General features: G+C 30.8%; 5 protein-coding genes across 7 annotated transcripts; 4 read left to right on the top strand and 1 right to left on the bottom strand.

The window, feature by feature from the left end:
• The first annotated feature begins 223 nt into the window (after positions 1–223).
• On the top strand, positions 224–3,604 carry LOC138937693 (cylicin-1). 2 transcript variants are annotated; one of them, XM_070304207.1, is made up of 7 exons: positions 224–409; positions 614–861; positions 1,141–1,665; positions 2,136–2,273; positions 2,406–2,534; positions 2,637–2,807; positions 3,316–3,604. In XM_070304207.1, exons 2-7 carry the CDS (start codon positions 645–647, stop codon positions 3,534–3,536), a joined length of 1,401 nt encoding a protein of 466 aa, XP_070160308.1. In that variant the 5' UTR covers positions 224–409; positions 614–644; the 3' UTR covers positions 3,537–3,604. The 2 variants fall into 2 exon arrangements, with proteins under 2 accessions (XP_070160308.1, XP_070160307.1); XM_070304206.1 differs by having other exon boundaries at positions 2,634–2,807.
• Positions 3,605–9,802: 6,198 nt separating this feature from the next.
• Meng (serine/threonine-protein kinase meng-po) lies at positions 9,803–16,785 on the top strand. Its single transcript, XM_070303848.1, has 2 exons — positions 9,803–10,141; positions 13,438–16,785. The coding sequence occupies exon 2, from the start codon at positions 13,438–13,440 to the stop codon at positions 14,602–14,604; it is 1,167 nt and encodes a 388-aa protein (XP_070159949.1). The 5' UTR covers positions 9,803–10,141; the 3' UTR covers positions 14,605–16,785.
• An 8,699-nt stretch (positions 16,786–25,484) lies between these two features.
• Positions 25,485–27,463, bottom strand: Zuc (Mitochondrial cardiolipin hydrolase zuc). Its single transcript, XM_070304515.1, has 5 exons — positions 27,258–27,463; positions 26,826–26,944; positions 26,614–26,737; positions 26,330–26,514; positions 25,485–26,199 (listed from the first exon to the last, which is right to left on the bottom strand). Exons 1-5 carry the CDS (start codon positions 27,461–27,463, stop codon positions 25,958–25,960), a joined length of 876 nt encoding a protein of 291 aa, XP_070160616.1. The 3' UTR covers positions 25,485–25,957.
• A 275-nt stretch (positions 27,464–27,738) lies between these two features.
• Positions 27,739–32,467, top strand: Stam (signal transducing adaptor molecule). 2 transcript variants are annotated; one of them, XM_070304297.1, is made up of 10 exons: positions 27,739–27,963; positions 28,514–28,674; positions 28,750–28,995; positions 29,315–29,390; positions 29,509–29,718; positions 29,807–29,926; positions 30,034–30,222; positions 30,307–30,533; positions 30,613–30,851; positions 31,066–32,467. In XM_070304297.1, the coding sequence occupies exons 1-10, from the start codon at positions 27,921–27,923 to the stop codon at positions 31,178–31,180; spliced, it is 1,626 nt and encodes a 541-aa protein (XP_070160398.1). In that variant the 5' UTR covers positions 27,739–27,920; the 3' UTR covers positions 31,181–32,467. The 2 variants fall into 2 exon arrangements, with proteins under 2 accessions (XP_070160398.1, XP_070160397.1); XM_070304296.1 differs by having other exon boundaries at positions 31,063–32,467.
• Positions 32,468–45,514: 13,047 nt separating this feature from the next.
• Positions 45,515–59,518, top strand: Slf (C-type lectin domain-containing protein slf). Its single transcript, XM_070303910.1, has 4 exons — positions 45,515–45,587; positions 46,873–47,008; positions 56,282–56,461; positions 58,137–59,518. The coding sequence occupies exons 2-4, from the start codon at positions 46,873–46,875 to the stop codon at positions 58,517–58,519; spliced, it is 699 nt and encodes a 232-aa protein (XP_070160011.1). The 5' UTR covers positions 45,515–45,587; the 3' UTR covers positions 58,520–59,518.
• The last annotated feature ends 1,430 nt before the right edge of the window (positions 59,519–60,948 follow it).

Genomic DNA, 60,948 nt, shown 5'->3' with positions numbered 1-60,948 from the left:
GCCGTAGTTATAATTATTTTCGTATGTGTCGATACTATAAAAATGTTTTCTTATTTATATGTTAGACATCGGTAAGGACATAAAAGAAAACGTTAATTCTTTCTCATAAGGATCTGAGAAGATTTAAATTCATATAAACACAATATTCAAACAGTCTTCCTCGAACGTGCTGATGTAACGGTTATAATTAGTATATATGCGCGGTTCGCAATTCTCATGACAGTTAATATTTTTCTACACTATTATTTCGCGAGAATATGTGTGTTTCTTTACACTTGGTTTCAGTACTTTAATGAAGAAAATTAAAATACTTTAAATAATACGTTAATCGTGCGTTTACAAGACAAGTCATAAAGAAATCGATCTGCGAGAAAAACGAGAAGAAGCTTTAAGAATTTTTATGATACAGGCAAGTAAATCAATTATACTTTCCCTGATTTCTTGAAATTGCAAAAATATAAATCGCAATATATATAATTTTGCTTGAAATTTCTCGCCGAATAACCGTTGACATATCGGAATTATAATCACAAAGACATATCATAAAGGACGTTCTACGTCAATTCTCGATTATATTGTAAGAAAAATAAATGCGTGTTATTGATCTTCACAGGATACTTTTTGAAAAGTGCTAATGTTCAAATATGAGTCGTAACACGAAACGTCATAAAAATGTACAAAGAAGATCCGCATTGTCGTTTGCTGGTGCGGATGATTCCATCGACCATTACATCGATAACATTATACAATCCGATCCTTGGGAAAACGTGGCGGAAATTAGAAAAAGTGACGCCGCTTACATCCAGAATGTGTTGAATGAATTCGATGATATGATTACGCAAGAAAAGGCTTCCAAAGCAAGTAAGAGCTACAACGAGATTTCATACAAATGTCTTACTCTCTTGTTTCATTATAATTTTATTATAGATATTTTGAACGATTTTTTAAACTATTCTCCGAATAATAATGTTATTTACCAAATATTATCAAAGAGCTTGTATGACTGGATTTATAATATAAGAATAAAATTATAATAATAAATAAGAATACGTACATGAGAGAATATTATCGAATTAAATTAATATGAGTAAAAATTATTTAAAATTTTGTAATGTATTTATTAATAAAATATCTTTATAGGTCATAGCGCTGCGAAAAAAAAATTGAAACAACCAAAGGAAAAATCCGCGGTTAAGGATTCAACTACTTCTGAAGGGACTTCATCAAATATGCATAATATGCTCGAATCCAAAACCAAGGTTCAGACAAAAAAGAAAGTTTCAACAAAACGAACTCCCAAGACGATAGAAAAAACGCCTTCGCAAGAACTCCAATGCAGTGTAGATAATGCGAAAAGAGCAGTTCGAAAAACTTCAGAACCTAATATCGAAAAGATTGCCGTTAACGAATCAGTCAAAGAAATAAACAAGAAAGACGTAACAAATACGACTGATACAAATCTGCTAACAAGCACGCCCAAAAAAGAATTGTCTAAAACAATAGGAGAAACGGCAAAAGGCGAAAAGTTGTCCGTAAATAAAAAAAAACAAAAGATGATAGATTTTGAAAATACATCGAAGAAATATGTCAAGCACCAAAAAAAACAGCGACAAAAAAGTATCTTGAAAAAGGAAATGAAAGACATGGAGGATTGTCAAGGTGAAGGTAAATGAAACCGATTATATTTTTTTTTTTATTAATTTCTACAAATAATAAAAACAATTTGAAGTGTAATAAAAGAAAATTTCAATGCGTTGAAAAGTGAAGTAAAGCATAAAAAAATGCAATGCAAGTATAAAAAAAAACATATTTAAAATATTTGTCCTCTTTTCTGCTATAAATTATTTTAACAATAATGTTTTCTTCAAATTACATTCAAAGCTTCTTAGCAAAACAGATTTAAAAAAATATAAAATTAAAAAAAATTGACAAATAATGTAGAAGAAAGCGTCAAATTTAAAAATACAGTAAAGTGTTGAAAGACAATGTAAAAAATAAAAAATATCAAATTGAAAAGAAATAAAGTATATGCACAGACAATATTTTTTGTTTTGCATAAATTATTTGGTAATATGACATATATTTAACATAAATATCGTATAATTCATTTTTATAATAACTATGATTTTTTTTAGATAATACAAAAGTTTCTGATAAAGATGATAATTTGAAAGTGAACGAATCCAAAAATGTATTAAAAGAAAACGTCGAAACAAAATTATCCAAAAGTACGATGAAATGTAATGTAGTAGATGAGAAATGCGAGTTCAAAAGTAAAAAAAAGTGTTTCTATTGTCTAATTCTAATTCTTCAACAAATTATTTTATTTTGTACAATAAGCAAAAATTTTGTAAGAAAATATATTTTTTTCTCTATTTTTGATGATAATAACATATATTTTTCAGACAAGAAAATTTCTAGTAAATTAAAAAATCTGAAAAGCTGTAAAGACAAATTGTCTAAAAGCGCTACATCAAAAACATCTTCTAAGCCATTAAAAAATAATGTGGAGAATACCGAAAGTCAATGCAAAAGTAAAAGAATATCCAGAATATTTTCATATTTCAAGTATTGATTGTCAAATGCTTCAACAATCTAATATTAATTAATAATTACAATTACACATTTTTCAGAAGAATGCGCGGAAAATTGTCGCACATATGAGCAACGCTTATCGACAGCTGGAAAACAATCAAAGGAAAAAAGAGAACTTAGAAAGACTAAAAAGGCAATAAAAGCTATGACTAAACTTAGTCATGATATATCAGCTGTCAAAAGAAAAGTGGAATGCATAAAAAATAATTTAGGTAAAACGGCTTCTACAATTTTAATATCGATCAAATTCTCTAATGTATCCGTATGCGCGCGCAAATGATAATATCATTATTATTTTTTAAACTATTTATTTAATATTATTATATATAATTAATAATTATATTAATTAGTTCTTATTTAAGTTTTTATTTATTTATACTTATTTAATTATCTTTTAACACCATGACAGAATTTAAAGATATGTATTTCACACGGAAAACATCAATCAAATAAAATCAAGCTTTTATCGATCTGCTTAGATATGTGCGCCATGAAATAATTAAAAAAATCTTTTATCTTTTTTTATATATATCAAATATTACTATAGTTAATCTTCATCTGAATCTTCATCTTAATCTTCTTCTTGTAATTTATACAAAACTCTTGTCCAACGATTTGATTTTACCGGGAATTTTTGCATACGAGAATCACATTGTTGTTTCTTCAATCCGTGATATTTCCAGAACTAATCTCCCGTTTCTTTTTTTCTCTCTGTTACAGAAAGCAGAGAGTCATCGGATTCTGGCAGCGATTATTCTGAGGAGTCATTGTATTCGTCATTATATTCATTTTCCTCCTCATTCGAATCATCACACTCGAGCGATTGTAGCTGTTCATATTGCGATTACACGAGTGATGATTATACCGAGTATACGTGTGATTCGTCTAATTCTTCTCGTCTCGATTTAGTGAGAATAGCGAAAACAAATAAAAGCAAGTGAGAGCAAAAGCTCGCATTAGAACAAAAGTTATAAAGAAAATAATATTCAAAATTAAAATCACACACATATACGACAAATGCAAAAAATCTTATTTTAATATAATAATAATTTTTATAAGAAATTTTATTGCTCGTACATACATGTATATATATATATATTAATCTGTATGTTTACTTAATTTATGTTTGTAATAAATAATTATAATTTAGTTAAAAAAAAATAGAAAAAAAGCGCGAATTTAAATGGATACTCCATTGAATTTGGCAAGATACAGAAAATTCTTCAAAATCAATGTATATATTTTCGTACTAGATTTAGAATGTCCACACACTTAATTTTACACTCGAATTACCATATTTTTTATCTATGTTAATTATTATTTGTTATAATATACTATATAAAACTATAATTTGTTATAGCAACAGGTAATTATAATCTCATTTTATAGTCATATTCATTAAATCTAAATAGATAAATTCTTAACTATATAATTATAAAAATAAGTTTTAAATTTCGCGTGTAATTAATAACATATATTATTTTGTCGAAATAAGGCTTTCAATTTTTTGTAAAAATAATTTTAATTTTTTAAATAACGAATATTATATTTAAGATAATGTTTAAATATATCGGAATTAATTGTGTGCGCGCACGAGTTATAGTTTTATATATTAAAAATAAATTATGTATGCTATAATTATTTTGTATTGTAATATCTAAAGAATTCTATATAATCTTTTGAATGAATAAAGGAACCGTAAGCATTCTTAAAACATATTAGAATATTTGACAATCTTCAACAAATATATTATACAACTCTTGAGAATATAAATATTTCGTCAAATATTTCACACATACATATATTTTTAATAAGGTGTTTTAATTTATTTTAAAACTGTTTTCATTTTCAAAACAGCGTATCAATATACGAGTGCTTTCAATTCTACTTGCGCCGATTTATGATATAATATTTTTCCGATTTATTAACAACTCTCAAGATATGCAAGAAGTTTTTCATTTCTAATTGTTCATAATTTAGAAACTTTTAGGATTTAGACAGTTTTGTTCAGGACAAGTTGCCGAATTTATCAGATCATCTTACTACGTGGCAGCATGAATGTAGATTCGTGACTATTCTTGTATAAACATAGTTTGAACGATCCTCGAGTGAAAAAAACGAACGCACGTACGGTACATTCAATCGGGCGCATTAAAATAATGCGTACATATCGCGACTCTTAAATTCATCTCATCGTTCCTTTACCCTCTCCCCCTCCTGCTACTATTTGTAGCTTTTCGGCACCTGCTCCATGCGCTGCCGTATTTTTTCTTAACGTTCTAACTGAAAACAGAAAAGACTAAAAATAGACAGTTTGACGCACATTGCCGATGTTAAGGTAAGTAAGTAAATAAACCGTATGTTTGCTTTTTTCTTCGGGACAATAATCTGACGCCGATACGCCACTTGTCATTCTCACAAATGCGGAGTAGCTATTGTATAATATAAAAAGTATCGAATGTTATGGGTCAAGTCTCGCGTTTATCTAAACATCACCGAATACGACAAGACCACCTGTTATTTCTTGTCCTATCTAAGAATATTACTTAAAAATTAATCATTAATTTTAGATTCACTACGTGGATCATGCAAACACGAAATAAACCACAATTATATAATAAATTAAAGTAATAAATTATAAAAATAAAATAAATTTTTTTTTATTTCTCGGTTTTTTTTGCACTAAAGAATTTACAGATTAAAAATTTCATATTTATTTATTTTTTACTATTTTTTCCTATCGCAGTGTTTAATGATAACGTTCTGTATATCTTGTCCAAAAATTTTGTATAAGACATATAGAATAACTCATAAAAATACATAATTATAGCTTATCATCGATTTTTCGAATTTTGACCATTTCTTAGTTTCATGAATGTTTTACGAGGAAAAAACCGATTGGCCTTTTCTCTTGAACATAAGATTTTACGTTTAAGATTTATTACCAGGAATCTCACGACAAAACGTATAAAAGTTTGTTTCGAAAAACTAAGCATGTCTTAACTGCATGAAACTTGTGTTTTTCCTATATCGTATTCTTAGAAAATTATATCATTAATTTAAATTAAATCTTTAGAAACATAATTCTCATTAAAGAACATAGAAACAAAAAAAAAAAAAAAAAAATTCCGAAATTTTTAGTTATAAAATTACTAGAAAAATATAACATTGAAAATTGAGCAGCACAGAGAGCGCCCAAACAGAAAAAGAATCTCAGAGATAAAAATAAGAATAACAAACTTTCACAGTGAAATAAAAATATTTATTCGTCTTATGGGTTCTTACATATTTCCAATGTTATCCGCGGCAAAACAATATTTGAAATTTTTTTTTTTTTTTTTGTTTGTCTTCATCCTCAAGTCAAACTTTAATATATATTAGATAATTCAAAATAATACACATATTGTAAAAACAATTTTTTACTAAATTACTTTAATTAGGAAATTAGAAATTATAGGAATAACACAAACATAATAAATTAATTGATACTTTAATATATTGTCTAATTAATAGACAAAATTAAAGTCCACAATTAGTATTAGAAGTAACAGTATTTTCTAAAATTTTATGATAAGAGATACAATATAAATAAGCGGAATAAACGGAAATCGTCCCTCAGAATTAAACGATAGCAATCAGATACTCTCTAAAATAAAGAAAAACAGTGCACACCTAAAAATTGCATTGTATTTGTCGATAAATCAATGGAAAAAGATAAACAGTTTGAAGAAAGCAGCAAAAAATCAATGTTATCAGAAAGAGAAAATAATTCGAAATCGAAGAATGATAAAATTTCACAGAATCGCATTTCTTATTGTTAGTTGACGCGCCATGTATCATGTATGAACTTTTGTTTGTTGTAATGGCTGTGTAGGATGTGCACGAGGCAATCACGATGAAAACAAAAGCGTCTTTAAACTAGCAGATTTAAACGAAGCCAAAGTTAAACCAACTTTTCGAGATGGCAAAAACCACGAACGTGTTGTGAAATCTCCCAAAATCAAGAATGCAAAGTAACGGTATGAAGGAATTAATCTAAAACAACCATTAAAATCCGCACAAAAACATAATACATTTGGCAAAGCATTTGTAAACAGAGAATTAATTACCAATTAAATTGTTTTTATGTTTAAAATCAAAACGCAAATTTTTTGCGATGGTATTTTGCGGTAATAAAAAATAATAAAATAATAAATTTACAGTATGTATATATCAATATGTATTAAAAGTATGTATATATTTACAGTAATAGTAATAATAAAATAGTATTTAAAATAATTTAATATGTATATATTAAATGTTATAAACTCTATGTTTTCTCTTCTCTTTTATATATTTATCATATTATATATATTTATACATGAACTTTTATATTTCATAATTCATAAATTTTATATGCTCATTCTCATTCCATTCGATATCGCGAAATTTTTTTATCGTTTGTACAATGTGTTTCGATGTATATCTATAAAGAGAATTCGTTATTCAGATATTTTCGGTTAATCTCAATGTTTCCAGAAGTCATCGTTGACTTCTTCTTTTTTATCTTCTAAAAACTAACAAGTCATTGAATTTTGGTGGCAATGATTCCGAGTATTGCCCTTGTTTTTCAATTTTTTATCATTTGCATCATATCAGATTACCCAGACTCGCATATATATTCATATATATATAATTTATTCTTTTATTAACATATTTACATTTAAAATCTGTTTTTGTACATTTATATTATATATACAATAATAGAAAAACCAATATATGCAAATAATATAATATCAACTACAATTACAATAGCATCGATTAAAGTTTACAATTACATTATATGAAACGTATTGTATTTAAACGTATTTAAACTTATTGTATATTTTTGTATTTGACTTTTATTAATCTATCTATTAAAAAAAGAAATTTTATTTGTATCAAATCATTTTACATGTGTGCAATCAAATTACACTCACCGTACGTAGGCGATCTTGATGTGTGTAGGTATTGTATTTGTACTTGTACTGCCTTTGCGTAGATGGCACAAAGATGCATGCGTCGATAAAAGTAAATCTTCTCTTGGACAAGACTACTTTATATTTTTCTTTCCTCCTCCATTGTTCTGCTCACACGCACGTTATTTTTTTTTTTTCTTTTCTATCCTCTTCTTCATCACGATTTCCTTCTCAGTCAGATATTCTATACTCTGTTCAAGAATTCTTCAAGAAACAGCTACCTTAATAGTGATATCTTGTATACTTTTGTTTATTTAACGGTGATGCAAAGTGTACCAAGAATAGCTTAACTTGGATATAATGAGATACATGAAGTTGGATGAATTATTTTAATACTTATCTAATTCTGTAAGCTTCTCCGAACATTGTTAGATGACAAAGGTTGGATTCACGGAAGAATGATTGTGGAAGAAGCCTTCCGCGAATGATAAATCCTCTCAAAGTTCAGTAGCTGTTTGGCAAGCGCACTAGATGTGTTCTACGTGAATACGTAAGCGAGCTCAAGCAAAATAGACAATAGCTGCGTCTGCGAAACTCTAATCTAATTGTACTTGAAGATAGATACGCACAGAGATTCGTACAATAAAATCCAGTATAAAATTTGACACATTTACACGTTTATTTTCTGTTTCTGTCAAAAATTGATACACGCGATTGTCATGGGATCCATAAATCGATCATGCACCTACCGTCCCAGAAGACATATATAGAAATATGTATACACGCAAATGTATAGATACGGTAACGCCAACATGTTTCCCATCTATCCTAGATTCTTTCCGTTTCTCGAAACTCGCCAACGTCAAAACTTTTCGCATAATTCGCGAACTAACGAGTGCGAGCCGATTCACGATGATTGCACAATAATTCGCACTTGTACTTTACTTCCATTGCGCGACCGTTTCTCTTATTTATATCTTTAATATCCGGTGGTATACAGCCGAACATCTCTATGGACTCCGTATACTTGACATACATTTTAAAAATACTTTCAGGTATAAATTCGGATTTGTGACGAACGCGTAATCTGCATTATTTAACAGCGTCCGTCATAAATTTAAGAAAATAATATTAGATAGTACAAAACCATAGAAGATGAATAAATGATAAATTTAAAATATTTGAATTCCTTATTTTAGATCATATTCTTGATGGTAGATAATAATAGATTAGGTAGGATATGATTATAATAAATTATAAAAGAGCAATAAGAGAGCCCCGGATTGCAAAATCATATGGCGTTTTCTTCTTTTTTATTTAGCTCTATATTCGTGGAAGTTGGAATATTAAACTGGCGGCAGAAAGTCAATAAATCCACTTTAAGTCGATCCGTGTCAATAATCCATTCGTACAGATACAAAAATATACTTTGCAGATTCGAACGGTACCGAAATGGCTTTATGTTGCAAAATTCACATGCAGACAGGCAATAAAGAGAGTAATATGAAAGAATAAAAGATAGATATATGACGCTATTTCTATGAAAAAAAAAAAAAAAAAAAAAAAAAAAAAAACAGGAAATAGATCAAATACAATTTCTGTAAGACTTTTCTTATCATCATTCGCATCGTTTTATATATCGCATACGGGAATTCTTATTACTTACAAATAGTTATCGAGTCCTTGCTCCTAAATCTCGAGAGTGCGCTATCATCGAACGTGTCAACACTCGATCGAAAATAATTAACGAGTTTGCGCGAAGTAGCATAGATATAATTAAAAAGAAAGAAATTAAAGATCTAATTTTTTTATTCGATTTGCTTCTATCATTATTATTTTACTATATCCAATTACGATGAGTAAAAATCGGTAATTTGATTCAAAATGAAATTTTATTTAGAAATTTTATCGCGTGATCGTGACAATTTGTGATTGAAGGATATATCGTAAGGCGTAAACCGATCAATGATCGGTATCACTCTCGATGTAGGCATATGGAAGAATTCTGCGGTGAATCTCGTTCCGGGTAACTCTTTCCCTGTTCATCGGGGTGTTCGTCTACGCGGACTCATCGACTCGCATGTAATGCGCCCGTTAAAAAAAGCTACGGTGTGACGCGGCGTTACGCTTTTTCTACCCTACGTTAGTCGACGTTCCTCGTGTATCCCGCACCCTTTTACCCTCCACGTCTGCGCATTTCCCAGCCGGATCTATAAAAGCGACGCGGGGCGTCACGACGCTTCAGACGTCTGAGATACGCGCACCACGGAAAATGTGACCGAGCACCATCGTGTCGATATCTCTTGTCACCGAATCTCTATTTCTGTGCTCATCTCTCAAGTGACACCTGTTCCGAAAGCGAGATTGTCAGTGGATACGATTGACATAAATTCTCGCGACACACGCTAATTTCATTCGGCGTTTGTGGTATCTGTGACCATCTGATACATACGTGCTGCGAAAACATGTCGTGATATAAAAATGTAGAAGAGAACACACTAAATAAAATTTAATCGAGCAAGATAGTGATTACACGTATATTTATTGACATTGATCGCAGTGTGCAGCGACATTTTTCTCGTTATCATCAAACGGATTTTACTATCGTGGTACGTATCGGTCATGTTATCCTCTACATATATGGTAATTGTTGCTGTATAAATTTCATTTGTACAATTGACGAACTTTTTATTAGTGTTAATTTTTAATATTTAATAAAATTTCAATTTTCCCTACTCTCTGATGATTAGAATAAATCTTATTAAGCTTTTATACTGTAGAATCCTATATAATCTAATTAAGAAAATTCATCAACAAGATTTTTAATAGAAAACAATTTTATTTTCGATTAGAATACTTTATGTATATATAAGCTTTTATATTTTCCTATTAATTATATTAGATAATTTTTTTATATTATGACATTCTAGAAGATATTTCTATGTAATACTTGTTGAGAGAATTAAAGATATGTATATTATAAAAAAATAAAACCATTTCACAATTGTTTTCAATATTATACTATGCTTGATGGTTTACAAATTTTTATAATATAAGATTAAAGCGTATCGATAATGCGTAAAAATAATGATAAGTAAATAAGATTGATACCTTTCTAATAAATTATAATGCGTTAATATTATAATTGACACATGCTTTTATGATTTGAATCTAATGTGTTAAAGAGTTAACACGTTGAATTTCCACAGCAGTTGCAGTACGTTTCGTTCATTGTCTATCTCTATATACGCGTGTCTGCTAAACTGTCTCATTAAACGCACGACGTGCACGCACGCTCGCACGCCAAAGTATAACACCACTAACTTCTCGTATGTATTAAAATAGAGTGCCCAGTAAACATAAATGCTAAATATATCTGCATCTCTGAGGCTTGTCAGAATGAATCGGTCTGAATCGGTGGTAATGCGAAAAAAATAACCGTGACATAAAATAATGCACAAAATAACAATAAACGTCTGTTATCTCTCGACATTAAAATCATTATAACGCACAAAATATAAATTTAAATAAGCGCGGCGTATACACAAGAACATAATGGTTCTAAGTACAAATAAAAAACACGTAATTTGTCCATTTTATAAATAATTAAAGTGAAAAAGAAAAGCTTTTTTTGCCCTTGTCTTGTTTCTGTTAATGCATTATATTAGTAAAATATATATTTACCCCACCCACGAAGTCCGTTCGCTTCATGTTGCATTCGTTTCGTCACATGATGACATTTATGCTGTCTCGAATTTCCAGAAATTTATGGAACGATCCGAAGTGGATAGATAGATTTTTATCGTCGAACGAACGTATATTTGTTTTCGCGTAATTTAAACATCTATTAACGACTTCTGCTGTAACAAACGATTTCTTTGAATCGTTAAAAGTACAACTTAAATATACAAAGCCTTTAAAAACGCGTTTCAAATCCTTTTTTAAGATGCTCAAAAATCAGGAATATTGATAAATATTGATAAATAACACATAGTACGTAAGAGTACAAAGGTAAAATTTATATTGTTCTACGTAAATAAAAAATTAGAAATTTATAATATAGTTTTGATATACACTGTGTGTATGTGTGTGTGTGTGTGTGTGTGTTTGTGTCTATCTGTATCAACCTATAGCTTTCAATTCGTGTAAATCGTATTTTAATGTCGTTAGGTCAAATAAAGAAAATTTTTAAGCTATTTGTCCAAGATGAAAAAAAAAAACCATCTATTTGTCGTATCTTCTTTCATTCGCACTCGATCTAGCAATGCATTTAAACCGTGCAAAAAGTTAAACGAATGCGCAAATCGCGAACGAAATCCGCGTGTGGAATCTGATGGAAAGTTTCGCGGTTTAGTGCTGACCAGGCTCAGGCGTCGTCGGCCAAACTTGCGAGCGGTCCTTGTTATTGATCTAGCGAGAGGGTCTAAATGTCCTGGGTTCACCCGGTTACCCACCGATCTGACTCTTCATTGCACCGCGAGAGTGCAAAACGGTGAAGAAACTGCAACGTGATGCACGCAATACATACAAAGCGAAGAGGACGAGGAGGGCAAAAATCGTCGTCCCTGGTGGCATCGTTCCAAAAATCCCACCTGCGTATTGCAGTCCAAATTATCGATTCGCGAGATGCGCGATCGTAAATTCGAACGCAAACATAACACTCGATCGCGAGTTTACACGAGAGAGAGCATATGCAGCGCGGCGTGCGATGACGCACGTGCAAGATCGCGCGATGTGAGCGAGGAAGAAAAACGGCACCTCAAAAAGCGCAAGAACTATCATTAAACAGATCAATGTCTGCTTAATATTGCCGTTATGCAATAGCAATCGATGAATTCCATGTGCAGATTTACATACTTTTCACGACGAAAATACGCGATATTCATTATATATAGGATATAGGATCTCATGCACTTGCTTTCCATCTATAGATTCTTTGAATCAATCTAAAATTGAAATTAAATTTATACTCGTAAAAATAAATATTTGTTAGAAAATAATTCAGAATATTACAGAATATTACGTTACAGAATATTATCCACTTTATTGTATTATTAAAAAAATGAAATTTATTTATTTATTTTATCGAAGCTTAATCCATAAAAATGTTCAAAGATATCCAATAGCTTATAAATTTTTTTCTTTTCAAAAAGAGATCAAAAGAAGTTGAACTTTTATTTGAGAAATATTATCTCCCATTGAGACAATCTTTTTTGCAAACGATCTCTATATCTCGCGCGATATCAAATCGCACGTGCACGCAATATCATATTCCAGAACTGCGATTGATCTATGCTATTTATGAACTAGGACGCGCGTTGTATGATCAGAGAGGCGTGAATATTATCTTTTTGCGGAAGAAAGCGTGGGAACATTCCAGAATATAATCGTACATCCGTCATGTTGACAACTGTAGGCGTTGCATATACCTGAGATCTATTGTATACCTACGGAACGACGATATTTCTTCGACAAAGCGTTATCCAAATATAAAATCAACGTAGACATATTTCCGATAAATGAAATTCTAATTTCCGCACTTGACAGAAAGAGGAAGCGGTCTATATAAAACGAAAATAATAAAGTTAGCCTCTATAACGCGTGCATGCGAAAATATATTAAGAAAAAAAAAAAAATGCTAGATACATTAAAATACAGTGAAATAGCAATACAATTAAAATAAAAGATCTAAATATAAACTTAAATAATTTTATATTTAGAATTTAAAATAAAATATGATTTAAGATATCATTAGTCATAAAATATACTCTCGCATTAAATTATGTACAAAATATTTAAACATCGTTTACTACATTCAATCGTATTATATACATTTTAATTGAATTAAAAATAAGAAAAATCAATTTATCAAAAATAAGCATGTACTCTTTTTCTTTTATTCCAGATGAAGCTGCACGAAAAAAAAGAGTCAGGTATCCACAGAGTGCAGGAAGTACCTCTCGAAGAGCTGGATCTTTCGAAAGAATACAATGTGGAAAAAACTCTGGGCGAGGGTAGTTTTGCGAAGGTTCTATTGGCGACGCACAGAGCCACCCAGACAAGAGTAGTTCTGAAGGCAGTTCATCAAGAACTAACGACGGAGAAGGACTTTTTCCGAGAATTTCATTATTCGTATCACCTGAGCCCACATCCAAATATACTTTGTTCGTACGCTGTCGCTTTCAAAGCGGAAAAGTGTTTTGTTTTCGCGCAGGAATACGCGCTTTACGGCGACCTCGCCGGCAATGTGAAGGCCGGCGGACTTAATGAAGACGCGTGTAAAAGGATTGCCGGGCAGCTTGCTTCGGCTCTCGACTTTATTCATTCAAAACAGCTGACCCATCGTGACATAAAACTGGAAAATGTGTTGGTATTCGCGCAGGATATGAGCAAAGTGAAATTGTGCGATTTTGGTTGTACGAGGCGCGAGGGCACTCTGGTAAATAAAATCCGTTGCACCTGGGTGCCATTCCAACCACCAGAGATCCACGAGATCATCAAGAACGAGAGATACGCCTGTAAAAGAAGCTCGGACTGCTGGCAGTTTGGCATCGTCCTTTTCGTTTGTCTGACCGGCAATCCGCCGTGGCAAAGCGCCGACCTAATCCGAGATCCGGACTACTCCGCTTTTCAGCGATGGCTGAAGCGACGCACCACCAAGATTCCGCCTACTTTCCGGCGATTCACTCCTAGGTTGCTCCGATACTTCAGACGAACTTTCGAGCACAAACCGGAGAAGAGGCCGCATGTGACTGAGATCAACAAGTACCTAAAAGATTCGTGGTGCATCAACAAGATTAGTCACAGCGCGACGTCGACGTCGGTCGACGTGAGCGAAAGCCTCGCCAGGCGAGGCGACAGTCTGCTGTACTTGGATACTATTTTAGATGATCGACACAACGTAGACGAGAACAAGAACAAGCTAAGAAAGCTGTTGAATAGCTACGGCCTGGAGACCACGGTGGACCAGAAAGTCGTCACCAAAAGGATATGGGAGTGGGTGATGCAGTGTGATTCCAACATGGACATAGAGCAGGGTCTGATCAGCGGCATCAGCACGGAGGATATGTGAGAAATAGTGAGAACCTGTAGCGAGCCGTGCCTTCGAATCACCCAGGAGGATCCGAATAAATTCCGAATGGGCAGCTTCCATGTGTCGTACAGACGTGCCAAATAACTAGTCGGAGCTGTGTAAACGAGAGACATTTTTCGAAGAGCTCGTTTGAAATGTATTTCGCGAAAGAGCGGAACACGGCCTTATTCCAGCGACGGCCTGTTCCAGGATGTCAAAATGCTATACATAGGCGGACCAATTATTATCGATAAACTCTTCCTTCATTAATAAAAACGGAGATCACAGAGAAAATTTGAAAAAAAATGATACTTTTAGATAGTGAAATATCGGCATAATGAAAACAACTACTCTTTAAAAGTAAAAAATAATGTAAATGTTTAAAAAACATCATATAAAGATGTCTAAAAGACATTCTAATCTCTCAAGCATTCTCCTGACGTTGTTTATATATTCTTTGTATTTTTATGTTATTTTGGGACTTTGAGAACAAAATAAGATACGCGTCTCTCGAGACATAAGATAGCAGTTAAGTGTAAATGTGATATGTACGTATCTAAGTATGGGAAGAATTCTTTTCTTGACCGAAAGAAGAACAGTGTCAAGCTGAAGATTGGCTTGGTGTACTAATTATAGAGACAATAATGTCGATAGATATGATTTTTGCATTAGTCAGTTGTTTTGGTAAACGATGATCTTACAATTAGTGATGCCTTACGCGCGACTTAGACACGAGATTAGAGACAGCCACTTAGAAATATTTTGTCCATAATTCAAAATCTCCTTTTTAGTTCAAATTACATAACGATATATTCTCGATCGTTAGACAAGAGATAAAAAAGCAAGAAGACTGTATAATCCAGGGATTCCCAGATTGGAGATCGTAACTCCAAATGTAGCGTAGATTACGAAATCATTTTCGGAAACAATCCATTCAATAAGATTCGTGACAAACTATGAAAAATATTAACTTTTCACTACGTGAACCGAATAAATGTGAATCTCTACCTTTTCAAAATAATATTATAGATCAAAATTTTTGTTCATCAATATTTAATTTATAATTTTTTTAATCAAACAAAAGTTTAACCGAAAAATATAACAATATCATATAGCCGAAAAATGTGAGTAGAAATTATTGTGCGAAATGGATGGTTACCGGAAGTACCATTAGCGACAAGTATATAAATCATACAGATGTAAATACATTTATATACTTAAATAGATATATACATTCGTATTTGCTAAACATGTACATATATATACGTATATACATTAGGAAAATATAATACATACTTATATTCTTGTAGAAGTTTATCGTGTGTAGTGCGTTGAAGTTCTGTTTGTACAATTAGTTACGCTATTTCGTAGCGGTGATATAAACATAGCGTTGCAAATCCGACAGTTGTAATAATCTTTCGCAAACGATCCTGCATTAAAACGCGCTCACGGATAACGACACGTAAAACGGGCATTTCGTAATGAAGTGTGAATCGGTAGGAAAACTCACCTGCATTCAACGATCGGTACATTTTCAGATGCATGCGAATTAATTCATATGCAATCCGAGATTTACATAATAATATTCTGATTATAATATTAGATAATTTGTAGAAGAACTTTTATATAATTTTAGCATGATTAATATTCTCAGTACTATATAGGTACAAGAAAATGTACACTGTTACAAATAAACATAGATATTATTTTCGCATGTCTATAAAATCTGTGAAAATTGAACGCTAGAAAAATTCTAGCGTGAGGGAAAGAAGTACATATTCGCTTATTTTTATCTATTCACGAGGTATCTAATTTCCTGTTGACATGAGGTTATACGAATAAAAATATCGTTACCTATCGAATTTATTGTCAGATATAGAAAAAAATCGCGATTTCTCCTAAAGTTCTCTGCAAGTGGATCGTTATAGCCGTAAGAATCGGTGTAAAAAACGCGTTAAGAATTAGAATGATGCGGACGCGTATCTCTATACATTTGTACGTGAGAACATGCACGCAACGAGCATTATCGCTCGTCTACAATATTCGGACAATCATTATTATCTTAGTACTGTTCCTCTTGTTCGAATTGATTAAGTGATAAGACAAACGAGTGAAGTAACTTTTGCGAGAAAGCCGACGTGCGTGCCATCCATTAAAATACGAAGCAATGTTTTGTATATATTGAAATAAATCTTGAAATTGTATAAAATTAATACAGCGATATATAATTTCCCCATAACTCATATTTCGAATAATTCTTACTTTGATTCTATTTATTCCAGAATTAAGATAATAATTTATTTATATTAATAATTTTTTATACAACATTATTTAATATTTATTATTAATATCATTAACATTAATTATCTTAATATAAATTCAAATTTTTTTATTAAAACATTCTTTTATTGAAATTATTTCGTTATTAAAAGTATATAATTATCTCTATATACATATACTTATATATTCTACTCGTACATAAGAAAAAGTTCATTGCCTAAATCATAATTTAACTTTTATATATAATGTCAGTTCTAAATTATATATAATTATAATGTAACCTTTAACAAATTAAGTTTGCGGATCAGCGAATTAATTAGAATTAGAGCGTGTTGCTCTGAAATCTTTCAACCTGTAACACCTACGCGGTTTACAGCCAACTATATCGTGGAATGGAATGGTGTTAGCTATCGCTCGGGTGTCGCTATGGCGACGAACCCTGGATACCCGGGCCAGCTGAGAGCGATGTACAACCCTCGCCATGTTTCTAGCCCTCATTCTTCCAAAATCACCCCATCGAAGCAAATAGATGCGCGATGTAACAGGCGCGACTGTTACATAGATCACGCTTCTGTCGCGGCTTGTGACCTCGTCATAGTAATTGGCAGAAAGATCGACGGGCATGTAAATTTCTGGATCACAAGCGATTCGCGACGCATTACGCAAGTCCAACATTCGCGTCATTCGATATTTGCAATCGCTCTGCGTTCACACTACATCGAAAAACGCAAGCATGCGCGCCATTAAGCGAGGTCATTTTAGTCATGTAGTTTAATTATATGAAAATCTCTCTATTGGCTCGACTGATATCGGAGTAAGATCACATGACCGTGAACATTTCAGAATTTTTCAATCTTTTGACGAGCTCGCGTGAAACAGCTTAATTAGTACATCTCGAAAACACTTAAAACTTTTTTGGCATATACAAGAAAACCAACTATCTTTAAGCTTTTATCTTCTGAACAATTTCATTATATTTTGCCAATATTTAATAAGATTTTTATGTATACATTTTTTAAATTTTATCAGATTAATATTTAATCGTAAATCTCTCTCTCTCTTCTTGACTCTCTACACACTGCTTGAATTTTTGTTTTGTTTAAAAAAAATTATTGTTATATATAAAAATAGATTAAATAAGATAAACAATACTTCTGTGAGCATACACACGAATAAAAATGTATCGTCGTATTCTAATTTCAAAATTTGTTGATAAATAGAAAGTAAACAAAAAAGTAATAAAACCAACCAATTTGTAAATACAATGTGAAAAAAGCAAATTGAAGCATAACTAAACTTTGGCCGTTTAAAAAAAATTAAAAAATGTTTGTTTATGTTTTTAAATAGAGAATCATATCTTCATATTTTTTATATTATTGAATTATAATATATTCTTACATTTTTTAATTTTCTGTTCTATTCTGCTATATATATAGTATCAATTTTAATATATTTTCGACAACTTTATATATTCGATGACGGTATATTTTCCCGATATATTTCCAATATTAAGAACATCACGTTAATTGCACTCCAATTGCAATGTTACATCCAATCCATCATCAACTATATCTGCGCGTTATCATTCTTATGACGATCGATGAGTGCGCCTAGACGTCATTCGCTCAGTCCCCAGAGTGCCAAGATAAATTCATCGTCCGTGGCACGAAGTGTTCTGATATTCGTTGACACACGGATACATAAACACTCCAAACAATATTTTAAGATCTTTACATATTTAATCTTTATTAAATAACCCACACAAGCTGTGACATATCCTCGACCCACTTTTCAATTGTTTCATAATATATATTATATATTTTTTGTTCTAATATACATGTTTCAACCCAAATATATTAATATATGCAAGATTTAATTGCCGTAAACATATAACTAGATATAATAATAGATGCAAAAGTAGATCACCAAAAATAAATTGATGAAATCACCGATCGAAAAATCTGTGTTAAAACGAAGATGAACAAACCGATTAATATATGATAATATGATCATTTAACATTTATATTGTACCTACTTTGATAAAAGCTCAGTAAAATTAAATTTTGTAATTAGAAAAGATTTTTATTTTTCAGCAGAATAAATTTAGAAAAAGTACTAGTCTATTATTATCCGATATAACCCAGAAAGTTATAATAATAGTGTGAAATAAAAAAATTAATTGCAAAAGTAGAATAACATTTTCTCGTACGACGTTTCGTTTTTAAAAAAGAACATTGTCGATGACAAGTTTGATACTCCTGTTTATTTCTTTCTCTATTTTTCTCTTTCTTTTCCTGTTTTATTCTGCATCTGTCGTTTCACCTTTTCCTCTTTTCCTTTCTCCCCTTTTTCTTTTTTTCTCTCTCTTTTCCAGTTTTGATTTCGCAGGCAATTCCGGGTATTTCAGACCATTAGTTACGCCACTGGCGTGCGTGCATCAAACGAATGCATCTCAACATGCACCCGCGTTCCATCATCTTTCTTCCGATGCGCGTGTATTTTGGACCAATGTACCGCTATTTCCATCCACATGGCGAGTATTCTCGGCGGCTTGTTTTGACAAGCGTCAAACCGACTGGATACTTGACAGAACGTTATCTCCGCAAAGCGGACATCAAGTACATATACACAGTTGTGGTGTTTAAACGCATCGTAACATAATATACGACGAGAGATTCAATTGATCGACTGTAACGCAAGAGTCAACAGCAAGCGCACGTGTAACATTTTCCAGAATTGGAGGAACGATATTTAAGCAAAAATTAAACTTCGACATTTGTTTATATAATTTTTATCAAGCCTTGATAAAAGCTTCATATCCAATAAAGTGAATAGACGAATAAAAATAAATTGATGAAATCGCCGATCAAAAGATTTATCTTAAAATTCAAATGAAGGAAGAAAATCATATGGTTATTTAACAGCTATTTCGATTTATACTTTATCTATTTTGATAAAAACTAGATAAAAAATTAATTTTTTTACTTAGAAAAAGTTTTTTAAGAAAAATATAAAAAGGTGCTATCTTTTTCATTATACAACTTCAACTGAATATTTTATTTTAAAAAATCACGTTACAAAAGAGAAAGAGAGAGAGAGAGAGATAGAGAAAGAGAGAAAGATCTAATATATATATATTTTAATATTGTTAAACATCTTTAATTTTTTAATTCTTTTTTAAAGTTTCTCTCTGAAATCTATAAAAATTAATTTTATTTTATGGTCAAAACAACTAATTAATTTGTATGTTTATCTATATGTGCACAATACATAAATCAATTAACTTATATCATGGATAAATAGATAACCAAGAGTGCAATAATCAAACAAAATTATTAAAACATTATCTGTTAATAACTTTATAGTAAATTGATGGATTTCAAAAACAAAATAAATTTAATGTATGAGCTGAAGCATACCGAGAACAATTGTAAGGTTTCGCAATTGCATTTCACAAGAATGAGAAAAGAGATGTTCATGGCATTAAATGTTCGAAATTAAAGAAGCTAAATTTGTGTCGTATGAAAAAAAAAAAACTAAGCTATATTGTACATTAGAAAATATATAAAATGTAAGTTATAATATCAGATGTTTCGTGCAGACGCGCTGTCTCGACCAAGTCGCGTAATGCGGTTACTTGTCGAAAAATAAAGTCGGGCAAGCCGCCACCAGAGGATGAGTACCGTCATCGATCCTCCGGTCCAACGCCCCGGTGTCTATTTTCATACCGTCTAACCTATTTATACATCATCATACGGATAACGTTCCACTTGTATCAGTGCACGCCGACGCATCGGCTGAAGTGACATTTTAATGCCTTAATTCTACTAGATCCGAATTTGCTTGTCGAGAGAAATATCTGAATTTTCAAGAATTGTTATTAGAAAAAAGATTTAGGAATCTTTTTCTTGAAAATTTTCAAATCTCACTCGATCTTTGCTTTATGTTCGTTCAATTCTTTTCTATATTTTTCCATTTTTCTGTTTATTCTTATTCTTATATTTGAATATAAAGAATATACTTTTAATTTTTTCAATTAGCTACATTACTAAATAGTGGTAATGCATTAGAAGTACGCTTATGAAAGAATAAATTTTAATTTACTTTAATCTCTATTCGTTTTTATAGGACTTCATCAACCTCTTTCGATGAGTTTATCTTTCAGGGGATCGGGATAACTACCGATCGTGTAGGCGTACGGATTTACGTCGAAGTCACCCAGAACATTTCGACGGTGGGGTTCTGTGTACGCTTTATGATGTTGCATGATTGCCCTCTGACGTCAAAGAAAACGCTCCCTGGCGCTTTAACGCATATGCGAGAGAGGGGAAAGGAGTTTGCGAAAGAGAGAGAGACAGGATTAAAGATCGTTCGCCCCGTCCATTGGGTTCAACCGCCTTTCCTGAAGCGGATGCAATCTATAAAAACGCCGCGATGATAAGGACGAGGATGAGGATGCGTGCGATTGCGCGCGGAACACATCTCTCGTTTATTAGATGTCGCAAATAAACCTCCCGTCTCTCAAATGCAGATGAGAAGGGAAAGAACTGGTTTTCTTAATTCGCGTAGTAATTAACCGGGGCTAATAAAGACGCGCAGCATGTTGACGACTTTATCACGAGTCTTAATCTCGAAACGATCTTAAATCCGAAATAATCCGAACGAATACCCGTTTCCCGAGATATTCTCGGAATCGACGACACAGACACACGTATGCAATTTTTAATAATTAAGAATATAATCGGCGCTATTTTCATGCTTGTCGATAACTTTAGCGTCAAAGCGACATTTGTGCGTGAAGAAAGTAGATCGATAACATTTTAAATTAGATGTGCTTCCATCATTTGCGGCTCTCATTTATGTAATTTCAAACTCTTTATTCCTAATAACAGTAATTATTTATGTTATAGTATAGGATTAATTATAAAAATATATGTAGATTATGCACACAATGATTTTACGTTTAGAGATTAGAATACTTTAGGATTAAATAAAAAGTTACGTTTAATTAATCTTTTGTTTGCGTAATCAAATTGACCATTTAAATAAATCGAGGCATCTATAATTTTCAAGCGGATAACAATTGAAAATAAAATAATTTACACGAAATAGCTTCAAAAGAAAAATATGTAACGTTATATTCTTTTAATTCCAAACAAAAATCCTAATTTCAAAATTTATTTCGATCATATATAATATTTGAAAAATTAGAAACACACACAAAGAGAGAGAGAGAGAGAAAGAGAAAGATGCAAGATAAATAATATGATCTTTTATAAAATGTTAATAAAGAAAAATTTTTAAATTAATCAAGAAATTTATAATTTTTAGAAAGAAATATTCAGTGACAATTGAATACGTGTATAAAACAACAAAAAAATGAATATTTAATAATAATTTGCAACCATTTGAAATAAAATTTTATTATTTTATTATAAAACAATTATAAAGAAGTTGTGCGATATAATCTAATAGAGCGACCATATAACTCTAAGTAATAATATTAAAATAATATTTTCTTTCCGTCTTGATTCGATATAAATTACAGATGGATGTCAAGAAAAAGGAATATTATCATAAATTTCATCATAATAACAAGCGATAGAATGAGACTAATCGCATCTGGTCCTTCGATTGATTGCTTTTATTTTTATTTTTTCCATGTATCTCCCCCTCCCCCCCAAAAAAAGTAAGTAGTAATTCTCTCTTCTTCTATTCGTTCTGAAATAATAAATATAGTCGACGGGGGCGCGGATCTATTTCTGACTGGGGATTAATATTTGATGACGGCACGGTTGCTGCCAGTGTATCTAAAAATACGCAATCAATACCGACTACATGTTAGAATTAAACTCGCACACGCGCACGTGTTTAGTGCATGTGTGTTTGTATATACGCGTACTTTAAGATTATCAATTCTTTTATCAAAGGATTAATTTCATATGGACACGCATATAATATAAAGTTTCAAACTTGGCTCAGAAATACACATAATATTAAACACTCGCGTGTCATGTAACATGCTAATAACATTATCTAACAGTGAAAAATTACAAGACAACACGGTAATCGAAGAGAAAAAATAAATTATCTATATTTAATTAATTTCAAAAGTTATTTTTTTATGTTAATCGCTTATTTGTTATAATATAACACGTCAGATTAGAGATTTTTATATAATAAGTAAAAATAATTTGCAATAATAATTTATAATTTATAAAGCCCATATACAAAATACAAATAATAATTATATATTAATTATAATTAAATAATAATATTTTATAATATTTTAATAGTAATATTAATATATTAATATTATATTTCATATATTATATTATATCTATTGATATTGATATTGATATTAATAATAATATTATAATGTTATATAATTATGATTATATATAAAAATTATTTTCTTATTATTATTATATATCTTATTATAATTATATATTTTAATAATTTATAATTTATAAAGCTAATTTTTCATGTTCTTTTGGCAAACAACAAAAATTTTTCTATCTACTCTATGATAAAAATATTTATAAAATGAAACAAATTATACGATACATATTTTATATACACATATATGTATAAAAAATATTCTACATAACATATGGTATACTTCATAAATATATGATATATCAGATGCATGAAATCATTGTGTATAACGTACTCTATAAACATCGTATTACAAATGTTGCTCACACGAAATGAATCACAGCTTTTCAGAAGCAACGAGTCGCGGCTTTTACGACATCTGGCAGGCGCTCTGACGCAATCGCGTTTACACCTTTGCCGAAACCTTTCTGGTCCGACTTAACTGCTAAAATTGCTCATGAGGGGATGAATAAAAACGATACTTCGAATAAATCGCGATGGCAATTTGCAGTTTCGAAACATTTTATACGCGAAAATTCCGCTCAAAGCGTAAAGACTAATATTAGATTCTATGAGACTTCTGAAATGAGGCATCAACAACGAGTATGCGAGCATAATGATCACGCCGCGGTTACGCTAATTTGATTTTCCTACTTGAGAAAATTTGCGCGAAAGTACATCGCCATCCAGTATATAACGGTCTGTTTCCACGATTCGTGCGATTACGTTTTATGATCGCGTTATGAAATCACTCTAAAAAGCCATTCTTCATCTGTACTACGAAATGTACACTAGTATAAATGCTTCGCGCGCGATAGAGTTTATAGATAAATTTATAATTCTAAAATAGATATATATTGTACATACAGAGAATAAGCTACTCTGTCTTCGAATATTTTGCATTAAATGTCTTAATGCGCGGTACTAAAGCACAGATATATATTGCCTAAAAAAAAAATTAATTTCTTACCTTGACGTCATACTGGAAGTCTGTTGATTCCGAAGTCCTGCAATCATCCTTGAAGAAGACTTTTAAGATGCAAATACAGCGCGTACAAGCGTGATCGGACATTTCCAACCTCCGTGAGCGGCAATTTCCGTACTGCACTTTATTTCGCGCACGAGATTAGAATGACACGGATCGATCTTGTTACGATTTTACATCACAACGACACACAATTTACACATGCGATCGCGCTTATATTTTTAATGTCTCTTAATTATACATTGATTTATATTTTTTATCGTACTGGAAATTGCGAGAAGTCGCAGTTTTACTTTGAACGGTTGAACTTTTGTCATTGATCTACGATCGATCGATAGGAGGGCGCCACCGGATTGACGTTGCAACTCTAAAGGCATGTTCAGAAGAATTTGCATAACCGTATCATGCATATGTGCATTATAAAAAAACTGACCAATCAAATGTCTAACTTTTAAGGACGCCATATTGATGCTGCATTTTTCATATGGTACATGATTGGTTAATTTTTTATACATATGTATTGTGCGACTTTACAAATTTGTTTAAATATAGCCACTCCAACGAGGCATTATTATCGTATATCGTATAATAAACTAGTACTTTGTCGGTAATATAGCCTAAAAAGAAATATATGCACATATTGTACTATTAAATGATTCATGATTCTTTAAGCAATATATGTATAAATATATATATATATATATATATATATATATATATATATATATATATATATATATGTATAATAACTATATATATGTATAAATTATCTTAATATATGCATCCTTTTTATTATTAATTCATTATAGGAAACGAATGTGTTTTCTTTTAAATAAATACACTTATATTCTCAAGCTTTAAGATATAATATTCTTAGAATACGCCTTGAATATTAAATATCACGTGCTTATAGGGACTGTTTAGACGTAGCCATGAACTCTGAGGAGACCATGATTGTTCCGAGCAACAAAATCAATATACATTACAGAACACAGCTTCATTTGCATCCAAAAAAACAAAGGCTATCTCTAATCTCTAAGATATGTCAGAATCGTTATGGCAATTCCTTTAGCGCATCCACGCCGTATGATCGCATCGAATTTAATTTACCAAAACGTAAAAATTAATCGAATTAGAGAATGTTCTCTTACTAGCGTTTGATGTTTGTATTAATCATTTCGTGGGAATTTCCATATATGTGAAAAAAAACCAGGACACAAAAGTGAAAATATTTTCTAAAAAATATATATTAAATATATTTATATATCTAATACATTTATATATAACCAACCAAATGAAATATCTTTGTCTTTTAAAATAAAAATTTCATATTATGTTGAACAATCAGAATAATCTTGCAAAAACTCTCTGTTTCTGCATTTCTTTACGCTTATAAAAATTAAAATAATAGACTTAAGTAAAAATCATATCACTTTTCGAATTATAAATTGTATATCACAGGCAAGTGCGTGTGTGTGTGTGTGTGTGTGTGTGTGTGTGTAATATGTATACATTATCATATATATGCATATATAGACATACATATATATATATTTATGTATATGGATATATAATATATCCATATATATATATACATATATATGATATATAATACATATATATAAGAAACTATTATATGGCACAATAAAAAAATATCTATATCTTCTATTTAAAAAATTAAAATAAACATTTTAAAATAAATAAAAACTGTTATGTTAACATATATTTTTTAGAATAAGCTTCCGTAGCATTAAACATCATCCATATATTTTCGAATTCGTTTATAAATGGTTTAACTAGTCCTGATTCATTTGTCACCATCAAATTCTCAAAATTTCCAAAAAATGCTGCCATGGTCCAATTTGTACTGCCAGTTATTAAAATATTATTATCAATAATAACAAATTTATGATGCATTAAGACATCTAGTTGTTTAAATTTTGGCTTAATGCCTGCAAATAAAACAATAATATTAACTAAAAAATTATTATCTATTTGAGAGTAAATTTAAATAATAAAATACTATTCTATATATAATTAAATATTCTTACTAAATGTATAAATTTTATATTTATTACAAACCTTCTTTATAAAAGCACATGATTTGACTTCCATCGTTTTGTGTCATAGATTCATCCAATACTATTCTTACAACAACACCTCTTTTGTGAGCGTTTATAATCGCCTTTACTAAGGGTAAACAGGTAAAAAAATACATACATATGTCCAGAGTATCAGTTGCAGAATCCAAATAATTTATAATCTTCCTATAAATGTATTAAATATATTTCATCACAGATTGCATTAAGCTATAAATAAATAAATAATTTTGTTTGCCTTATTTTATACTGTACAAGAAAAGTTACCTGAAGTATCCTACTGCACAATTTGCTTTTCTACATAATTGTCGACATTCTAGGTGCGGTCGACATAGAGCAGATTCTTTCGAGAAAAACATGACTTCAAAGATTTTTGTTCCGTCCCTTGTATCTGTGCATGGATATTTTACACATCCATTAGAAATCTTAACAGCTTTCCTTTGAGAATGTTTATATAATTTATATAATTTCCAAATTACTTCTGACATAATAATACCAGAGGTTACTATAATAATTTTTGTTTTCATTGCTAGGATTTGTACTATGTAGAACAACTTCAAAAACCAGAACTTTTTGTTTTAATATAATGAGAAATTTGCTGTAACAGATACAATACATTTGCACATTTAAAATTCAGCTTCTTTTATAATTATAATAACATCACAAACATTAATCCTAGCTCGACAAGTATTAGAAATTCCTAATAATTCTAACATAAAAGAAAATAATTCCTTTTTATTCTTATTAATTATTATTATATTCTATTATTATTTTGTATTATATATATATGTTTTTTTCTTAATTTTTGTGTAAAATTAAACATTTTACGCATAAACATTTTACCAATATTCGTTTCTGAAATCGTCAAAGTATTTGTTATTAATATTTGAATCATAAGTTATATAAGATACCTTGTATATTGGATTTCAGATAGCTGTTTTTTTATATCAGTATCGGAGATAATAATTACAGATAAGGCATGTAATTGAAATACAATATTGAACAAGAAAAACAAGACTATGTAAAATCTCACAGAAGTCAGCTGGAAGATCTCACTGTGCGCCCTCTCGACAAGTATGTAAAAGAGCGAGATAGCGAATCTGATTGGTTGCTCCATTTTGACATATCGAATCGCGTTGCTACATCATTCGATATGTCGATTCATAAGTTTTTGTTTTCTACATCAGGCATCAAATAATTCTCGCTAAATTTGCGTGTATATATATACGTAAACACTTTCAAATAGAAGGCCATGCTTTCCTAAATATAATAAAAATATTGCAGTGTTTCATCACGCGCATCAACGGCAAATATTCTCAAGTAAGACAAAGCCATATTCACCGAATCCAATGGTCATCGCGCTCGACGTTCGAGTTTCGATAGATATCGAGGTTTTTGGCAGATCCGAGAGCAAAGATGTCCGCCGATGTAATACAGCAGAATATTATTAGTTGGTCGGTCGGCCGTGTTTGTGAGTAAATAGCAGCTGAATGCGCAGCGCGATTCTGTGACGGTGTGCTGACGTGCGAAGAGCGTAAAATAATTTCGTCATTGGATCGAAGAAAATCGCAAAGATGGGTCTCTTCCCGAATTCCTCGCCTTTTGACGCTGACGTCGGTGAGTAATGCTGTGACGGCTCGTTTCGTTTAGTATGAATCATGACGAATGTCATGCGAAAGTGGATCATTCTCGGCGCTCTCGTTTATCGTGAATCTGAAATTATCGGGCCCGTTCTCCCTAGTCTATTAAGAACAAGCCGTCCTGCATCTGCATTAAGCGCATTAAGCGGTTGTTGACATTTGACCTCCAGTTATATGATTGGATTTTTAATGCTAGATCGCTTCATGCGATTTCATGCGAAATCGAACGATGTCACGCACGAAATGAAATAATAATGATTTTTTCAATGCTTAATGATAATTCGTTACTTGATGTTTTGATTACATGTCATAGTATAACTGTAGAAAATATTTATTCTTTTGTCGCATTATCTACGATGTTCATTTTAGTTATTCTGTTGTGATGTCTGTTGCAATTATTTTAATCTTTGTATGTGTATTGTCGATATAAATTTGTTAAGAAAGACTTGCTATCATTCTTAATTATGTATGTCATTGAATATCTGTGACATATTATTTTTTATCCACTATTATTTATATGGCATCAGAAAAAGCAACTAATGAGAACAATGTAACGGAGGAATGGGGGAAGATAATGGATATCTGTGACAAAGTAGGCACATCGAGTCAGAATGCTAAAGACTGTTTACGTTCCATTGTTAAGAGACTATACTGTCAAGACCCACATGTTATCATGCAAGCTATAACAGTTAGTACATTATCTCTTCTCCAAAAAAAATTTTTTATATTCTGTCATATCTTTGATTATTCACTTTTGATTTAGTTGTTAGATGCTTGTGCCAGTAATTGTGGAAAGATCTTCCACTTGGAAATCGCGTCCAGAGATTTTGAAAATGATTTGAGGAAACTCATTAATCATTCACAACCAAAAATAGTGGAGAAAATCAAAATGCTTTTGAAGAAATGGGTAGAAGGTGACTTTAAAACAGATCCACAATTGAATCTGATACCAAGTTTGTACAACAAACTCAAAAGTGAAGGCCATGACTTTTCTTCTGTCTCAGATACAGTGAGTTTCTGTTGTGCCGTAATAATGTTATTGTTATTGCATTTATTCCATTAGCTATAGAAATATAAATCAATTGCATTTAGTGCAAAGTCAAGTATTAAATTATAAGTCCAGACAGAATTGTATTATGTAAATGTTAGATAAAACTATTACTTATCGATACTCCCTCTTTCTTTTCTGAACTCTTGCGTTATATCTTGTAGCTATTTTACAACTTATTTTATATATATTGTTAATAAGTTTTGATTATAAAAACGTGATGTATTGTTATTTTAATATTTTTAAACTTTATTCTATTTATGCAAAATACCTTTTTTAGCCAAAACATTCTAGTGCTTTGAGCAGAGATCCTAATGTAGTAACAAATTCACAAGAAGAAGCAGATATTGCGAAAGGTAATATATAATTTAATATCACTTTTTTTATAACTAATAAGGTTTCAAACTTATTTCTGTCATGATTGCATGTATACACACACATTTATTATATAGTTGATTTTTTTTTTTTAAATAGCCATACAGCTTTCGTTACAAGAAAGTAAAGTACATACTCAAAGCACTTCATCGCATAGCTCACCAGCCTCTAAAAAAAGTACTAGTTTATATCCAAGTGTGAATTCTGTGATGGCATCCACAAGTACTTCGGAAGGTAGAAAAGTACGTGCTTTATATGATTTTGAAGCTGCAGAGGATAACGAACTCACATTTTTAGCAGGAGAAATAAGTACGTAATAAAAATTATAATTACAACACATATCAATATACAAAATTTCTTCCTGTTAACTGTGAATTTATCTTTTTATATTCATCAGTTAATATTTTGGACGATTCTGATCCAAATTGGTGGAAGGGTAACAATCAAAGAGGCGAAGGACTTTTTCCTTCCAATTTTGTTACTGCTGATTTATCTGTTGAACCAGAAGAATTTACTAGTAAGATATATGCAACTTAATTAATTTTCTCTAATATATTTTGAAGATTAAATGTTTTCCAGTTATTTATTGTCTACAATTGAAATAATGAATGTATTTATGTGCAGAATTAGAACATAGTAATAAGAAATTAGTGCAATTTGCGGAAGAAGTAGAAGTAAAAATGGTAAAACGCGAGCCAGAGGTGGTAGAAGTTGAAATAGATGAAAAGAAAATGGATAGATTATTACATCTGTTTCATGAAGCTGATCCACAATGTGATACGTCTGATCCTCAGGAAATGCTTGATTTAGAAGGTAACTATAAGTTTTAACGAAAATATTAAATTAAAGAATGTTATAAATATTTTCTATTATATTCATATCGATTGCATTTTGCAGAGCAAGTTACTGCAATGGGGCCTCTAATCGACGCAGCTTTGGAGAAGGTAGACAGGCGACACGCGCAGCTTACTCAATTAAGTTCCGATTTGGTCGACGCTCTTAATTTGTACCATACTTTGATGAGAGAACCCGCGCCTTCAACGCCGTCTGGTTACACTTTGCCCAAAATGCAACCACATATAAATCCTTATCCATTTCACAATCCGGGACCACCACCATCACATGTAAGTCCATAGATAAACTACGAACAACGATACCAACCATACGATGTATATCTTGACAGTAACATATATCTTTCAATAGATGTTTAACGGCATGCCGCCTTCTCCATTCTCCACTGGAGCCGGTTCTGGCCCGATAGGGCCGTATAACGCGAGCTTGCCGAATAATGAGTATATGGGTCCTATCAGTATACCGAGCATGCCTCAACATTTGCCACATTTTCACGTTCAATCAGGACCTCATCAACATCCGCCTGGACATCCACAGGGGCCATCTCTGCCACCACCAGATCAAACTAGCCTTCCTTATCAACCACAAGGGTAATTTATTTATTTTTTATCATAATGTTGCACAAAATTCACTGTAATAAAATGTAACTATAAAATACAAAGTATTGTCAAGTCAGTTTCACAACATTTTTTACACATAGATTACAATACATAAATTAGGTTTTATTAGTAACATTAAATGTTATAAAAATATTTTCTTTTAATTTTTTTATATAAAAAATGAAAATTTGATGTTACGTAGCAGATATCCATCTCAGAGCGGCCCAGCACCAGGACCATATGGTCTATCTGGGCCTATGGGACCGTCTTTAAACCAGCAATCGCAATATGCTCCTCCAAATGGACAACACATGATGTAAAAAAAACTACGCATTCATCTTGTACTCTAACTCAAACTCTGTACAATATATATTACTATATTATAATTATTAAAATAAACATACCCAAAGTAGCCAAAGATAATGGGTTTTTAATAAAAATTTTATGTTTGAATCTACATAGACACTATTGTTTAGATGCGTATATATAACTAGAAGAAACAAAAGCAGAAAGTGACTTATGTTGTCTACATCACATTAGATTAATTTCGTGATCATTAGATATTTATTGTTTAGACTGTTCAATTTTAGTTTATACATTCCTTTGGCCCATTTGGTTTCCGTTATTATTATTTTACATATTTGATTCATTATTAAATGTTTCATTGTGCATTATATATGTTTTAAATATACTTCTATTATTATATTATATATATATATAATGAAAATTAATTCTGCATACTCTTTGTGTTTTATATTCAAATTGTAAACTTTGTCATATGTATGTTATAAATTGTAAATTTCTTTTTTTAAATAATAAGTTCTTGCAAAGTCATAAAATATATGACGGTTTCAGAATTTATATATGAATGAAAAGTTCGAATATTTTATAGTTTTTTATTCTGCTATTAAACCTCGAAGTAATCGCCAAACGGGGACTACAGTGTGATTACTAAAAACGAAGTGATATTAAAGAGATGTTATAATCACAAAAAAATGTTAAAACGCTTCTAATTGTCGAACAATGGTGAAAATGATTTTCGAAACAACTATTGCAAGAAAACACCTCAATGTGGTCTAGTCTATCCGTTGTATACAATAAGACTAATTCCTATTAATCATTAATAAAAACGAGCGAGACTGCGAGGAACTTTTTATGGATTGTTAATACATAATAGATACGCATAATGTTTGTATATTCATGACGAAACGTCCTGCTTTTGTCGAATGTAACGAAAACGGCCAATATTTTTCGGGCTGATATTTTGAACACATTAAAGTTATGACATCATGTGTGTCTGTTATTTTTCAAGAATACAAGGCATATTGATATGATTAGTCAACTACTTTTGGCTTTTAATAAGAACGATATAGTAAAGTAAGAGAAAAAAAGAACATGTAAAAGGAGTACACAATGGTACACAAAATACATGCAAGAGTTATGCATCAAATTTAGATAAAAGTATAATTTAAGGCATAATTTATGAAGCAGAATATATCGAAATTTATAACAATCGTATACTGTATACTATATCTCTCTGAGCGAATAAAGATGGAACGAAATATAAATTAAGCGATAAAAATAATAAACAAATTTTATGGAGAATAAGCGCAATTTATGCTATGTATATTATGTTACCATTAAACTGGTTTTATTTATATAATCTATTATCGCTTCATTATATTCCTTCTTTTTCATATACGAATTTGTTTGGTAAAAGAAATCTCGCGCGATACAAAATGAAACATATATACACACACACACACACACACACACACACACACACACACACACACACACATATACATGTATATTATAAAATAGTTTAAAAATACATTTTTCGAAATGTTGATTTAATTGCTTTTTTACTAATATTATACTTTTCCTATTTTGCAACTATATTGACAAAACCTTAACGAAGGAAATATTTTTTAAAAAATATGTGATGAGAAAGAGTTTATTATTCTTACAGCAAAATACAAAAATAATGAATATTAACTATCATTTGAAAAGCGCGAAAATTTTGAAATCCAGCTGTTATTGTAATAATACAAATGTTAGGATTATCACGTTACTCTATGATTATCTATAATCTGTATTTTTGAACTTCTCTGTTTAATATTTTTTTGAATTTTTACAATTATAAAATTAGTCTACGTAATTTCATCGAGCATTATATTCATATCTTCTGTAATTTCGTGATACAATATGCTATATTTATAGACAGATTCTTTGCAATACATCAAATTTGTTATTCTTAATTAAATAACTTAATGACGCATACCATTGTCGTTGTAGACTATCATTAATGAAGAATGAATTTTCTTCGTTGATTTTTAAATCCTTTATGTAAAAAAGTGCTTATTAATTTTTTTTTGCCGCGTCTTGTTATCTTCTTGATCTTCTCTGATATCTTGTAACAATTGCTTCTTACAATAATCATTGATAACATATACACTTGAGAATTATTTAAAATTTTATAATAAGTATGTAAAAGCATACGGGAATAATATAGTTCCACGTAAAATGGAAGATTTACGATCGATGGAACAATGAATTAATAATTGAAAAATCTTGCGAGTAAATCCCGTTATTAATCGTTTGTTTTCCTTACGCAACATGTGACATCTGCACGCATCCGTGTGCATAAATTTTAATTAATTTTTATTTGCGTGCTAAAGATATTTTCTTCATTTTTCTTTAACTTCAATTGATATGTGAAATGAATTTTAAATACTTATAATGAAAACCGAGTTATATAAAGGTTATAAAAAGATAAAAAAAGATCAAGTTCACGCGTTTGTTGTAAGAGAGCTGTTAGAATAATAATATTTTAATTAAAATAAAAATTGTAAAATATAATATCGTTATCAAACTGCTCTACAAAATAATTATTTTAATTTCTATTAAAGTAATGATATCATATAAAAATTGCGCACGTGATCTCACACAAACCGAATAACAAATTATATTTAGATCAACGAAATATATTTAAAGTATCGATATATATTTGACTTCAAGTATCATTAAAGGAATATAATTACTGTTCGTTTATAATTTATAATTTTTATTCTTATTGCTTCGATTTCTCTAATTGAGATTATGAATGAATAAATTGGGAAAATCATGCATTTCGATAAAGAGCCGTCATCGTGATATAGTTACAGTTGTTTATTGAAAGTTAATTAATCGTTAATTCTAATGATGATAGCAAATTATTTCCCAATATTTATCGCTATTACGTTTCAAAGAAGAATTTGATAATATACGGATATATATACATCTCGCATTACTGCCTTTTACTGCTCAAGTATCACTGCGCAAAATAACTGACAACACGCTGAGCGCTTATACTAACACAATAACATACCATATACTATAAAAGTCAAATACCATGTGTTACAATTAATTTGCGTTACCGCTCCGAAATATTTAATACATTATTACATTTTATACATTATTGTATCAAGAGACACAATAGTGTCTCGCTAATATAAATTAACCTTGAATACTCTGCAAATAAAATCTAACATTTATTGAAGAGATAAAATGGTTTGTGAACAATTACATGTAAGAATTTTCCAAGTAATTTTACAAATATCCGTGCTTCATGCTGAGTAATATGAGCATCACCTAACGCATCTAATAAATGAATAATAACACACATCTACTTAACATCTCTCCCTAATGAATTATTCGTTGAAGCATAAGGAAATTTGTATTCAACCGCCTATAGTATAGTATGAATACCTAATTATTCTAAAATTACTGATAATTATCCATGCATTATAATTCAATTGAAAAGGGTATTTTTGAATAAATGCTATATACTTTTCATAATTGTGTAACGGTACTCTTAAAAAAAAGGATATATTTATATATGTAGAGTTATAATTATAATTATTATTTAATAAATTTTTCTATAACTCAAGCTATGTATTTGGATGTTATATCCATTGATTTTTTTCGCTCTCGATTACTATTTTCGTTGCATGCATCACTTTTCTTATCAATTATTTATAATGATTGTTATATCATTTCATTCATCAGATGCTATACCGATAACGATTGATCGCAGCTTCCTTATAACTGTTCTGCTGATAAGATCGTTAGAATAATGACTAGATTCCCTTGGCAATGGCATTTCTTGGATCGACAATGTCTCGGATCGGACCAACTAACCTTGGCATTAACATTCTAGATTCTTTGGTTTCGTTTCCATGCCGTAGACAAGATTTTATGATTATCAATTATGATAACCAAGTCGCCGTAAAATAAACAGTTGTGCGGTAAAAAAAAAACAGCCATGCAGTAGAATAAAAAAAAGAAATTTAAACTTTTACTTTAAATATTATTTCTTATAAGCATCTGCAATTGTTCAATATCAATACTTTAAAGACTCTTGATTGCAAGAAAAGTATATGTAATCTTATATGTATATATATTTTTTCTTAATTATTATTAATTGAATATTGAAACAAGAGAAAATTTAACTTCTAATATTTTCATAAAAATTACGAAAATTAATAAAAAATTTTTATTCCAGATTTGTTTACGAAAATATATAATAAAAATATAATATATATAAATTAATATATAATAAAATTTAATATTAATTTAGTATTAATATTAAATTTACTATTAAATTGAATATTAATATTAAATTAATATTAAATATTAAATATTAAATATTAAATATTAAATATTAAATATTAAATATTAAATTAATATTTAATATTAAATTTAATATTAATATTAAATTAAATATTAATATTAAATTAATATTAAATATTAAATATTAAATCAATATTTAATATTAAATTTAATATTAATATTAATATATAATAAAAATAAATATGTAATAAGTTAAAAGTTATAATAAGAAATAATTTCTCTTGACAGTTTTTTTATATGATTAAGAAAAAATAAATTCCAAGTTTTCGATCTCCAATATTCTTTATAATAGAATTCCATAGATCTAGTCTCATTTTGCTTGGCAAAATGTTCTAATTATATTGTTATCCTCGATTTGGAATTTTTCTATCAAGACAGCGACTTGTTCACTACTTTTACTGTTGTCATATGTAGCTCAAGGCTAATACAATTATTTTTCTAGGTCTAGGATAAGCTCATCTTAAGTCGGATTCGAATGTATCTCGATAATCGAGCATAGATGAGCATAGATCGGATTTGCGATTTTTTTCCGAACGTCTAAGCTATTTTATTATTAGTATAGTATTTTTAATAAGAACTAGATGCGTAAATACACATACACACACAGCAGATTAAATATAATATAATGAGAAGTTGATAGCTACTAATTAATCAATCTTTACACAACATGCTTAACTTCTTAAATATGAAAATGTCTATTTACGGAATATTTACAGTGCATAAATTACAATCCAGAGGTATGCAAGGATTAACCTTTTAAGCAGTCAATTTAAATGTGCTATGAAAATTTATATCTGCTGTTGGCAGGAGCAATCGCTTAAATACTCGTTAAAAGCTTCGATTATCTTATTTAAATGTAAATAAAAAATTAAACAGACTAATAAAATCAAGATATGTCCAAATGAATCGCGCGATATATGTAGACGTTGCAACAATAGTATTAATATTAATAATTCTTATTGACAAACTGTTGAAAAGAATTAAATCTCTTATTCTCTATAAAATTATCTTGTATAAAATAACTTTCGTATTTTAACAAAACTGCGCGAACATGATTCTCTTTTATACAATAAATATTGCCGACGATAATTTATATCACTGAATTATAAAGTAAGGTTGAAATTACAATGACGCCGAGCGTGTCAAGTGATTTTGGAATCACTGCCTTTCTCGAGCGAGCGCTTAGAACTATTCACAGGATGACCAATGGAATGTAGTATTCATGTATATATATATATATATATATATATATATATATATATATATATATATATAGAGAGAGAGAGAGAGAGAGAGAGAGAGAGAGAGAGAGAGATCGCGTATGGATATATACGGCCTGACAGAGAATGCGGGAGTTAACGGCGTAGGAGACTGGAGAAACTACGATTAGTTAATTGATGATGAAATTTATTTTTTTAATTGATAGATAGCATGTCACAACGGTAATTCAACCGGTGATGATTTATGGAACGAGAAAAACAAAATTTCGGAAAATGTATCGAAAAATGAAAGACTCTCTCTTGGATCGAAACAGAGTGCAATACATTGGGCTACCTACTGGAATGCTCGGGAGCTTTGAAATCAATAAATCTGAAAACATTCCGATAGTGTGACACTTGCATATTTATTATTGCATTTCTTTCGCATAATTTACCGTCATTGATCATAAGTCGCGCTAGCGAAATTATTGTTTCGAGTGCAACATTAGCGGCGAACCTCATCAATCTGTCGGGTCATTATATGCACTGATGAGTTATGATGTTACCTTCCTGTGAATAATTTCGTGATAGTTTCTCTGCATAGTCTTCACTATAAATTGATTTATTACAGAAGAGATTACATTTTCAAAAAAAAAACAGGTATTACAGCGCATAGTATATTACTATAATAAATAAGAAAAACATTTATATATATGTATATGAAAAGAGAAAAGAGAAGTCTTTTCAGTTTATTTCTTGTTAAACAACATATTTTGCAATAGCTTTTCTTTATGAAACAATCTTGTTCTAACTTCAGCGTCAATAGCTAATAGTTATGCGCATCTATATATATATAAGCGTGAGTTCTCAAATTTTAATAGATAAATTCCAACTTCGAAAGATCAGGTCTCTATTGGTCATTAAATCGGTTGCAAGTTAAACAGTAGTAAAACGTAGCGCGGAAAAGAACGTGCATTTTACATTAGCGGTTAAGTATATTTGATATTTAGCAGAAGTTGATCTCAGCGACCGTGCGAATTTAGTTGATAGTTTCTCGTGTAAATTGTAATTTTTAATTTTATTGTTGTTGCTCGTTTAAAGCATTGACCATTCCGGTTCTCTATTTTTGCATATACATACATATAAATTATTTTCTTAATTGCATACGACATTTTTGAAAGATTGCTAAATCCGCAAAACGATTGATGATGATGGTCTACGCAAACATGTGATAAAATTCACATCGTGAAATTGAGAATTTTATTATTTATCTTCTTTATTACATGTAATATAAAAGAAATAAATTTTGATATGTTTCACCTTTTTGCTATTATAATGTTTGCATTGAAAAAGGAATAAATTTTATCCACAATTTACAATTATGTTCTCTTTAAACTGTGATTCTGTCTTTTCTGATATCAAATCACTTTTGATATTTTCATAGTGATATGAATGCGCGTGTGTGCATCAAGGAGAATGCATGTTTGTGTGAAGGAAACTTTCTTCTCTGTCAAAGTGGTTCATTTCTCACGTATATAAAATGTATACTATCCATCTTTACAGCCTTGACGAATTGTTCGCCAGTTTAGATTACTCCACGAAAGATCATCAAGCGACAGTTCAAGTGGTTTTCATAATAATTATTTTTGCTGTCCTCATTGCCTATAAGAAATATTCTGAATCTCGATATAGAAAAGATACGAGAATAATAGTGCAATACTATTACAAGAGAATATTATTATTGGACAATGTTTCTACAATAATACTATTGGAACAATTTTTCGAGGTCGATTCTATATAAAGAGCGATGGGAAAAGAGGTCATCTAAATATTTTTACTATAATCTACAGATACAAGGATGATATATAAAGGTAGATAATATATATATATCATATTATATCATATCATATCAAAAGTATCAATTATTGTATAAATTGTAATTTTTAATTTTATGATTTGTTAGTTTTGCTTATTTGAAGCATTAGCTGATCCGTCTTTTATTTTTATGAATAAAATTTACAATAAAAATGTCTCTAATTATATGCAAATCACAAATATATTTACAAATATATGTACAGAAGTAAACATTATAAAAAAATATCATAAACTTTTATATGGATTTGATTAAAATGTGTGTAAAATATACGATGAAACTCTTCTGCGAAAATTTTAATTAATTTTTATATTTATAGAAACTGAGATATATAACCATGTTTAAATTTCAAGATAAGAAGGTAATAAAATGTATTAAATATAAGAAGTTAAATAATGTATAAATATATACAATGATGATTCTTTTCTTCGTAATAATAGTAATGTTAACAATAAGCGATGATAAATATAAAATTCTATCAATCTAAAGCAGATTCTAGCATAAGAATTTTTTATTCATCGATAAATTAAATACTTGATTAGTTATGAAATTAAATGTTACATAGAGTATATGCCTTATATTTGTCACCTTGCATGCAACGATTGCGTATTATGTTAATGTAAAATAACAGATTTGGTAATTCACGAGAAATTTTGTAAGAAGGAAACGAGGAATCTTAGCGCAAGCTTTCGTAATAATGCACTAACATAACTATGTTATATCGAGATACATGATAATTCACACCATTATCTCAGGACAATGTTTATTGTCTGGATTTACGACTTTAGGAGCTAGGCGCATAATATTAACAGTCCAAATAACGATGCCATTAATTTTATGAAGGCAATTCTTATAGGGACAATTATACTTTTATTAGCGAACAAATGATGAGATATTAAAACATGGAAACAGTATTCTCTCTCTTCCTCTTTCTCTTTTTCACATGAAGCAATTATATAAGATTTGTTTATGATGGTTTGTATAAAAAAATCAATATTAATGGTCAATCAACAAGAATAGGAATGTGATGTCTACAACGTTTGCAAAAATGCCACGCGAACATATTGAAATTTTTGAAAAAGCATCAGAAGAACAAGCGATATAATATTCATGCAGAACATTACATTATTCTAATAGTGTCATTTATTTTCTTCGATATTCGTACATTTGACTTTGATCGGATCTGAAAGATGATTATCAGATGCTTACGTGTATGTGTGGATTTTCGTATGAAAATATGTTCACATGTTTGTCATATATGCGCTATTAATCTGACAATTTATCAACGAATTCTTTGCGCCATGTCTGTGAATTAATCATAGATTTATACGAAATAAGAAAAAATCGATTCTTCGAAGAGCAAAATATGCGACAAACAACTATCATCGATCAGATCGGTCTTTTCTCGGACAATTAAAATCGAAATGTTCTTGTTATAAATTCTAGACTTCAGTATTAATTTATATTGTGATTGATTCATACACTGCTATTATTTCTTTTTATTTGATAAGTTTTCTTTCGATTTTTTAAGATTGCTAATTATAAGTATTGCTTTGTATCGTATAAGGTGATTATACATTATTGTTGGATTTTTCAAAATTAATTCCATTTACAACAATTTTTTATTAAAGCATAATACTCACATAACTCTGCTTCTAGATCTCTATTTAACGTAATAAATAATTTATAAATAAAATTACAAAAATCTTGTCAACTCCTAATTCTCAATCTGCATTCATCAGTTTCTACATATTTAAGAATGCAATAGCTCTTCAAAATATGTTGGCAAATCTTTGTGATTTAAATTCAACTATCGAATATTTATATCGAATGAAATTTGTTATAAGATGCGGAATAAATTTTATATGATTTATTATCTTACCGCTGGGCGCGCTATTTTTATTTTGACGGAGAAGTCAAAGTCAAAGAGTATAACCGATAAAATTTCTATTAAAAGCGCTATAAATCTCAAACAAAATTTGGCCTCGATTTCTGCAAGCACTTTTCGTCTTACACATCTGCATTTCGCACGATCTTTCGCAAGGATTGCACGTTGCATTGTTCGGCCGGTCGCAAAGCGTTGTGCAAAGTTATCACATGTTGTTTCAAATCGGGAAAAGCGACGGCCAGGATATCAGCAACGGCATCGTTTGACATTTTTATTGCATCAACGAGCTACACTTCACATAAATGGCATGTACCGTACCGTACATGTATTAATTATTACGATTGACTACGCATATAAGAAGTGTCGACCTCCGCGCGTGTCAGACGCGAATAAAGCGTATTAAATTTATCGCACGCGCAAACTTGGCCATTAGTATTAATGCCGTTTATGCGCGCACGCCTGCATATTAAAAGGTATAAATTTCGTGGAACAAGACCGTATATAGAAAATCGCCGAAAGGTTCACGCAAACCAGTTATACTTAATCCAAATGAAGTACGACATTTAATGAAAAATGAAAACAAATATTTTCTTAAATCGCGTGCATGCGCGAAGCACATCTTCTTAAGTCGTCGCATTCTCTGTTGAATAAATATTTTCTTTGAAATAAATGTTTAAAGATGCGTATAAAATTATAATTGCATTTGTCATTTTGAATAACGCAAAAATAAATGATCTCTTTTTTTATACGGAGATGCGTCTCTGATTAAACGTAGTCCTTGACATATCCATCGCGAAAAAAAACGATAAATTTAATTTGGCTTTTTAAAATATTATTGATTCGCGTAAACTAACTCTTATTGTTAAATTAATTTTCTTTTCTATTCAATTCTGTATTTATTATAATGAACTATGCAGCCTTTTGATGATAAAAACATATTTTGTCTCTCATAGAGTATACCATGTTTTATTTTTCGAAATTTCACTTTCATATTCAAAATATGTTCTGTCTTATTTATAATTTAAAAAAAAATTGACAATATCAAGCATTGATTTATAAATATCGTGGTATCAAAACCTTGAATCTTGATTTGAATTTCGAGATCATTGATGGCACCAAGGTTGTCATTATTTTTAGTTAAAAGACATAGTCCACCGTATTATTTTGATCGTGTGTTATATAATTCTCTAGCATTTCAGAAAGCAAATTCTTATACCTATCTTTTGGTGTTCTTCAAGGATGATCCTCATTAATATTCTTAATTCATTCGAGATGTCGATGAACCATGGCAATATACAGCAGTTTATCATCGTGATTGTTACGCAATAGTGCAGCTCACAAAAGTCGCAAGGAAATATGCTTTATTATATATATATATATATATATTATATACAATTATTATTTATAATTTGGTATTACGCGAGTATTATTTTATTTATTATAAAAATTTATCTTGTATAAAATTTTCTGACTTTTTGATAATTAGGTACCAATTCGCAATTTTTGTAAGAAGAAGCAATGCTAATATTTATTCTAATTTTATTATCTATTGTTGTGTCTTATATTTTCATTCTTTTTACATTTAAGCGGAAGACTTGCATCGAGTTCGAATGACGTGATTTTATAATCACGAAGAAAATCTTAAGCATTCCATTATTGGCACGCATTAGCCGACGTTGGCTATTACAAGCGCGCGTAACAGGTGTTCGAGAAGTTACCGGAGCTGGCAAAAGTGTTACATCAGCGAATAGACGATGCGATTGTCGTACATGGCATGTACAGGATATTACAAATGAGGATTTACCAAAGTGCGAATCACAATCAAAACAATTTTTAACTGCAAATAAATCACATTTCAAAAACTATGATATTATCCAACTAATTTTTTTACGTTTTTCTGTGGAGAGAGAGAGTTCTATCTTAACAGTTAACTTTATAAAATTATTATATAAAATAATAGATATGCGGAGAATCATTACAGAAGAAGAGAAAGAGGGAAGATACAGATGTTTGTCCAATATCCTTGGATATCCTTTGGATATTCAAATAAGACAGAGCCGCAATATTTATATAAACAGAATAATATCATCATTATTTCCTTGCTATATGTATATTTATAGTCATTATCTTTGGATTTTTATCGACATAATCGTATCCAAACGTCAATTTTTAACAATATAAAAACACCGTGCATTAAAATATGCATTAATATTAAATGTGCACTGTCATTATAGTAAAGAACAAATATTTGAGAATAAATAATAAATTAAAAAAATAATTATGATAATTTTATATAATAAAATTAATCTCTCTCTCTCTCTCTCTCTCTCTCTCTCTCTCTCTCTCTCTCTCTCCCTTTCTCTCCCTTTCTCTCTCTCTTTCTCAGAAGACTTATCCTTACCAGAGAATTAAAAAATGCTGAATTATATAATAAATTTATCTTGTATAATTTTAATCATTATCTGCAGCTTCGACGTTCTTGTTAGAGTTTGCAAAAGCACATACCATTATTGTCGTTGCAATAATATTTTTGCAAGAATTTCCAATTATATCACAATGAGAGAGAAATTAGACATAAATAAGCGAATTTATATATATAATTGTAACTCATATAAAATTCATCGATATAAATAGATTACCATATTTTTTTTGTCTCATTTCATTTCTACAATTAACATCGCTAATATTGATACCGCAAATATTATCGTTATTCATTATTATCGCTACTGCGACATGTCTATGTCAATTTCCTCCGTAAAGAGACTTGGGTTTCGCCAGTCTGACACAACCGGAACCTCCTCCACTTTTCAACCGAGGATCGTGGAAATTCCGAGAATGAAACCGCTCACTGGATCCTAAACGCGAGTTGCAGCACAGATGACATTGACTATCCTATTACTTGTCTACAGTTACCACTTGGTGAAAGTTGACGATGCGCATCTTCAAGGTCGTCGCCGAAGCGACTGTTCTTGCTCACGGATGACGTTTTCTGAAATTTGGTCTTCTGAAAATTCTTGTCTTATCGTGAGATAAGAAAAATAGTAGCGCGACCTTTTCTTCCTCAAACGACTGTAAACACGGTAAACATATAGAGATTATATTCTGAGCGACGTGCAAAAAGAACAGGCGGTGTTTTAATTGCCGGGAACGTTAATCGCTCCATTGTGCATTTCAATTACTCCATACGAGCAAGTAACAGGTTTTTGAGCTCGCGCGGGAAACAATGTCGACAATAATTTAATAAGACGTTTAGCACGGTCGATGACTACTGCGTACGATTCGCAATGTAGATATCATCATTTAATGAGACAATTTACTAAAAAAGAAATATTTTTGTATGTGTGCGTATGAAAGATAATATTTACATTTGTTACACTTGCGCAAAATACTTTTGATTGGATATATAACGTCATGATTCTAGCGGATTGAGATTTCAAGATATAAATGGATAACAAAACTATGTTTCTTATTTTATTTTATAACTTGATTTTATGTATTAATAAAAATCATATTTTATATGTTTAGATATTCGACTTTTTTCGTAAAGCATTAAATTTTTAACAGATACTCACGCTAACCATTTGATATTTCTGAAATATTCAGAAATGAAAGATGCATATATTTTTCTATATTTTATTGATACAAAGTATTATACACATATAGAAATATTTTTTTACACATGTGTATGTAATACATCTATATAATATATAGATACGACATGTAGAAGTATCATCTAAATATGTATTCTCAAATATGTATTTAAAATTATGCATTAACTTTTGAAATTTGTATTTAATTTATTAGCTTTTATATATTTATCACATATGTACCATTATATAATATAAATGTCATCAACAATAAACGAATTTAATGATCATCGTGCTGTTGTTTCGTTAAAGGAAGAGAATTTCGTTTCATCGTGTCTAGAAAGACTCTAATATTAACATATGAAACGAGAAATATATGCAGCCGATTATTCACAGCACTAAAGTTAAGACTCAAAGAAATGGAAAGTCTTTTCATCTACCAATACAGCCGCTATCGCGACGTCTACTTCGTCTTGAATTCACAACAATTATAAACACTCCGACAAATGTCTGAACAAAATAGGCCGGATATCGATTAAGATTTCTACTAAACAGATACAGCACGTTTAAATAAAGCCCAACAAAAATTCCAATAAATTGCACTGGTAAGTTCTATACCAATCTAAATCAATAAGTAAAAAGATATTTTAGAGACTTTAAAAATTTATAAAAACGCTTGATATCGAAAATTTCTTATGATAATAAAAATATTTTGACAAAATTATGTATTTAATATAGAAATGTTTAATAAAATATTTTGTATGACTGATTTTAATATAAATTTTATGTTAAAAGATTATTTTTGCCAAGAAATTTAAACTCATAAATTGAAACATTAATCATATATAGCTTCGAAGATGTAAAAAAATTAGTTATAAATTGCCGATCGCGTAACCAATAATATCGTACTCGTATGGTTGTGGGAACAAAGAATTTACTCTGACTGTTATTAGCTGTTAATTTCAATCTATCCTATCATTAATCACGTGATAAAAACGTAGCTGAACATTGATCGATTGCTTCGATTGCTTTGAGTTCAATCGAATTAACGTACTGTCGAACGATAATCCCGATCGTTAGAATTATATCTACAAAATTTAAATAGAGATGCATAAATATCTTCAATTCTTTTTTCCTCTATTCTGTCCTTTTAAATAATTCTTAAAGACGCGCCGAATTTGATGCGAGAAAAAAGGAAAAATGTAAAGCCAATTGCGTTGATTACGAGGACACACACTTTTCAGGATCATGAGAAAATCGGATCGAAATCTCTAACCCTTAATTATCCGACTAAGGTCTTATTCAGAAGATTCATCAAAACGTCTTCTACTGGGTCCTTCGTTTGTAGCGAAGGGTGGGATGAGTCTGCTGCTTGGTGGGGACCATTTCTATATAATCGACGGTGAAGGTGCCCGTCTCTCCATATTCCCTATCAGTGACCACGTTTCTTTAACCATCGTCTCTTTCACGTCTATCTGTACTTTACAAAGAGATAAGTGATACAAGGTGAGTGTCGATTGTTTGAATGACGTAGTCCAAGGATTGAAACCTATGGTATAATTTTTGGTGAGTTCAAATTTCGATGCTGCGAATAGATAAAAATTTTTATAATCGTTTGTGACAACTGAATCGCTACATATGCATACGCACTCAATTAAGGTAAAGTATACTTTCTCTTCTATCTACAGCATCGAAAATCGAACTAATAATAAGCGAGATTTAATCTTTCTAGTTTCAAACTTTTGATCGCATTCAAAAATCGATGCGTCCATGAATTATCGGATTCCCCATAAAATCTGTTGAGAAATTGAAAATTGAAGTCTTATTTGTTTTGTACACTCGGTAGTCGTATTCTCGGTGTTCTATTATAGCGATATGAAAAAATATTTAAATATGACAAAAACAATATAAAACTAAGATTACATCATAATATACAAACTATATCATAATTATTAGATTATAAATAACATTAATTAAATCTCTGTTTCCAATAACTTGCAACAATTAATACAAGAATAATATAGAATAAAAATTATAAGATACCTATTTTAAGAGAAACTATTATTTTTAAAATTTTATTTTGCTCCTAATAATTCTAATTTAGATAATTGATGATATATCGATAATATACTTTTCAATGTTGTTTTCCAACGTTTGTCGGAGAAATTTCTAATCGGACGTGAACGCAATTTGATGGATCACGTAACATACGGATAATATCGACATTCATGCATAAAAAAAAACATCTTGCGACTTCATTAGACGAGACACTCCCTAAGAGAAACTTGTGCCTGATGGAAAGGAACTGTTTGTGTCGGCAGAAGGAATCTCACTTGCGTATCTGTACATGTCAACGTCATTACGTAGGAAACTCTCACCGACCGGTCATAATAAGTCAATGAAATTTCAATGTCTGAATATCTCTAAATTGATATTTAAATGATCTATCTATCTATTTTATATACGCTTGCCTGACGATTTGTAAGCATTTCGCGTTGCCTATAATACATATTTGGTGCCGATTCATTTACTGTACGACTTATTTATTATTATTTTTCTTCCGCTTCTAATTTTTACATTGTAAGGAGAATATTTGATAGTAAAAAAAAGGCACATTATTAATTATATTATTTTAAATATATGCATTATTCAAAGCCAGACAATAAATTTTTGGCACTTCCATAGTCGCAAAAATTACAAAAATTATCGCAAATTAAAAAATTAGCTGATTATCCAATATGATATTAGATATTATGTAACACTAATATCTATTTGATATTTTGTCATCTAGATGATTTTGGTGCCATTGGCTGTGGTGTTTCTCGCGGCGTTTATCAACGCCGAGCCGGCTATCAATGAATCTGGACCACGCAATAACCGACCTGGAAGATTCTTGTCTCTTCCGATACCGCAAAAATGTGCAAATCGTAAGTACTTTCTGACATATATGCATCTTATCAAACTCTAATCATATAATGACTTGTGTGGACAATGATAAAGCGCTACAAAAAAATTTACCAACTTGAAAAATTAAAAATTATTATCCACAAACGTACAAATTTCTCATAATTTCTCATAATCATTATTTAGTCCTAATATTCTACATTGAAATCTAGAAAATCATAGATTCATCTATTTGTTGCATAAGCTAAAAAAAATTAAAACAATATTTATCTACGAGAATAATTATTATCATGGTTCTCACTCTCATAATATAGTAATAATAATTTATTACATTTACACAAAAGATCTCTAAGAGAGATAATCTTATACCTGCGCGATTAGTGAATAGTTACAGAAATTATTTGACAGAACTTGATAATTCATTACGTTATTTCGCGTAATCAAGATCATCCAGCGGTATCTTATGATAATCTTAACATCGTAATTATAAAACATAGATTATCGAACGATTTTACTTACGCGTATAAATGTGCTGCCGATCAATGAATTTTCATTCACGAGATCTGAGCCTGTTTCGATTAGATCACCAGCGAGTAAAACATCCGTTAAAAAAAAAATGCGAAATACAGCGGCACGGACTTTCATCGTCATTCTCTCTCAAAAGAGGCGATCGTGCGTCTCGACACGATATTGCCGTGCCATCTCAAAAGAATCGAGGTTACAATGCTGATATACGCTAAGAACCTTTCCCCCTATCCCTCGCGTAATTTCACGAGGTACGAGTGTATTTTTAAAAGCAGACGAGCCTCTCTCAACTCTTGTGTAAGCGCGCGTCCCGAGTATTCATTTTTGATCGCCATGGGTACCAGTTCTTGCGTCCACTTATTATTGCCATCGGATTCAACCGATATCATTGCGTGGCGAACTTTCTTGCTCATCCTTTATCTTGTCCGATACACACTTTCTCGATGCCACTCGATCAAAAAGTCAGTCGCGCCTCAGCGACGATATGAGGCACTCATTACTAAAGCGGAGTAAATTCGATTTCGAAAATGTTAAAATAGTTGCTTCATTATTTTATGAGATAAAATATATCTGAATTCATATTTGAAAAAATATAATATACAAAAGATATACATTCTTAAAGAGAAAAATAATAAAATAATGTATAAAATAATTAAAAAAATAACATTAATAACAGTTGTACTTTTTTACAAAGGACTAGTGTGTCATTATAGCTACTGCGATGCAATAAATATCTACTGCATTTCTGCAACTAAATTATTCTAAGAATCATCTTTTTGCTTTCTATACGTTTAAGTGGCGATTTTCTTAAATTGTGATGATATATCCTGATTTAATCTTGCGGTCAACGTTCATGAAATGATCACTTGTAAAACGCAATACTGATGTTAAACATTACTAGATTAGTTTTATCTTCGATCAGACAATGATCTAATAATTTTCGCAAAGGATCCCTTAGTATTGTTGTAACGCAACAGATTAATTCAGTAAGATCTTCATTAACAACATCATAGCGAGGACATTGATACAAATTATTCAAATGGTAATATGTTCGCGAGATATGAATTATTAATGTTATGTCATCAGTTTATAATTATTAATTCTTAGCTCATCAAAATATATTATCGATTTCAAAGAAGATTAATAATAATTTTAGTTTAATTATTTTCATTTAATAATATTGGCTGTAAATATAGATAAAAGAGCACTCGTAAATTATTGCACCGACGATTTGATTAATTCTAATCAGCAAATTGTTGCCTTTTCCTATATATCATAATGTACAGAAAGTTTACTTCGTATAGAGACAGCGCCAAGTGTTAGGACAAATGCGTTTTAACGGGAGAAACAGACATTTGCACGGCAACGTATTAAAGGATTCCTTATAGGAAAACAAAACCGCGCAAGAATGTAGAGCAACGTATTTGCGAGTCAAAGTGCAACGGGGAGACAGAGGGTGAGAGATACGGAATTTCCAAATGGTCGCATTTCCACGGTATTTAATAACGTGAGAGGTGCGAGAGGAGAGTAGGTCGTGGGAGTGAATCGGCTTTGCCGCAATGGTGCAACGTAATGATGTTCGGATACGACCACAATCACCTAACAACCTAATGATTGCATACTCGCTCTCTTGAAATGCCCGATCGCGCTGACAGGATAACAGGATGAATCTTAGCGACCAAGTCAATAATAATCAGATGTAGCGTGATTCCCTTGTGTTGGCGCCGAGAAAAAAAATATATAATAAGCGTGTCAATGCAGACACGCACGCGTAAAAGAATGCAAGCAGAAAAACTGGCACGAACCTCAGTTACGTGTAGTGAAAAAATGCAAAACGCTTAACTATTATAATTATGCTATGTATGTATATATACACAATTTATAAAGAAAAAATCTCTGAAAATTCTTTAACTGAAGAGTAAAATTTAAAATGTCACATGACGTTAAAATAATTACGCCAGAGAAACAAAGCTACAAACATTTTATTATTATAATCCTAATTATATAATTTTATTATTATTTATTATTATATATGATTTACGTTATTGTACTGCTATATAGATTATATATCCAGTAATATCAGTCTAAATCTTGATGTGTCAGAGAACTTCTAAGTTTCTTCGTCGAATCAAGATGAAAGATTAACGGGACATCGTGTGTATTTAATTTTTGTAAACTTACTTACGGGAATTATCGCGAAGCCGTTAATAACACAATGGAATACGTAATGTGTGTGCATATCTTATACTTAAGGCAAGCGATAATGACACGCTTGTTGAGTAACATGTGAACAAGTATTGGCCTATGGATATTATATAATACCCATCGGCCTATTAAACCGTTGTCCGACGATGCTATTTACGGTGAGGATACACGATTAAATGTCCGCATGCTTTATCATATTACTCTCGCGTGTATATTGTAATTACACACGAAGATACGGTAATCGATTTTCGAATTTTCCTGTCGAGTTCAGCGCGAAATAAAAATCTATCTTATATCAAGTCGTTGATGCATAGGCTGTGGTATTATTATAAATGCACAATGAAACGCGAAGATTAGATTTGGCAATAGATTTATTAATCTTTCGTTAGCAAGACTAGCGATGATCTTAGATGAACGATAACAAACAATATGCTTATGTAATATCTTTCTTGTTTTATACGCTAAATGTGGGCATTATCGGGACATTGATATGTAATTAAAATATAATGATAGATAATTAATTAAATGAATGCGCTCTGTGTATATTTTGCGCAAGATGCTACTGTTCGTTTTATAGCAACGACTTTAGGAAATCGACTCGACAAAGCGCGATAAGAATGTCCGACATGATTTCGCAAACTCGTAGCGAAAAAAAATCCGAGATGGACAATCGCGTATAAGTTTAATCGACGTATTATACCGCTGTTAATCACAATTACGCAATGCGGCTGACGCCGAATAAAAGACCGTCGCTAACAAATCGCCATTAAGTCGCCTTATGACAGTGTGGCTGACCGATCAGCTGTTGCAATCTTGCTCGGCGAGGTTGACTGACTGACAACTCTACAGAAGGCCGGCGCTACATCGCCACGAAAATGTCAGGAACTGCTTGCGAAATTAAACAATGGCGCTCTTCGGAGATTATCCTCCCGGCGCGATGTCGCTTAATAAGCAGTCCCCATGACTCGTCCGCAAAAATGTATTTTCATAATGTCATATGTGAAAATACTCGCGTACATATATATTATACCTATGTTAAAAAGTATTTTTAAAATGTTTCTCAAGCACGCGCAATTTTTTTCGCGAGAAAAAATTTTTATGGAGAATTTTGGAAAACGATTTTGTTTTCGACGTTCGTTGTGTACATACTTTTCAACAAATGTAACGATTTATATAAATATATTGTATAAATTTTTTAAATCGCAATTCGACGAAAAAAAAAATCGCTAAAGAAATAGCAAATGTAAAATGATATCACTTGTTGATTTTAATTTTGGGATATTTTAAAATACTATAAATTATGTTCCAACTCTAAAAAAAGCTAAATTTGGATTAAGCATAGTTTTTAGTGAAATGCAAAAGAGAAAGTTTATACATCAAAATAAAAGCTAATCATTAAAGGTCAATCATGAGGACAATTTTTTCGTGAAAATCAAACATTTATCTGATAAGGCGAATGTTTGGTTTGTCTTCAAAAATCAAGAAGGAAAGAGCACGGGGAAAAACATTATTCCCATACGAGACGAGTTGTACCAGGATCCATTGACCCGTCGCGCGAAGAGAAAAAGTTTCACCTTCGCCTGGCAGCTCGTACGGAGAGTCACGAGAGTTTCCTTTTCCTTTGCTCGAACGTTGTTTATTCACGACTTACCGTCGACCCACTGATCCCGTTTGGGAACGAGAAATTGATTCCCGACGAATTCACTCGTGGAGTGTGCACAATTTTGAAACGATATCATTAGCGTGATTAAATTGATAAATAGCTTAACTAATTATTTATTTTTTTCTATATTATACACACAATATGATCAATATGATAGGCAATATAGTTAATTATGATTAATGCTAACCGACATTGATTGAATTAACAATAAAGTGATATGAAGTATGGATGCAAGAATATTTTTATTTAATCATAAATTTTTTAAATTTTATTCTTAATTCAATAACACAGATAAATTAATTATTACTATAATTTATCATAGATCGATAATTGTAGCTTCATGTCTCAATGCGAATCTCTGATTTGCGATATTATGTTTTATAAAACACTTAAAAAACTCAATTTTTATATCACGATATATATATATATATATATATCATAATATAAACATTGAGTTTTTTTAGATTGATATAACATATATGTATATATTATGTATATCAAAATTGATTGAAATATTATAACAAAAAATATGATAATTTTATTTCCTTCGAAGAAATCGCTTTCAAATATTTATCTTACTTTTTATTGCATTTCACTAAAGATGACACATCATTCCTGAATACATGCGAATCTCGCGATTCGAATTTCACACACAGAATAACATATACATATAGATACGATTGACATCCGCTTGCGTGACAATTAGTAGAGATAGGTTGCATGCACACACATACAAGAGAATCTCACTCATTAATGTATGCGCTCGTTATATCGCTAATTAAGTGACGTCTAAAGTTTCTCCATCATTCAAAGACAGCTTCAGTTAAACGCCAATATTTTCCTTCAAATAACCGATTTCCTCCACGAGATTAGTTCCTTGATCTTAATGATGACACCGGAAGTGAATCGTGCTAAAACACATCGATTGCGCACAGTCGCATTATTAACGAAATCCACTTTCTCTTCGTCTCAAGATAAAGTTTGTATCCAGGAAAAATATTGCACATCCGTAGAAAACAGTTGTTCGACAGTAAAACTCTGATTGTAATTTTAATAACAAAACTCTTCCAAAGATATATTATAATATTTGTTTTTTGATAATCTGTTATCAAATTTATAGATATTATAATGTTCGACTATCTCATCATTTTATTCACATTATGCACTATGATTTTCAGTAAACAACAGCTCGTACGATTGAAGCGATTATCGTTGCAAGTTCCTTGACATAAACGCGTAAGACGCGCGAAGGGCATAAATGTTTAATGAACGATGATATAACGATCATAAATTGCGATTATCCGACAGGAGGCAAACATTTTTTTTGTTCGATGCACGCGGATGCATCGCCGTCGTTGCGTGCGAGCATGAAAATAAATACGCTGCATATAATGATGATATAATCACGAACGGAATCATTCTGCGTACCGTTATTTTAATAATACACGTGCAATGTTGTTTGCATTCGCACAATACGCAGCATATAACAATTGTGCGAATCTTAATCTCTAATTTCTATGATTATATGCAAAAAGAAATTTATTGCAAAATATTTCTTGCATTAAACGTATCTACATTCTAATTGCTTTAATAGATCAATATATTATTTTATTTGCATTTTTTTCATTTTGACTTTATCTTTTTTTGCAACATGAAAACTTTTGCAACTATTTCTTTTTTTGCAAATGTATGACTTTTATTGTTCTCCTTCTCTCATTATTTTTTTATATAGGAGAATATTTACGTCGCTTTCTAGCGTATTAATCTGTATTTTATCACATTGATGACAATGGACAGCTACTTAATATACCGCATCGTTATATATCATAAGTTTCAATATTGATTATCGATCTAGACGAGAATAGCCATGCGATGACAGCTGTAGTGCCACTGTATAATGTTTTACAATATGTACATGTAGATTTCCGTTCGATGCAATCACGGTGTCAGTTTCATGTAACTACGGCTAACTCATCTCTACATTTAACATACTACATGACTCCATTGAAATCACTTCACGTGACTTCGATCAATGAAAGCGTAAATTACTTTCTAAGTACGACGGTTGTGTGCAACAGTGATAAATTTAATTATATGCCGTGTGTTTTCTTTTTCGTGTTATTAATAAATATATTACTACCATCGTCGAACATCACTCCTCTGCAAAAGTTTTTACACTCAAACCATTAATCAAGCGTAACGCGGCTTCTCGTTATATTTAACGGCTATTTAATCGAACTTTTAATATTCGCGAACCATCTAAGATCACTTTCTCGTCAATTTTCTTAAAAAATTATTATTGATGTCGATAGTCATTCGTATTTAACCATGTTTTACAATAGAATATTGGAAATGGATGTGTATATATATACATTAAAGAAAAAGTTGAGATGATTTTTAATCTTATTTATGTTAATATATGTTATTTTATATGCCTTTAATATTTAAATTCAGAGATGTGACTATTAAATCTTTATACAATATTCACACATAAATTGGACAGAATATATAAGAAAATCAATAATCAGAGCGCTTATATATTATGAAATGTATTCAAGTAGTAGATATGAAATATCATGAGCAGCGAAACGTGTGATACAACCAGGATATAATTATTTATTTTCTATTATAAAATCTTTGTTAAATTTATACTGACAACGGGAATCACGACTTTGTCCTATGTCGTAAATCCTGACAGACAGTTCTTCTTCTTCCTCGACAAGTGCAACACAATCGCACTTTGCCTTTCTACAGCGGAATTTCGAATTAAGCACGAATTAACCAAGCAGATGGATGGTTGACGCGAAGAAATTTTGTTTCAAATCAAAGATATTTGAATTAAAATTCTTACTGGTGCTCTTTTCGGCAAAACATATTTTCTTTATCTAAATCCTCTCTCTACTTATTATTCTGTCAAAAACTACAATGATAAATAATTCAAAGTGTATTCGACAATAAGAATAAATGTCAAACGTGAAAAAGATTGTTTCAAGTATTTCTCTATGAGTACAGCTCATACACATATGAAATTATAACCGTTTTTCCATGATATCAAAGCATAGGAGACAAAGCATGTCTCCTTTTTTGCTAAGTTATTATTCGTCTACAGATTAACCGAGGCTGCGAATACGGCTACGCGAAGATGATCATTCGTTAAATTACAATATTATAAGAAATGTATAAAGAATAGCGGCAGTTTGTAAAATTGCCATTAACGTTATCGACCTTTGATATTAGCGTGTTCAATCCTTGGCGAATATCAGGCGAAATCATCAATCGACTAAAAACATATGTGAGCAAGGACATATATAAGCAGTAAAACATAAAGGGCGTAGATGGCCGGAGATCAACTTGATGATTTCTTGTTTTATTCAAATTTAATAGCTATTTCTCACGTCATGTATATAAAACGTTATGCAATAAATTTTTTTAATCAACATAGTGCCATTGCCAACAGGTTGCCAAAAACATCGAGCAAATCTGGTTATTTTAATTAATATCAATATAAATTACATATTTAGCATATGTTTTCCGAACATTGAATTATATAATAAGATTGATTTATCTGGTTTCGCATAGATAGCTAACTCGATACTCTTTGTTATTCAGATAAGCATAATGTTTGTTAAAAATATTCCGGCAAACATATCAGCAGAATTCCAGATTTGTTTTTACCAGAATAAGTTTCTTCATAACGCAAGCTTGAAATTTACAATATCTCTCGAAATTTTAGAAAATTCTATTTAAATCTCTGCCATTTTAAAGATACATTTAAAAAGGCGTATAAAATATATTTCTAGCATATTTAAAACCATATAAAATCACGCGATGTCAGTGCAGTAATAACAGCGAAATGTGGGTTACAAATGTCACAATGAATATAGAAACAACTCGACAAGTCGACTTGAGGAAAAGGACCGAGAAAAAGAAAATGAAAGAGATGAGGAAAAATCATGGCAAAGAGATCGTGTACGCGGTAGAATATAAAACGTTATATCATAGCACACGAAAGCGAAAAAGATAGAAAGATAGAATAAAAAACAAAAATATATATATATATATATATATATATACATATATATGTTTCTTATAATGCGAAAATGTGCGAGTATACATTTCGTAATACACCGTTAGGCGCTCATGATGAGACATACGGTGTAAATCGTGGATGGGAAGAGACATACCTGTATAAATACCGGGAAAAAGCATAAGAGATCGTTGACATTTAAAGCAAACGATAATGATGCGCCGCCACCGTGTTGCCGCTGATTACAGATTCTCTATTCGCAAACTATATACAACGACATACGAGCGTATTTCAACTTTAACGATTTTGATGAAGACGGCATATGTCTGCATATGTCTGATAATGTTTTGTAAAAGATTATTTAAGTACGACATAGCGCGTTGATAATTGACAAAAAATTAACTTTCTTAAGTGGATGAAAATGACTTTTTGCGGCTATAACTCCACCGCTCTTCCAAGTAGAAACAGCCAGCTTTAGCCAGACACGTTTCTTTTTTTTTCGCGAGAAGCATAGATTTACAGATTACGTCATCGCACAACAGCGGTTTGACCCCTGAACTATTAACCACAGGTCGCGAATCGAGTATCTGCTAATAAGAAAAGAAATACGCGATTGCGATGCTTGATATAATCGTCGATTTATTATTCTTTTTGCAAACTTATAAATAACATATCCGTCAATAATGCGATGATGATAATGAAAAAGCTAATAATAAATATGAAAGATATTAGTATCTTTCATATTTATAGATACGAGATGCAATGTATATAAAAAAGTAATGCTACTTCAATTTTCTTGAGTGTAATATATGTTCGAAATATTTTGGATATTCTTCTCTCAGAATAGTATTAGAATAACTTTAAAATACTTTTCAGGACCGAAGCAGTTCAATTTCCGAGGGCACAATTACTTCTATAGCGGACACGTACCAGCCCATGCTAATCAAAGAGGAGACTGGTTAGACGGTAGGAACATTTGCAGGGAATATTGTATGGATCTTGTCTCGATAGAAACTCAAGAAGAGAACAACATGATCTTCAAACTTATACAACAGAGTAAGTAACTTTATTTCGCGATGCTCAAACTCTCTAATGAAACGTGCCGATATATACGCGTTACTCTACTGTGAATCATCCTCATTATTCCAATTGTAAAATCAATGTAAAGAAGATACTTTGTTTTTGTTCCCATTATGAATAAAGAAGAATATACGCGTGCGACGCATTGGCATCGAATGCGAATTTTCGAATTTATTTGAGAATCGATCGAGAATCATAAGAAGGCAAATTGATTTATTTTTGTGACACAATGGCCTTTTATACATTTACAATAGAAAGTTTCCAGACGGTATATAGTCATAATGACGACGACGGTAGCAGGTTGCAGATATCGACACCGGCGGTTTACCGCGGCAACTTTCATCCAGAGAAATAATCATTTGGCAATATTTCGAAATGAGCGGTCCGAGCATCGCGTCGTTGTGAATTCGAATGATTAACGACGATACGCTCCCCGCAAGACCTCTTTCTCCTCCCTTATCTTCTCTCCCTGTTCATTACGACCTTTTGGCTGCAGCGCGATGCGCTTAAGTGCACTCGAGGAGTAAAACTGCAATTAACCGAAGGATTTAGAATTTGCCTAGCTTTACTCACTTCTTATTAATACGCGCGCCGTTTTCTTCTTGTTTTCTTTTAATATTAAAAAAGATCATAAGCTTGGATGATAGTATAAAGTATGATAAGCAGTTGCCAATATCTATATCTTGTTGATAAAAATATTTTTATTTTTGTTATAAATCTAAAATTTAATTAAGAAAATAATTTCAATGTTCACAAATATTCTAATCCGCTATTTTTAATTTTACATTTAAAATCGAAATATTTAATTGACGAATGAATTAATCAAGATTCTTGAAAAATAAAATTGCATCGTTAATCGTGACTATACGGAAATTGATTAACAAATAATCATAAATTAATACAAATTATGGGAATATATTTGTTGGATTAAGCTGCCGCTTTAATCACAATTATCATACAATCGCGCGATGATACTTGCTCGTCACGAGCGATATTCATCACGATGGTGGCGAGTCGATGAGTATAATACGACAGTTTTCAAGGTAATGCGGGGTCTTGAAGTGGGTTGAGGCTAGAGAATCTCATCTTTTTATATAACAGAATCGCGTGGTGCATGAATTCTTTTGCAGTCCGGCGAAAGTAAGGTGCCACTGACAATGAGTTGATTTCGCTCAAGAATCTGCCACAAGATCTGCCTTCTGAATCAATGATATATTTTAAAAAATCTTTTATATCGGCAGTCATTATCTGTTTAATGAATTAAAATCTAGGATAATTCTAATATAAAATCGTACTTTCACTCAATCAGAATTTACAATAAATCAACGTCCCTGGTAATGCTGATAAATATTTCTTTCCTTTCTCGGAGTAAAATATCGATCAATCCTCATTTTTACCTACTTTAAAAGAGAATAATACGAGAGTATATTCAAATTCCAAGTTTAGACTTAATAACAATATAATTTCTTAAATTTAACAATGATTGCGCTCAGTGTCGCTCGAAATTAATTTTGGCTATGTCATTTTTCTTGGATAATCTTTTTAAAAAAATATATATAAAAGTTCTACTCTAATGACTATTAGATTGATATCCAAAGAAGTATCAGACCTTATCCAATTCTCTATATATACAAAATCTATTTCTTTTTAGACGATGTTCCATACATCTGGACATCCGGACGTCTCTGCGACTTTAAGGGTTGCGAGAACCGTCGGGATCTCGAGCCCAAATCTCTGTACGGCTGGTTCTGGTCGGCAAATCGCGAGAAAATGGCACCCACCAACCAGACACCGGCAGGGTGGTCTTTCAACCCGTGGTCGCAGACTGGCCACAAGAAGGTCAGGCAGCCGGACAATGCAGAGTACGATATCAACGGCACCACCGAGTCTTGCTTGGCCGTCCTGAATAACGTGTACAATGATGGCATCGCTTGGCACGACGTCGCGTGTTACCATGAGAAGCCGTTCGTCTGTGAGGATTCCGAGGAGCTTCTCAACTACGTGGCCAGCACCAACCGCGGCATCCGCCTCTAAAGCGATCGCGGTTAGCTTGACACCTACATGGTGATCATGATCGTCCATCAGCGTCACGTACTCACTCTCCTTTCTATACTTCCCGTAGCAAGGAGGGAGCGACGAGACACGTGCCAAATAAGGACACGAAATTTCTACGTGGCGATTTTTGGTTCTTGAATGATCACAGAGAATCTCTTACAAGCAAAATTTGTATGATCCCTTCGGAATTATATAATGGAATTATAATTTATATAATGTGAATTCTCGACAATTTTGATATTATTCAATTTATCGAACTTGCTAGACTTGTGTAATTTTGTAATTTATTTTATATAATTTTTTATAATTTATTGCTGTCGATATTTTGTGCGAATTTTTATGATTGTATCAACTTGTTATATTTTTAATCTTCCCATCTTGCATAAAATGATTTTCGCTCGTACAACAAGTAATTTCTGAGTGATGCGATCATCGGAGAATTTCATAACAGCTTGTGAAATATAAATGCAATCTCTGGGATATTATGCACTTACATGAGGGATCAAATAGCTTATTTTATATCTGACTTTAGTAATGAAAATAAATATAGAATTTTGGACACGCAATATTAAAAGCGTATCGAACAAAGAACCGAAAGTCTTTTATAAGATACATACATCGTGCGAATAATTTACAAGTTTTTATTGTATAATATTATTTGGTATTATAATATTAGAGTGAAATGTGTTACATTTTGTAAAATCAAATTTATCTGGGGCATAATTGTATTGTACACAAAACTAATTTAGTATAAAAATAAGATTTTAAATTATTTATATCGATCTGGTAATAACGTGTCTCGTCGCTGCGCTCTTTCTGCAGTCATAGTATGGAAAAAACTCAGCAATAATTTTGTACTTTGTTTGATTTGATTACATTGATTGATTTGATACTTTGTAATCACAGTATTCACTGAAGAGAGTAATTAATTGTGTACATGTATTTATTGATAGATATTTGGCTGACAATCTCTGTACGTTTATGAAATAAATTTAATCTTACGTAATTTATGTATTTATGTATTCTATATTTTATATCCAATATATCTTTATATTCCCAGAAATATATACATAAACCGAATAATTTTTAGTTAAATATGTGTGATCAAAATTTTTATTATTAATTTAACTAAAAATTATTTGATTTATATTGTGGTTGATGTCATTTTAGTCGCAAAGATCTTATTAATCCATTAAAATTATCCCTAAACCGATAAAATGCAAGTAAGAATCTTTCTTAAAGTAAGAATCGAAGTGACAGAAATCTAAATTATAAATTATCGTTTTGTTGAGATCTTTACGGACAATAATTATTTCTTTAACAACAAATAGAATCAAATATATTTTGTTCATGATATTACATCATTTGATTTTTCGATGATCTAGATATAATTTGGATTAAGAATATATCGATTAAACGATTATAAAACGATCAAATCGGATCAAATGGCTCGAAGAATGGATATAGGCTACGCAAAAAAGACAATAATAGAGAAAAGGGAGCTTTAGTTATTTTTGAAATTAATGTTCTACAAATACATATCTAAATTTCCCAAGAAAAGTATTATTTTCGCATTTCCGGTCTTTTAATTATTATTCTGAGTGAAATTCTACAAGATAGAAAAAACACTCTTAACATTTTATACGCTAAAAAAACAATATTGCACAAAATATCGCGATTTTTTGACATTTTATGACATTTTGCGAAAATCTGACAGCTGAGAGTATTACCGGCGATCATATAAATGTGAAAAAAATAATTAATGCTGCCAACAATTAAAACAACTTAAAAAACAATAGAACACAGTTAAAACTATAGGAAAATATAATTAATTATGCTTATATATAAATTTATAATAGTTTTTAATGTACATCGGTGTGCACTAATGCATCCAACTGAACTCGTAAATTAAAAAATTAAATGAATAATATAATCATAAAAAAATTAATAATGAAATGCTATATGAAACAGAAACATGATTTGATAATGCTTCAAATGTTTAATACTTTTGTTTTAAGAATAAGAAGAAAGTATAAAAGCAATTTATTGTAAACATCTTCTATATGTTATATTTAAAAATTAGGAAAGATATTATTAAGAAAATTTATTTAAGAAAATTTATTTCATTTTACATCAAGTTATTATCGCTATAGTATATATTAGAATGACAAAACATCACGCGCAGCTAGTAAAACATTAATAAATCCATAATATTTTTCGGCATTCTTGATCCACAATTATTTAGCACGAACATGCATCAACTGACCGTTTTACCGTAGCACCGAAAAGTGAATCTGGCCATGTAGTTTCGCCGATTTTAAAATGAATCTAATTGACACTATTGTACGAGCTAGAAAAAGCGTCTTTCGAAAAACGGCGGCGTGGTCTCTCTCAGGCTTCTCTCTCAT

The sequence above is a fragment of the Polyergus mexicanus genome, unplaced genomic scaffold, assembly GCF_030449975.1.
Source record: "Polyergus mexicanus isolate NDT 795.1 unplaced genomic scaffold, iyPolMexi1.0 SCAF_11, whole genome shotgun sequence".
NCBI lineage: Eukaryota > Metazoa > Arthropoda > Insecta > Hymenoptera > Formicidae > Polyergus > Polyergus mexicanus.
This window is presented reverse-complemented; position numbering and strand designations above follow the sequence as displayed.

What these genes read in the sequence shown, in the direction of transcription:
- LOC138937693 (XM_070304206.1), top strand. Translation starts at nt 645, where the DNA reads ATGAGTCGTAACACGAAACGTCATAAAAATGTACAAAGAAGATCCGCA. An exon ending in GGAGGATTGTCAAGGTGAAG is followed by an intron (nt 1,666 to 2,135) that starts GTAAATGAAACC and finishes GATTTTTTTTAG; the next exon opens with ATAATACAAAAGTTTCTGAT. An exon ending in TACCGAAAGTCAATGCAAAA is followed by an intron (nt 2,535 to 2,633) that starts GTAAAAGAATAT and finishes CACATTTTTCAG; the next exon opens with AAGAATGCGCGGAAAATTGT.
- Meng (XM_070303848.1), top strand. Translation starts at nt 13,438, where the DNA reads ATGAAGCTGCACGAAAAAAAAGAGTCAGGTATCCACAGAGTGCAGGAA.
- Zuc (XM_070304515.1), bottom strand. Translation starts at nt 27,463, where the DNA reads ATGGAGCAACCAATCAGATTCGCTATCTCGCTCTTTTACATACTTGTC. An exon ending in CTGGTATTATTATGTCAGAA is followed by an intron (nt 26,738 to 26,825) that starts GTAATTTGGAAA and finishes ATCCATGCACAG; the next exon opens with ATACAAGGGACGGAACAAAA. An exon ending in TGTGCAGTAGGATACTTCAG is followed by an intron (nt 26,515 to 26,613) that starts GTAACTTTTCTT and finishes ATACATTTATAG; the next exon opens with GAAGATTATAAATTATTTGG.
- Stam (XM_070304296.1), top strand. Translation starts at nt 27,921, where the DNA reads ATGGGTCTCTTCCCGAATTCCTCGCCTTTTGACGCTGACGTCG. An exon ending in GCCTTTTGACGCTGACGTCG is followed by an intron (nt 27,964 to 28,513) that starts GTGAGTAATGCT and finishes ATATGGCATCAG; the next exon opens with AAAAAGCAACTAATGAGAAC. An exon ending in ATTTTTAGCAGGAGAAATAA is followed by an intron (nt 29,719 to 29,806) that starts GTACGTAATAAA and finishes TATATTCATCAG; the next exon opens with TTAATATTTTGGACGATTCT.
- Slf (XM_070303910.1), top strand. Translation starts at nt 46,873, where the DNA reads ATGATTTTGGTGCCATTGGCTGTGGTGTTTCTCGCGGCGTTTATCAAC. An exon ending in ACCGCAAAAATGTGCAAATC is followed by an intron (nt 47,009 to 56,281) that starts GTAAGTACTTTC and finishes AATACTTTTCAG; the next exon opens with GACCGAAGCAGTTCAATTTC. An exon ending in CTTCAAACTTATACAACAGA is followed by an intron (nt 56,462 to 58,136) that starts GTAAGTAACTTT and finishes ATTTCTTTTTAG; the next exon opens with ACGATGTTCCATACATCTGG.